The sequence below is a fragment of the Mesoplodon mirus genome, assembly GCF_964341445.2.
Source record: "Mesoplodon mirus genome assembly, chromosome: 6".
Taxonomy (NCBI): Eukaryota; Metazoa; Chordata; class Mammalia; order Artiodactyla; family Ziphiidae; genus Mesoplodon; species Mesoplodon mirus.
In genome coordinates this window covers 107242684-107314772 of record NC_138982.1, presented here as the reverse complement: position 1 = coordinate 107314772, position 72089 = coordinate 107242684, and the positions used below count along the sequence as shown (strand labels likewise).

General features: G+C 36.0%; 2 protein-coding genes across 3 annotated transcripts in view; one reads left to right on the top strand and one right to left on the bottom strand.

Annotated features, from left to right (window-relative positions):
• The first annotated feature begins 35506 nt into the window (after nucleotides 1–35506).
• CHMP2B (charged multivesicular body protein 2B) lies at nucleotides 35507–65784 on the top strand. Its single transcript, XM_082625606.1, has 6 exons — nucleotides 35507–35797; nucleotides 51203–51294; nucleotides 56460–56654; nucleotides 60189–60291; nucleotides 63780–63886; nucleotides 64089–65784. The coding sequence occupies exons 1-6, from the start codon at nucleotides 35764–35766 to the stop codon at nucleotides 64197–64199; spliced, it is 642 nt and encodes a 213-aa protein (XP_082481732.1). The 5' UTR covers nucleotides 35507–35763; the 3' UTR covers nucleotides 64200–65784.
• Nucleotides 65785–70506: 4722 nt separating this feature from the next.
• Nucleotides 70507–72089, bottom strand: part of POU1F1 (POU class 1 homeobox 1) — a gene marked incomplete at its 5' end in the record, with an annotated part of 14810 nt that continues 13227 nt past the window's right edge. For both annotated transcript variants that reach the window (XM_082625260.1, XM_082625261.1), the window contains 2 exons: nucleotides 70507–70809; nucleotides 71679–71739. In XM_082625260.1, the coding sequence (XP_082481386.1) occupies nucleotides 70599–70809; nucleotides 71679–71739 (272 nt within the window). In that variant the 3' untranslated portion in view covers nucleotides 70507–70598. The remainder of the gene's footprint in view (nucleotides 70810–71678; nucleotides 71740–72089) is intronic.

Sequence of the window (72089 nt, the reverse complement as noted above, 5' to 3'; positions counted from 1 at the left end):
AATGAATAATTTTTAGCTCAATTTTTAAAATATTTTACATAGATATTTACAATAGCTAACATTTATTGATCAGTGTATCAACCTTCATTCTAAATGCTACATAAAATGCCTCATTTAATACAACAACCCTATTTCGTAGGAACCAGCATAGTGCTCAAATGATAAATGTAGAGTCTGTGTTTTAAACAGATTAAGTTGCCTGTAAAATGTCACATAATAGCCAACAGCTTAAGCTGAAGCAGGGCTTGCTTCTAACCATTACACAAGCCTGCCCCCTTGACAGGCAGATAAACCGCAGTCATTTTATTAGGGTTTATTATTTTAACACTGCTATTGTTTGTAAATCATTTCTTAAATCCCTGAATGTTTGATTCCCTGGATTTAGTAGCATTTTTTTTAATTTCCATTTGTTGGGTAATTCCAATATTTTACTACTTTAACATTGTGATTTTTATCATTGTAATTATTATTTAGTCTGCTTTCTGAATAGTACTTGAGCTTTGATTGTTATCAGTGGAAGTACTAGATCAAGGAAATGATTATTTTTAAGCACTTTACACTCAGAGAGATTGTTGATGTGCTCATTACAACAGTACAAGCAGCCCTCAATCTTTTTAGTCACCATATCCTTTTAGATTCTTAAAACTTATTGAGGACACCAGAGAGCTTTCATTTATGTGAGTCAGAGCTATCTATATTTACCATATTAAAAATTAAAACTAGGAAAAACTGTAAACAACAAAGCACACATTCCATTAGTTATCAGAGTGATGACTCATCACACACTAAGTAACCTGTAGAAAACTCTCCAGTACACTTGTGAGAGAATGAGCGTGAAAGGGCAAGTGATGTCATGGTGTTATTATGAAAATGCTTTGACCATGTGGTTTTTGTGACAAGTTCTTGGGGATTCCTAGGAGTCCGTGGATGACTCTTTGATAACCACGGCACTATATCATACTTAGTATTTTAATTTACCATTTTAAAAGTCTTTTCATTTTGATGGACAAAGAACAATATATCATCCTGGTATTAACCAGCATTTACTTGGATCATCGTTATTTGCGCCTCACCTTTTATGGTCTTCCCTCCTCATGTTGATTTCTTTCTTTGTTTTTCACTTTCACTTTGAATCGGAATTGTCCAATTCAAAATCTCTTTACATTTTCCCTTGAAATGTAGACAATAACTCAAATTAGGTTTTCATTTTCTTTCTAGCACGCTGAAACAAATTTATGTTACTTGTGGTTGACTGTTCTGGCAGACCTTAAGCTCATAAATCCTCAGAATAAGTCCCCCTGACTTGAATAAGTCCCCCTGACTTGATACAGGCTGCAGCTGATCTGTGTGTGCCCTACAGACCCTTCCAGAAAAAAGAGACCTCTGTCTTGAAACATCAATAACCTGTTTAACTTCTCCATGTTTGTTACACATAATCTCCCTTAAAATTTACCCAACAGTAAACTTCTCACTTTTTCCTCCTCATTCTGTTGTCACAGGTGCAAAGTCAGGAGAAAAGTCATAGGAAAAGAAACAGAAAAGACACTCATACCTTCACCCACTGTTATTGTGCCACCAAATTTGCTTCTTACTGCTTCACCCATATGGGTCTTCAAACACTTGTTGACAGAATACCTGATATTCTTTAATACCAACTTTTTTGCTATTTAATTTTATTCTTGACTTTAAAAATAATTAATTTCTAAATGATGCCTACACTAATATTTCTAACTATCATCTGTCTACATTTTCTGCTTTAACTTATAAAATTTGGATTCATTTTAATAGAATATTGCAGAAATAATATTGTGTCAGCTGAAATTGTATTGTCTTGTCTGAATATTAATCATATGTCCTTCTATTGAACATAACTTCCCATGTTTAAAAAAGCTAATTTAATTTTTCCACAATATGGTTGAGTTTATCTCAAAAAAAAATCCCTTGCAGCATTTAGGTTTACAGAAATTATGTCCTGTCAAAATATCTTATAATGGCAGCATTAAATATTGCCCTAAGGAAAAATATAGCTAAAAGTTGACTGAGAAATAATATCTTGGTGCTATGACACATTAGAATAATTTTTTTATTTCCTGGAGATAGTAGTTTATGGCTATATTTTGAAAGAAAATCTATATTTTCCCACAAAGTAGAATATTTAAATGGGAAAGTTAAGGATTCATGATGCATTGCTAAATTATGAACTTGACTGCCACCTCCATGCGTTTCTACTCATAAAAGCCCCCTTTCCACTTTGGACTAAATGAAGTGGTTAATAGTTTGGGCAGAGTACTGAGCTTCTGAAAATAGCCTGCAGATAAAGGATGACATTGGTGATAAATATAATATACAACTGACAATTTACATACAGTGCTTGTGCCTAGAGTAGTACATGGTAATTAACAAGCACACCTGGTGACTCTATGTATCCTCCTCTCCATCTGTTGCTTCACTTTGAGTTTTAGGCAACTAAAATACTGAGTATTAGGAATGTTTTTCAATGCTGTGAAATTTAGTTTTAATGCATATATATTATATAATTCAGTAAATAAGTAATATTATTGACTCAAGTACTCAAGAACTTTTCTATATCTGACATTGGATAGGCTACATGTCAGATATTTGAAAGACATTTCCAGCCTTCATCTGTATATCTAGCATTCCTTTCGATCTTTAAGGATGGCAAAATCAACTCTGGGCATTGTGAAAGCAAGATCATACAAAAGATTACATAGAATAGCTGAAAATAGCCCATACCAGGGAAATGATCTCAATGGCTTAAGAAAAGAAATATTGTCTCTTTTCTGGGATATGAGACCAAACATTTAATCACATCAATGTGATAAACTCAGAAAGCAAAATTATGTTATAGAATAGTCATTAAAACATGGATGATAAGAATCAGACTTCCTGGCTTAAAATCCATATTCTGCTGTTTACTAACCATTTAAACTTGGTCAAGTTTCTTTACCTCTCTTTGTCTTAATTTTTCTCTTTGGCTCAATGTTTAGATTTGTAAAATGAACATAATAATTGTATATGTAGGGTTATGAAGATTAAAGGAGCTAATATTCATAGACACTTATAACAGTAATTGCCATAGAGTAAATCATGTAAGTGGCTGTTAAATGAATAAAAAGAAATAAACACACTATGCTTATCTTAACTTTGCTCATTTTAGCCCTGAAACCGTGAAAGATGCCCAAAGATTTGCTTGTGCTAATCAATCACGAAATTCTTATTGCTCTCATATTATTCTCTTAAAAATTATTTTAGTAAATGTTAATAATATCATGATAGAATGGATTCAGTTGACTTCTATCTGCATTTTATCATGAATAAAATATAATGTTTTCACTTGAAAGATAGGATATCTATTTTCATACTGACCATTGCTCTTTGGCAGTGTTCCAAATGAGATGTTAATTAGTATAATAACGAACTGTGCTTAATTAGTCAACGTACCCCTAAATTTTTTAAATCTCAAAAAGTCTTGTATTGCATGTGAATATTTTTAATTGAACAAGAGACCATAACTAAAACCCTGGAGGTATAGATTAGATAATTAGTCACAGTTTGCTCTTTGCTGATCCCAGTTGAAATTAGCTGAATCTAAACCACTAATGATGTACACTATAATATGAGAGTAAATAGTGGTGGTCCTATTACTCTTTATTTGCTGATATAGTCCTTTTAAAAATGTTAAAAAAAATTTTTTTTATATCTTGGTCTGAATATCTTTAATTTTAGGATGGAAGATTTTACCACATAGTTGTAATTAGCAGTAAAATAGTCATGCGACATGGACAAAAAATTGCTCAATTCCCTCCTATTTTTGGTATAAGTTCTAAAATATAAGGCAAACAGTGAAGGAAACTATCTTTTGTTTCCTTTCCTGCTTTTAAAAGCTTAATATCATTAATATTCTTTAATATTCAAATAATCTTTCTAATATCATAAAGTTAGAAAATAATACCCTAATTAATCTATTATATCTGTATAATTTATAATAAATATAAATAAAACACAAATAAAATTCTATAGTTGTAGACAAAGTCTAGATGTTTTGTTGGCTCGTATAACTGTCATTTAAATACCTGCAGTCAGACCTTAGTAAATTTCTCAAAAAGTGGGAGATTTGAGCAAATTAAGCTTCTCAATAATTTATTAAGAATAGCTACTGGCCCAGTTAGCTTTTGCTATGTTACAAACCACCCATAAAAGATAGTGGTTTAAAACACCTACCATTTATCATTTTTCATGAGTCTACAGGTTGGCTGGGTGGTCCTGCTGACCTGGGTCAGACTTGACTGATCTTAATGGCTGGGTACTGGCCATCTGGACTAGCCTAGCATACGTCTGGATGTTGATCAGGTGACATCTGGGGACAACAAGGATAACTGGACCATTCTCTCGTCACATAGCAGTTTAGCCTAGGCTTGTTCACATGACAGTAAAGAGTGTGAAAGGGAAGAAGTACACAAGTACACAAGTACACTGGTTCTGAAGTTTGGATTCAGAACCAGTACATCACTCTGCCGAATTCTGTTGGCCACAGCAAGTTACAAGGCCAGCGCAGATTCAAGGAATGGAGGAATAACCCCATCTCTTAAAGAGAGTAACTGCAAAGAATTATGGCCATTTCTGCAATTTACCACAGACACTCTGGGTAATTTAGTAATAAATCATATTTTTTTCTTTAACTGAGCTGAGGCGCGATCTAAGTACAATGTTCACATCATGAGTCCTGTAATTAACGAACTGAAGGTTTTTTTTTTCCTTTTTTTTTTCTGCCTCTGAGGAGGTCTCTATATAATATTAACAAGGAGATGGGAAGCATGAAAAAAACAGCTAGTCCAGAAAGCCCTGAATATTTTAGTCCAGAAAGCCCTGAATATTTTAGCCATGTTTCAACTAAACTATTTGATGGTTGATTCACAAGAAAATATTTCCAGGCTAAAGCTTCTTGATTTCATGTCAACAAGTCAAATTCCTACCCTTTCTTTACTTTAAATTAGCTGAATGGGAGTAGCCATTACAATGGTGAACAAAGTTGTATTCATTTAAAAATACTTACTCTATCAAACCCCAGTTGAATTGGCCTCCCTAACTTCAGCATAATAGTGTAATATAAAGTTAGTATTTCAGCTATGCGCCTATGATCTTGTTAACTGAAAATGTATCTGTAACAATCTGAAGTTTGTGTTTTTCTGTTCCAGACGCCACATTCCTGCCTGGGGTTTGCAATGGGGTCCAGCTGATTCCTGTTTCTTTGTGAAAGACTCTTCCAACCTGGAACCTGCTAAAGGCGGCAGAAAGGATTAGTTAAGAAGAATTTACATGATACACGTAACGTTAGCACAGATTACATGCACACGTGTGTAAACACGTATCTGTCTTTGCTGCATAACTGACAGGATCTTTGACACCGTCTTTCACCCATGTTTTTTCCCCCTCCCATACGTCCCATCTCAATTAATGGCACCACTTTCTGTTTTGTTACTTAAGCCAGAAATGGAAATCCTTCTTGACGTCTCCTCTCATTTATTCCCTGTCTATAATGAATAACCAAGTCATACAGATTCGAATTCCTTGATACCTCTGCCATCTGACTCCACCTCACCATTCTTCAGAGCGACTGTGTAACTTCAAGCCTCACTGAGTCTTACTTAGGTTCCTGCAACTGTGTCCTGACACATCTCCTTAAAATCAGTCTCCTTTCCTCCAACACATTGCCTGCTCTGCTGCTGAAGTGAACTCCCTAAACATAATTCTGTTTATGTCATTCACCTACCTAAAATCATACAGTGACAATTCATGGCCTTAAGGATAAAAGCCAAACCCACATATGCATGGAAAAAGATTTTAAAGCACAACTCCTTCTGTTTTTAACTAAGTTCTTACCACAAGGTCTAAAACAAGGCAACAGGTACTATGTGCTGCCACATTCCAAAAAGGAGGTGGTGCACTTTCTAGATGGAGTGATTGAGAGAGTGGCAAAATCTGATTTGCAACCATCCACCTATCACCCACTTCTCAGCTGAAGTTGCAGAGAAATTTTTTTTTTTTTTTCGGTATGTGGGCCTCTCACTGTTGTGGTCTCTCCCGTTGCAGAGCACAGCCTCCTGATGCACAGGCCCAGCGGCCATGGCTCACGGGCCCACCCGCTCCGCAGCATGTGGGATCCTCCCGGACTGGGACACGAACCCACATCCCCTGCATCGGCAGGCGGACTCTCAACCACTGCGCCACCAGGGAAGCCCCCAGAGAAATTTTAAAGTGGTTTAACAGACACCTCCCTCCACACTCAGACACACACACACGTGCACATGCACTCCCAAGCACTGGGTGAGGGAAAGGTGGTCTTTCCTCTTGACCTAAGCTGAGGGGCAGAGTCTTTAAGAGAAACACTTGGCCACTGAAATTTGTTAGGTACAGAAACCGGCACCGGAACCATATCGGAAAAAGTCCAGAGAGCATGGACTGGACGGCACTGTAAAGAGGCTACGATGGGAGCAAACTTAATTAAAGGCAGAAGAAAGGGATCTGTTCCTCCTTGACTTGTGGTCAAGAGGTGCTCTGTGTTCAGGCTGAAGCCCTTTTAAATGTTACATAGATGACTGCCTGGTGGGTCAGGGACCCCAACAGAAGGTTGGCCCTCTGAGTGTCCAGGGTCCTGACGGAGCAATCATAAGTAGAATGGACTGTTCGAGGCCAGCATTCCCCACATTAAAGGTACTGTAATCAGAGGCCCCCAGCAAGGCATGTACCTGAGGAACCCAGGGATAATCAGGGAGTATCAGTCTGAGTAAACATTCCCAGGCATCGTCACCAGATGACACCTGTGCCTGTCAGTACGCTCTTATCTATTTCTTACACCTTCCCAATTCTAGTCATTAACCCTACAGTGGGCCAGAGTAGCCCAGGGATGAATCAGGAAAACAAGGCAATCCTTGTCCTAGATAAGCAAGGTGATCCTTATGAGACAGAGCAAGGTGATGGACAAACTCTGGACAAACTCTCCTTACCCTTGGCAAAGAAACTGGAGTTGGTATTGTGAAAAGTGGGAATGGGAGATAGAGGCGGATTTGGGGATCAGGTAAAGATAACACAACAATTTTTCCTTATGCAAACTTTCTTTCCCAGGAACTGACTTTCAACTTTTCTACAGAATGTATTTATACACAATATTCAAAGACATACAAAAATTTGATGACATACCTTTGCAGCATTTTGTTTCTTCTTTATAGAACTAACCTTTTCTTAGCCACAGATACACTATGTATTTGAACAGATAATATAAAATGCCTTAATGCGTCTCTCAGAAAGGGAAATAAAACCTCAAAAGTTTCCTCAATGGTAACAAATAAATGTTCATAAAACTTAATGAACTCTCTGGTTAAAGGAATTTAAGAACCTGAGGAAATATTCTCTGATAACCCTCTGGCAACATTTTAACTATAATGCCGTCCCCCTCCCCAGGCAATGAGTCCAATCTATTATAATATGAGCAACAATCTATTTACTACATCACATTAAGAAATCCAAATATCTGGAACAGGTCATATCTCATTTGCTACTGCTGATTAAAACAAATAATGGAGTAAGATGGCTTTCCATCTCTCTTTTTTTTTTAAATCACCACTGTGCTTGTGTCCAAGATTGTTTTGAAAATAAACTAATACTTTAGTACTTGAATAAACATAACTTTCTAAATTGTGTTAATCATATGACACTTAGTTTGAGAAATGTTCTTTTGAGTATTTTTCTTAGTGGTGATTTAGAAACTCTTACTTATCAGTACTTCATGTATTTTGTTGAGTATTTCAAAGAGATCATTTCCACACAGGTCATTAGAGTGTGTCAAAATATCACTTCTTGAGTCATGGAAAAGTGAAATCCCCTCTATTCACTAGCTTAGATCATTTCATAATCATTTGCATGAATTACCTCTAGTTCCTCTTTTTTCTCTGTGAATTACAGAAATGGTACTGAAAAGATGGCCTAGAGCATGCCACTGGATTCTCAGCTAAATGATAAACAATGGGTAGAGCTGAGCCCATCCTGGACTTGTCACCCTGTGCCCCATGTTAGAGGACAGACCGCCTTTCTCCTTCTCACTCACACCACAGTTGTCAGCTCTTTTCTGTGAGTTTAAAGATTTCTCAGACTCCTGTTGGTATATCATTAGTTCCACTTTTCATACAAAACAAAATCTTAAAAAGACAGATTATCTATGCATATAAGAAATGATTTTCCCTGAAGGGCATTTTCTTTCTCTTTATCCAGTGTATTTTTAAATGTCTCAAGTGATGAGGCTGGCTGTTCAACCAAGTTCAAGAGCACACTTTTATTCAGCCCATTACTCTATCATTGTGAATTCAAACCTGCTGTTCCTCTCTGCTGATAATCTATCATCTAACAAGAGCAAGGGTGGCTTTAAACCACAGGAGCAAAGAGCAGCCATGGATTTGCCTTACAAGGAGATTTATACATTGAACTCCACACACAAAAGCCAGATTCAATACAATATTTCCTTGCTCAAGTTTTCCACAATGCTCCAGGCCCTCTACCCTTTTTGGAAACTTAGAGATCTACTACAGAGAATTAACCAAATATTAAAAAAGTAGAAGAAGAATGAACAAATGAATCTAAAATGTATACCTAGTCTCTCAAAATTAATTTTCAGGATATTATTTTTTTATTTTTTAATTTAATTTTTATTTTGTATTGGAGTATAGTTGATTTACCATGTTGTGTTAGTTTCAGGTGTACAGCAAAGTGATTCAGTTATACATACATATCCATTCTTTTTCAGATTCTTTTCCCGTACATGTTACTACAGAATATTGAGTAGAGTTCCCGGTGCTATATAGTAGGTCCTTGTTGATTATCTGTTTTATATATAGTAGTGTGTATATGTTAATCCCAAACTCCTAATATTATTATTTTTAATGGGACATAAATCATTATTTTCTGCACATAAATAAAAAACAGAAGGGATGTCCTACTGAAGGACTCTCTCTCCTGAATGTCCTTATTTTCCTTCATTATGCTATCTATGTTCCCAGGATAGCAACATTAATTTGACATGGCTGACTTATGCTACCTACTGTTTCCTGTATAGCACTTTGAGTGCCTGAGGCTGGGTTTTCCTGCTTTGGGGATAGGGGGCAGAAAGACATTTCTAACTCTACTCTACTATGAGAAGCAATTAAGCTACAAGTTGTTTAGCTGTAAGCAGTTAACCTCACAAACCTAATAAATTATTTGATTATATGGAATGTTTAGAACTTTGACCCCTTTTGGTAAATATGCATGAAATTGCAAAGCTTGTGTTATTTTCTTGGTTTTGGTCACTTACTTAATTTAACATTGCCCCTCTTATTCCATGCTTTGGGGTGTACAAATAGCAAATAGGATAGATGCATATGCTCTTTCATTGCCAAATCATTTGGTTTATATTGTCTTTGCCACTGCTATTATCACTGGTTCAGTTGAAGATTGTACCACTTTATTTCTGCATTTAAGAGAAAGCAGCCTTTGTTATTTTGGTCCCCTCTACTCAATTAAAAACAAACAAACAGGCATAAAACCCTTCATGGACACTAATAAACCCAAAATAGTCTGTAATTCATTTCAAATTCACTGCTAGTTTCAAAAATTAGCTAACACTGCAAATTGCACTGACCATGATCAGGCCCTTAATAACAAGGCCTATTGTGTGAAATGTGCAAGTCAGCAGAAACACAAATGAAAGCCTGCGGCTTCAAACACATGAGAACAAACAGAACAAGATGAAATCTGAATTTTCAAAAAAACTTTAGACCACCATACCTCACACCAGATCAATTAATAAATCACTTCAAAGTGTCCTTTCTTTTTTGAATACTCATTTTTGTGAGGTCAACCCAAAAGAAGTATGAGAGCAAAATTCCACCTTTTTTTCTAAAACCTCAAAAATAATATACCAGGAAGTCTTAGGTCATCTAAGGGGCTCATGACAGGTAAGTATATAAGTGACCTTTATCTTTATTATGAGAATTAATTTGAAAATATGCAAAATTATAGAAGTTCGAACTGTTATTTAATCTAACACAAAGAAAGATAAAATGTTGGATTATTATTTACAGCTGAACAATTCTCTAATCCTGTTTTCAATTTAAGCATTCCTGAGATGTTTCTCGCTTTTAAAGTGCTCTGACAACTAAATCACAAATTTATTTTCATTTTCACTCTCCTATATATTATACTCACTGTTTACGTATTTAAGGTAATACAAACTTGTAGTAATCATTTCATATTATTTGTATTTGCTGTTCTTATTTGTTTGCTTTTAAAGCAATGCAACTTTGATCTATGATTTTTAGAAACAGTCCAAATGTTTCAAATAGCCTACTGAATCACAGTACATCCTCAAGCATCAAACTCTATGGGTTTAAATTCCAGTCTCATTATTTGTCAACATGGGGAAATCACTAAATCTATTTAATACTTGAATTTGTCAGTCATATAACAGGGATAACTATGTATTACATAGGAACAAAAATTGCAGGGGTAATCTATAGGACTGACTCAAAGAATATAAGAAAAATATTTTTCAGTCATATAACAGGGATAACTACGTATTACATAGGAACAAAAATTGCACGGGTAATCTATAGGACTGACTCAAAGAATATAAGAAAAATATTTTTCTTCTTCCATAATTGCTCTGCTGATGACCAGTTTCCACTGAATTCACCCCCTCACCCTGTCTAGGCCTCCTCGGCAGCTCTGTAACTTATGGCCAATCTTTTTGTTCTTCAGTTCTCATCATTTGCTGCTTCCCGTCTTCTCACTATGAGAGTGCAACAATTTTCCCTCACTGAAACTCTCTCTCTTGAATGCCCTCTCAATGAGAAATTGATGCAACACTTCCTCCTATCCTTTGAAAAATCTCATTCCAAATTCTTAATGACTTTCCCAGCAAAATAAAAGCAGATGCTCCCCACAAAACTCCAGATACCATATATATGACACCACACACAGCTAATCTCTTATAAACTAAAGATTCTTTTTTTTCTCTCCCTTAATTTTTTTTTCTATAGCACATGTTCTGCTTTTGAATGTTATACGTACAGTCAATTTTCCAAACTAATGGAGGCAAGCTGTGGGAGAGATAATTAAGAAGAGTAGATAATCTACTCTGCTCTTAGTGCAGGTGTCAGCGAAGAGTCTAGCCTGAGACATCATTGTGAGGGGTGTATGGTGGAGAGAAAGGAGGCTAGTAGTCCCAAGACAGTTATAGAGTGGCAGGGAAAAGACAATAAGGAGGGGTGGGTGATCTAAGCCTGGAAAGGGAAAAAGCATTAGGACAGGTGATCACTCATTTATATGAAAGTTGTGGATAATCTGGAATTTAATATTATGTTTAAATGCCTACTTGGAATACGATACTAATTGGTCTAAAGACCTATGTTTGATTTACACCATGAGCAGTTAGTTTCCCCTACCCCACTGTTTATATGTTAAGATGACAGACCCTACCATCAGCCCAGAAGTCAATATCACAATTGTGACCTTGTGATCAATAAAGGAACTGGCATAACCCAACACCAGCACTGGAAAATCACTTAAATTACATATTATATTGATTATGGGTCATTGCCATTAATTTTGTACATATAAGTCAGAATGTATAACCTAAAATCGTGACCAATTGGTCTTTAATTATTTTGTTTTTCAACATTGTTTTAATCAAGTGGTCTGTTTAAATGTGCAAGAATATGCGAGCATCTCTTCACTAATCCAGTAACTATTAGCTAAAGGCCTATTATATGGTTTCCTGACCTAATAATGCTTATGTAATGGTACGAGTCTGTGTGTTCCAGAAGGCAATGAACTCTTTCCATATTGTAAAGACAAAGTAAGCATTTCAATACTCCACATATAGAATAGAATCAAAATCATCAACCAGTGAAAACTAAAGAAATATTAAAATCTACATGGAAAAGTAATAAGAGTAGTTCAGAGTGCTATATTTAGTGTCTTAAAAAAACTGACAATAATGGAAATTCCTTGGCGATGTAAGAACTTCTGTCATTTTTTACCATCAACGGCTTCAAAGGAAGCCAAGAGTAGCAGATGCAGACCTTTCAATTTGCAGCCATCTTCCCCCCAGCTTATGCTGTGGTGTCCTTTGGGCAGAAACACTCCAGGGTCTCAACTAGTGTGTTTTCCCATGACTGATACTATCCTGCCCTGATAGCTAGGAAGTGATAAAACAACAAGTAAGAAATCATTTTTCATAATTCTTCAGAGTCCAATCTAGCCTCACACCTGCTTCTCTTGCAGTCCTTCATGCTGTGGAAGCTGAGTTTTAGTGGATTCTACAGCCTCACAGTAGAATCACTTCACATGTTTTTCAGTAGATTAGCCTCTGGAGTATTTCTTTCTTACTCTCAAAGTCTAGTAAAACAAAGTATGGCCTATAAGCGTCCTCTCTGAGGAGACATAAATATGAAACAAAATATTAAAACAACCTTGCTTTCCAATATTTCAAACAATATATTTTCATTGAATAAACATCCCAATTTTTTTCCCAAATGGTTGAAGTAATCTGGAATATTTAGAGAGACATTAAGCGTATAAATTCCCAGCTGATTTGTAAACCAGGAATTACAAAAATTATGAAATTTCTTTGCTAAAAAAAAAGTTGAATGTCCAAGAAAATTACACTGCAACTTGCCATAAAATAATTTCCTCTTTCAAAGAAAAGGATCACTAATATATTAAAGTATTAAAAATTAATATAAGGAGTCCATTTTAATTGGCTTCACTTTTGAGGTTAATAGGTATTAACTTTCAGTTTTATAAAATATTTCCATGTTAATGACTCTAAGATCTATTGTTTCAAGGATTTTCCTGAGGCACATGAAGCTAAAGTTGAAAGCAGCTAAGGGTGCTTGAATTCCTTTACAAGCCTATTATAAGGCAATATTCAATCAAAACGATTATTGCTAGCCATTAAAACATCTACTAAGTATCAAGGGTAATAACTCTTGCATGTTATTACTGGGAATTCCTACAAAGCAAAAGGCTTTTGTATTGCTGTTTGCAAAGACTGCTTAATTTATTTGATGTCCTTGACAAAAAAAATCTGCTGTTCAACCAGAAAAGAAAAAAAAAAAAAAAAGAGTAGTTTTGTCCCCATTATCTCTGAACAAGAACTATCAGGAAGCTTCAGGCTAGAATTAACATGAGATAGGCTATTACAGTTGTAAGAGCATTTAGCAGCCATCCCTACTGACTTCAGGGTGATAATATACAGAGTCCCATGTAATCTGTCTCTTCTGCTGCTCTTTCTTTGCCTCTCTCCTCCTCTCATTCTTTACTGATATACATACCTTATTGTAAAGCATAATAAGCAGTAAACAGCAGCATTTTTCTACCAAGGTGACACCACTGGTTGGAGTTTTACCTTCAGCAAAGCCATATAAACAGTCACTGCTTATATGTAACCATTATTTTTTTAAAGCCAAATACAACATTCAAGTATAGGAATATTCTATGACTCATGCTCTAAAGAGTAGGCTATAGCTGGTAACCTTTCCACTAGAAAAGTTGTTTTCAAATATTGTTAATTTTCACAGACAGAGAATGAAAATATAGTTAAATCAAAGTTCAAGAAAGTAATTGTTTAGAATGCAGTATCATAGGTCATGAAATAAAATGCAGTAGTGTAAATAAGAGGTGAAAAATGTTTCTTGATGACTCAGTATATCCATAATTATTATTGTAAATAATATCATCTACCTGGAATTGAGTATGGTCCAAAGCACATTAAAATCAACGCAGCCCCCTCCTTGAAACTTACAGATAGATGTATGAGAAATGATGTTTGAACATTTTTAGCGCCTGAATTTCTTCAGGTATTTCTAGCTTAATTTCCCTGTTTCCCTAAATTTATATTATCCTCCCTTGAAATTAAAAATGGAAAGCAAGGGGCTTACTTGGTGGCGCAGTGGTTGAGGGTCCGCCTGCCGATGCGGGGGACGCGGGTTCGTGCCCCCCGGTCCGGGAGGATCCCACATGCCGTGGAGCGGCTGGGCCTGTGAGCCATGGCCGCTGGAACGGAGCGTCCGGAGCCTGTGCTCCGCGACGGGAGAGGCTGCGGCGGTGAGAGGCCCGCATACCGTAAAAAAAAAAAAAAAAAAAAAAAAAAAAAAAAAAAAGGAAAGCAAAACAAAAATGACACATGTATGTAATTAAACATTTGTTAAGTGTTAGGCATCATGGACTTCCCTGGTGGCGCAGTGGTTGAGAGTCCGCCTGCCAATGCAGAGGACATGGTTTCGTGCCTCGATCCGGGAAAATCCCACACGCCGTGGAGCGGCTGGGCCCGTGAGCCATCGCCGCTGAGCCTGCGCGTCTGGAGCCTGTGCTCTGCAACGGGAGAGTCCACAACAGTGAGAGGCCCGCTTACCACACACACAAAAAAAATAATAATAATAAGCTTAGACATCACAAAAATCCAACAAATAACAAGCTAGCATAAAGTCAAATTATTTCTATGGAAATTTCTTTTAAGGCAGGTGTTTTCAGCCTTGGCATTATTGACATTTAGAGATGCGTAATTCTTTGTCGTGGTGGACCAGTCCATGTATGTTTACCAGCATCTCTGGATTCTAGCCATTAGATTTCATTAGCATCCTCCACACTACACCATGAGTTGTGACAACCAAAAGTGTCTCCTGAGGGGCAAAATCACCCTCAGTGAGAACTACTGCTCTAAGTGCAAGACCTAATCTAAATTTGATAATGTTTAATTGCATCATTAACATTGGAAAAGGAACTATTGCTGAACTCTCAGTTGCAAAATTTGAAAATTATACTCATACCAGCTGTGGCAAGACAAAGCTTGGCTTCATGTACATTTCCTGTACACATTCTGGGAAAGTGAAATACCATTACACATACACAAGAAGCTTAAGGTCCAAATACCATGAACATTTGTAAGTACCGTTGTCTTAGTTTTCTCTGGCTGACATAACAAAATACCATAGACTGGGTGGCTTAAACAACAGAAATGTATTTCCCATAGTTCTGGAGGTTGGAAGTCTGAGAGCAGGGTGCCAGTATGATCTGGTTCTTGTGAGAGGTCTTCTCCTGGCTTGCAGATGGCTGCCTTCTCACTGGGTGCTCACATGACCTCTTCTTTGTGCGTACAAGGTGAGAGAGAGAGAAAGAGAGAGAGATCAAGCTCTCTGGTGTCTCTTCTTACAAGGGCACTAATCCCATCACAAGGACCCAATACTCAAGTCCTCACTAAACCTAGTTACCTTGCAAAGGCCTCACCTCCAAACACCATCATACTGGGGGGTATCTGTTTCTCTGTTCCTGGAAGATAAATGCTTGTCAGCTACTTTTTAGTATCTCATACAAACTGAGTGTTCAAATTAGATAAGCATTATTAACACTACTTGACACTTTTATTGGCATAGTTAAATTTGAATTATTCTTGGTCTTGATCTTGTCATCAGTTTGTGCTTTATATATATATATATATATATATATATATATATATATGGGAAAAATAAAGAAGGTACAAATTTATTTACCTCAAAATTACATAAGATCACAAAAACTATATAAAATAGTTTCTTACTATTTACTACAAAACTAATCTAAAATGTTAAAAGTTTGAATGTGGTTACTACTGGACAAGGGAAAGGTTTAAGACTGAGGTGTCATGAGGGTTGTTCTGCAGGGTCCCCCTGAGTGAGAGTGACTGAGAAAGATTCTGGGGTGTCATTTCATAACCAAAGCTGGGTACTCCTTATGATTCATCAAGTTGTACACTTAGGATTTGTACAATTTTCCTTATATAATTTATACTGTTACTCAAATGTTTAAAGACTTGTTTCGAACTACGTAGAATCTGAGTCACACATTTATTGCTTTTCTGGATTCAAAGATAAGTAAGACAGCCTCAATCCTCAACTGGATCAAAGTCTAAAGAAAGATTCAGACCTATAAACAGATTGCACAATACAATGTGATAAATGATAAATGACATACATGAGCAGAGTTGTTTGAGATCAGGAGATAATTAACTCTGCCTGGGGAAATCAGGAAAGATTTTGTAATAAGTAGTCTTTGAACTGGTCGGGATGCATGATAAGAGCCCATCTTGCTTACATATAAAGTAAGTTAATTTTGAAGAAAGTGTATAAATAGAGGTTAGCTAATGGGATAAGGATTTCAGTGTTCAGATAGTTTCTGTACTTTTGGTTGAGACAAAAAACATGAATCAGATGCAACTAAGTAAGAAATCTCTTGCCTTATTACCCAGAACTTTATCTAAATAGTAAAATATTAAAATAGTAGACATGGATATTTGTTTATGCTCCATCTTTGGATGACTTTGTCATTGAAATAAGCTTTTAAAAATGTAACAATTACAAGCAAAGGGTGAGAAAACAATAGAAGAGATAAAATAATAAAATATCACATAAATGCTGATGGAGTACATTATGCAAATTTATACTATGCAAATGCTTAAGCTTGGTCTTAGGAATAAAGAGATAGGCAACCATGAGCACATTTCTTCAAAAATGATTGCCAATCTTCAGTGACTGATCATGAATACAAAAATTAAGCTTTGAAGAAGAGTAATGGTTATGGTTCTCATAGATCCAAGCTTTAACCTTGAGGAAAATACAGGCTTCTAGAAGTAGATTAACAGCAGTAGCCACATTAACCAGAATTTGGGGTCCAATGGGTATTACTCTCAGTCCTGTGTACGAGTAGAAGGTCTGTTTTAGAGAGTGATGAGAGGAAAAAGGATCGCTTTTCAGGAAATCAAAAGTTAGATATAGGAATCTGTGTGTTTCTGTTAGAGCTGTATTCATGAGAATTACTTTTCTCTGTCAAAGCTGCTAGTGAAAGATATGCTGGAAGAATTACTCAACCAGGAGTAAAATTCAAATTCTTTAAACTCTATTTACTTTACCAGACATGATTTTAACTTGGGAATTTCTCATTCCTCCTACTTTAGCAAAATTCTTTCAAGATGGAACACTAGGACTAGTCAACTCTCAGGGGTGATCCTGAAAGCTTAAACTCTGAAATTCTGGTATTCTTCTCACAACCACCTATTATTTCATATTTCTCACTGTTTGTCTACACTGCATTTCTGCTTTGACACAAACTAGCAATTCTATAATTAACCCCACCCTGCTTAGCAGCTCTGTGCTGATTTCACCCTAGTGGTACTTTCACCGCTTTCCTGAATTCTCTCCCTTTCTCATCTTTCTGCTGCACCCTCAGTAACCAGTCACTATCCATGGATCAATACAAGAACCACCTTCAATTCTCTTCTATTATCAATGCCTTACACACTGGTAATGATGAATCACACGGAAATATTTATTGGAGTTCACACAAGTTATAGTTGCTAATTTAAACTGCACCAATAAAGTGCTTACTATTATAATTCTCTTCTTTTCCAGTTCCTTGAGACATTTGTTGTAAATGTTTACTATACTCTTCAAATCCTCAAACATATCCTACACTGTTAAAAAAACGATGAGTATTGTCAATAACTCCATAACTCCACTACCATACTCAGTTATCTATATATAATGCCACACATTCTTTTTTCCTTTCCTTCTGTGAGTTCAGATTTTTCCTATTCTCAGAGAGTAAACCTTTGACCCATGAACTAGAAATTTTATTCTTTCTTTCTCTGGGCTCTCATTCCTCTAATTATCCTCTTTCCCTTTTGCTTTATTGAAACTCTGTTTTTCTTAACTAATTAAAATAACTCAAGTTCTTCTTCAATCTAAAAACAACTCTGCCTCTCACCCCAAACCCCTCAAAAAAACCCCCAAAAAACCAAAAAACTTTCCTCAATATTACTACCTCCTTCATCTTCTTCCTTCCTTTCTTTTGTGGTCAAACGTCTTGAAAGAATACTTCGTACTTACTTTTGTAAACATCCTAAGTTTCTATTTACTCCTTGTCAATGGTATATAAAGTAGTATAAACCTGGCTTTTGCCTTTATAGAAGGCTATAGAAAGCTATATGTCCTTGTGAGTTACATAACTTTTCTAAGTCTATAAAATTTTAATACCTACTGAGAAAATTTGGTAGGGTAATTACATGTCATAATGTTATATGACTTGCAGAGTACCCAGCACTTTGCAAGTGTTCCATAAATATTATCTGTCATTACTCTTATTCTTTCATAGTCTTATTATTCCTACTATTGTTCTTCAACTCACTATAATCCACTTTTGCCCATGACCTCATCCCCAATTATCCTATAGAACTGCCCTTTCTAGACTCACCAATGACCTTCTAATTGTCAAATCCAATGAACTATTTTAAAAGCTTTATCCTGTTTGAGTATTAATATTTGATACCGTTAGATGCTCTTGTCACTTGAAATACTTTCCTTTCTTGATTGAAATACTTTCCTTTCTTGATGTTAACATTGTCTGTCTCTTTTTTTTTTTTTTTTGCAGTACGCGGGCCTCTCCTGTTGCGGAGCACAGGCTCCGGACGCGCAGGATCAGAGGCCATGGCTCACGGGCCCAGCCGCTCTGCGGCATGTGGGATCTTCCCGGACCGTGGCACGAACCCGTGTCCCCTGAATTGGCAGCCGGACTCTCAACCACTGCACCACCAGGGAAGTCCCTCAATTCATTCTTTATCTAGTGGCTTTGCACTCCAGTTTACCTGCCACAATATTACCTTCTCAAAAATCCAATGTTAGCACTACAATGTGAATGTACTTAATACTATGGAACTGTACACTTAAAATGGTTAAAATGGTAAATTTTATGTCATGTATACTTTACCAAAATAAAAATAAATTTGAAAATCAAATGCATCGGGACTTCCCTGGTGGTCCAGTGGTAAAGAATCCACCTTCCAATGCAGGGGATGCGGGTTTGATCCCTGGTCAGGGAACTAAGATCCCACATGCTGTGGGGCAACTAAGCCCACGCCACAACTACTGAGCTCTCGCGCCTCAACTAAAGCCTTCGTGCCGTAAACTAGAGCCCACGCACTCCGGACCCCACACCATAACTAGAGAGAGAAAACCCGCACTCCACAACTAGAGAGAAATCCTCGTGCCACAACGAAAAGCCCTCGCCTCAACGAAAAGATCCTGTATGCTGCAACTAAGACCCGACGCAGCTAAAAAAAAAAAAAAAAACCCAAAAACAAAAAAACCAAATAAATAACTAATAAATAAATCTTAAAAAAAAAAAAAGCAAATGCTGGAAAAAAAGTCTTCAGTGATTCCAATTACTACAATCTTCTCATTGCAAACAAAATACTTCAAAATCTGGTTCCAATTTATCCCTCTAAGTTCCTCTGATACTGGTGTTTCTGTCACTCTGATCTTCGCACTAATTGTTGAATATTCTCAGACACTTCACTACCAATGGATCTTTGCGTATATTGTTCCCTCTACTCAAAATGTGTTCCTTTTGTTGTCGAATAAAACGTACTCATGATTTAATCCCTAGTCTCTCTTGTGTTTTCTCAGAATCTCCAAGGCAGAGCCAGAGACTTCTTCATAGTTACTCCAATAATAGCATTTTTTGTACATACTTTAATACAGTGCTTATAGCCTTATATTACAGTTATTTACTTCTACTTTTCTCCCCAACTAGACTATGATGACATTCATCACAAGACTTTTTATCCCTAGTTTTTGTAGAATTCCTAGAACAAAATTGCTACTTATTATGGGTTGCACAAATGGATGAATGAGTGAGAATACATAGAAAAAGTGACAAATAACATTGTAAAAGTCCCTATTATAACACTTTATTTAATCTAAGATGCCATCAGTTCTCAGAAGTACCATTTTTTTTATGTGCGACTGAGAAGGAAAAAAATTCTGTCAATTAAAATATGACATGCTTTCCTGAAACTTATGTATTTTTTTAATTTTACACATGTTAAAAGAGCTCTTTTAGACTTATTTAGATGTAGATTTTTTAAAAATATAATTTTATGCATACATTTAAAGAAAAGTATAGGGCTTCCCTGGTGGCGCAGTGGTTGAGAGTCTGCCTGCCGGTGCAGGGGACACGGGTTCGTGCCCCGGTCCGGGAAGATCCCACATGCCGCGGAGCGGCTAGGCCCATGAGCCATGGCCGCTGAGCCTGCACGTCCGGAGCCTGTGCTCTGCAATGGGAGAAGCCACAGCAGTGAGAGGCCCGCGTACCGCAAAAAAAAAAAAAAAAAGAAAAAAGAAATGTATAATAAAGTATATCACTTTGGGGAGGACACATAATTTTCTAAGTCTCAATTTCAATTGGTATGGAATTCCTGAAATGTTTACTTTCAGAGCCTACTCTTTTGAATCTCTTTTTTGACTCCTTCATCAATGAGCATGTTTTCATATTAATTATCATCTTCTGTCCTGCTAACTGTGTTTTTGATCCATGGTTATGTCTTACATCTTCACTATTTTCTTCAAGATTTTCATCTAGGTTCTTGACTCTCATTCAGCAGTTATTGATATCTGACACTTCAGTAATCTTGCTAGCAGATGTTAATAGATGCTAGCAGGTGTTAATAAATAGTTTTCTTTCAGAAACAAGGGCTCATGCCCTTTTTAAAATAGTCCTTTGGGCTTCCCTGGTGGCGCGGTGGTTGGGAGTCCGCCTGCCGATGCAGGGGACGCGGGTTCGTGCCCCGGTCCGGGGGGATCCCACGTGCCGTGGAGCGGCTGGGCCCGTGAGCCATGGCCGCTGAGCCTGCGCGTCCGGAGCCTGTGCTCCGCAGCGGGAGAGGCCGCAACGGTGAGAGGCCCGCGTACCGCAAAAAAAAAAAAAAAAAAAAAAAAAATAGTCCTTTAATAGTTAATTGATTGAAAAATCATGAGGTTGCAGTTGCCCACTCATACTGGTAGCAATAACAACTGAGTCATTATAGTTTGGGATAAGTTTATGTTTAAACTGTTTCAGTGCATGTCCACTAACTAAAATCAAGAAGTAAAATATTGATACTCATTAGGAAAGGTTCCTAGGTGTCTCTTTCAGAAAACATATATCCAGTCTTATAGCTGTCATTTTCCAACAATCTGTGTGTGTGTGAACGTGCATGTGCACATGCATTTATGTATGTGCATGAAAATATAGAGTAACGTTTTTGAGGCAATAGTTTTCAGAAATATTTTGAGGTTAAAATGCAACATGGAGGGAACATTTGGCCGTTGGCAATTATGCACAGCTTCATGGTGATACGTTGCCTTTCTTCATTCAGGCTCATGATCTTCATCTTCTTAGTGCTTTGGTATTTATTGTCTAATTTGGGGACATGTCAAAGAGCTGCAGGATTCACCAGTTTATCCTGTTTGACTCAACTGAATCACATGTTGTAAAAATAATCCTGTGTTACAGTTGCATTGGTCACACCAACTTCTTATTTATTTGAAAGTTCATTCATCTATGCTGAGGTATATGGAAATTTCTCTTTCCTTCAGTTACATTGTCTGGTGTGTAATTGCCAATCTTTTTACAAACATCTCAGTAATAAATATATGCATGTCTTATGTTCTTGGATCTCATTAAAACTTTTGGTTGTTCTTTGCAAGAAATTACAGAATTGCGTTCATTCCTCCTCTGATGAATATTTGCTTCATTAATATCAAATTCATGTCCCACTGCTCTGTTTCCATGCCTTTCTAAGTACAAAAAAACTTATTGTTTCAATGTTGAATCACAGAGTAATCATCTTGATGACATTTTCAGCAATGCACATAACTCAATTTAAGTGACAATATGGATAGCCATGATAGAATTCTCATATGTGCTGGAAATAGGAATTACATTAAGACTTAGCCAGCACTGATTTTAAGTTGCCATCAATTGTTAAAATGTTAGAAAAATTATGCCTTATAAACAACAAAATATTGTTGATTCCTAGGGAGTTCAGCAAGGTGACCATTCCAAAACTTCTCTATTTTTTCTCTATTCACAATTCCACCCATTTTCTTCTTTCTCAGTAGAGGACTTTACTTCCTCATCACTTAGAGAATCAAGATGTTATAAGTAAGCTATGTATGTGCTCACTTGTTCACTTTTCCTTAAACCTCATCCAGCCTCTATTTTTTTTTTCTTAAATCTCAGAGGCAAAAATACTCCTTTTCCTTTCTAAAGATAAACCTTCCTTTGATCTTTGTCTAGCAAATCATTGACATAGATAAACACCACAGATTATTGTGATGCAGGTAGTCTTCAGTTCAGTTTGATAAACAATGGTGCCACCATCTTTCATCTCTGTCTCCACAAGGAGCTCTCACATTGTTATAAATACACTCATTGGGAAATAGAAGTTTCCTGTTCCTTTTGTGCACTTCCTTCCTTTAAGATTGTCAATATTAGTAAAGAAATGTTTACCTCTTAGATGTTACACTGAAAAGAATCCAGATGCTCTAAACTATTCCAAACTCAGGACAGGATGAAACCTCAAAACAAAATTAATTGCCCTGACTTCAAGGTACCTTCTTGACCTTGGTCCTTGGAAGGTGAGGAGAATGAGAAGGATGAAAAAGGTAAGTTATGAATGATGAAAAGAAAAGTAAAAGTACTCATGGGCACCTATTCAAGGTTGATAGAACTATGTACAAAACATGATGGCCTTTCTCACTTTTTCCATAAATATGCTTGGGTCCACCAACTAAAAGAGTTTTCCCGGACCTACACACACACCCCAGCAGATGTTGTGAAGTTATATTTCAAGTATCTTGAAAACAATTGACTTCCTTTTATTTAACTCTCAAAATTTTGAAGTGTATTCTTTACTCAATGACTCCACTTTTTTTCTCACAATCATTTGCTCTTTATCTCTAAGCATTTTGACCTTTTGCTCCTAAACTAATGAAACTGCACTTCTGAAGGTCACCAATGATAATCACAAACTCAAATGGCCTTTTTCTCTGCCCCATACTTTCCATCTACTGTATGTGATTTTCACAGATTTGACCATCCATCCATGAAATTCTCTTCCCTTCTGACTTTCCTAACACTAAACCACAGATTCTCAACTTATTTATTTGTGTCATTTATTTCATTTTTCTTGGATGAAGCTCAAATTTCACAAAAGGAAGAAGCTGAGGGAAAAGGGTTAAAAAAAAAAAAGTTTGTTGAGAGCAAAATCTTCCCAGAAAGTTATACAAAGAAAGGAATTGGAGACACACAACTTCCACCTCCACATTTCTAAGCTCTGATTTTCTTCCATGGAGGGTAAAGGAGTTAAGACAAAAAAGTGTTTATCAGGCAACAGAGATAGGAAATGTTCTTTCAAGCATGAAGAGAAGAAAGTCAGCATGTTATCTTTCTCCCATATACCAAAGGATGCTAATTTGCTTTTAATAACATTTAGTAATATACATTTAGTAACATGCTTTTAGAAGTCAACACAGGGGGTGATTCCTTGGTTCAAAATGATTTTTCCTATATTTGCAAATAACCCACTAATAAGCAAAAATTGTGCTTAATGGCCATATGTATACTCTAGCCTTTCTATTCTGAGTGTCTCTGAATATCTAGGGGTAAATATCTGCTCTAAATTGGACATATAGGTTTAGTATCCTTGGAATTCAAAATTTAGAAGAAAGAAACACAAAGTCTTGCTGGGCATTTTGCCTGTGTCATGTTAATAAGTTTCAATACCTGGAATAAAAAGGCATTTCTTCCACTCCTAACAGTTGCCCTAGTCCCTGTTCTTCAACTAAAGTAGTTCAATCTTTCAATTAAAGATGTAGTTCCATATTAAATACTGCATAGACTTACAGGGAGAATGTACCATTAGCTGATCCCTCATGTAAAAGATAAAGCAATGTAGGGTTGGGCTGTGTTTTTCTCTTTTGTTGTTCCTCACAGACTTTGGAATAAAATACCCAAATCCAAATCATGCACATTTTGTAGATAAAATTGAGCCATATAAAAATTTTGGTAGGTAAACACTATATGTGTTTATATATATTTGTTATCAGGTTAAATGTGACTCTCAGAGTTTTATTAGAAAGTTCAACCCACTTGCTTTGTATCTCTTAACCATTTATTTTCCTTATCATCTGGGCTCTGAGAATGGTTATATGTTCAGAGTTACTTTTTATTGTCTATTCTTTACAGCACACCTGTGACTTAGAGAAATATGATTATTCATACTGTACAGATGGTGGGACTAAGGTATAATGCCATCTAAAACCCGAATAGCAGAGTCGGAACCAGAATTTATGATTCCCCAAACCTCATGTAAAGCAGTATTTCCTATTATATCCCTGCCCTCTCTTTATTGCTTGTGAACAAAAGGCTGCATATAATTTCAATCTTTATAAATGCCAACTACTTTTTCAGAATGGGTTGGGTTCTTTCACTGTGATGGGAATACATTGTTTATTAAAATGTAGATAATGATTATCAGTATACTCAGAGATAAGTTTTAGCTGATTTTGGAAATCATTATCTTCTGTTTTAGGCATAAGTTTAATTCTTTCCTCATTTGATGTCTTGTTTGGGGCATGTTTGTTAAAACAAGCAGTGATCTCTGGTGGGAGAAATGTGTTGTTGGAAATAACATGGAGCTAAGCATTTAACCCTATGTACCAGGTTTGGAAACCTGCCAGCTTAGTCACCCAAGGCAAATGATGTTTTGTGCCAGAAACATATGAAAATTCAGATTAAACTTATTTTACTATGGTAAAGAAAAGGAGTACATAAGGAGGAAAATAATTTGGACTGATACATTTTTGGTCTTATTTATAAAGCAGCTATACATTAATAATAAAAAAAGTTTTTTCCCCTCTAAAGACTAGGTATGGGAAGAAAAGATATTGGCCTAATGTATGTATTTTTCCCATTCCTGTTTTTCTGGGGCCTATTTTGGAGTAACTAAATTAGAACATATAGAATAATATCACAGTTGATTTTCCATAAGGTAGAAATCAAAATACATCTTTGCTGTACTTATCATCTATATAATATCCAAATCAAGATTTCTTAAAGGGTTTTCAAAGTGTAGTTTACCATCCATGTCATTCAGACTTTTTTTCTGTCAGTTAATGAAGCACAGGGGCTAACCTAATTCATATGATTCCCATCTGTCATCTCTGCAGCAGTGATGAAGCCCAAAATGAAATTCCATTCTTGATTTAATTCCTGTAGCTTGATATTAGTCAGGTAATCAAGCACAACTCCTGGGGTCTTGCTTTTTCAGAGGAAACTAAGGTCAAGTGACTTGCCCTGGGTCACACAGCAAGACATCATAAGAACAAGGAAAAGATCCAGCAACCTTGGACTTTCTCAGACGTTAACAAGACCACTGAACCATACTATCTTCCCAGGTAATTGCCTTCTCTGACATCAAGTAGGTCACATTTTATTACCTCTATTTTTTTCTTTCTAAACTGAATCCTTTTTTTCTTTCTTCTTTCTCTGCTTCTTTTAAACAGGCATTTAGAAATGCTATTCTCTGCTTAGTGTTTCTGGTAATTATCTTCAAGGAAACCAGAATACAAATTTAAAGTACTCATTAGCATGCTGATTAGAAATTTATCTCAAAGACTCAAAAGGCTGGCAGAGACCCCCAGAGATCATCTGATCCAGCCCCTGACTTCAGGCGTGCTTCACCTAAACAGTTTCCAGCAGATGGAAAACTATATTTATGACCCTCAAAGGGAGGGTCCCCAACCTCCCTTGGTAACACAACCCTGTGCTTAGATCTGCTTTACTACGTAATGGGTTGTGAGCACAATGTAGAAAAAAAAACTGCCCTCTCTTGTAATGTCAGATATTACTAAAATGACTAAGATTAAGCATAATTTATATTTGTATTCATATAAGTTATCTGACCAACATTTCTGACTTGATTTTGGAAGAGTCTTCCTTGTCATTTGGCATTCTTTTGACATAAAACTTTTTGTTTTACGTCAAACCATATTCTGGAAGAACCATATTCTGGAAGAACCTTCGTAATTTTAAACCATATTCTGGAAGAACCTTCCTAATTTTAATTGAGGTAAAATGTCCGCCCTTTTTATTTTTGTGCCTTTTGCTTCTTCTATGAAAAATGTGTCCCACAGAAATACTAGTACTTTCTCCCGATCTCTATTTCACCACCCTAACCTGGATAACCTTACATTGGGTTTGAGGGAACTGTGAGACTTAAGAACTGTTTCTGATGGCTTAGAAATTAAAAGATGAGCTGGGTGCATGTGTACATCCTGACTTGTTCATGGGAATTGCCTTCATCACTTTCTAATTTCTTTAGTAGATTGTAGATAGGGCTTCAGAAAATCCCATTTCCATAATCACAATCCCATTTTGGCATCATTCCTTTCAGGGACTGATCGATCTCAAATTTCACATTTATGCTTCTGATCTAAAATACTTTTCTATCTTCATTAAAGTCAGAATATACTTATAAAAATATTTACGAGTGGTCTCCTGAATCTCAGTTTTGAATGGCAGGAATAATTTGCTGAAATAAAAAATTCCTAGCTCAAATGTGCCTAGGAGAATGGGGAGTTTATCCAAAGGGCTGGTCTCTCATATTTACACAACCTGTTTCAATGAGCTACATGAATTATATCATGGGCACTGAAAGTGGTGGGAACATTCTGTTATTTCTTCATAAGCCAAAATGTGTAAATGTATCAACAATGCCTGCAGATTTCTCAGAGACTGCCTTCCAGATTGTCTCTTTATTCTTCTTTTTTATTTACTGCTTTTTTTTTTTTTTTTTTTTTTGCAGTACGCGGGCCTCTCGCTGTTGTGGCCTCTCCCGTTGTGGAGCACAGGCTCCGGACGCGCAGGCTCAGCGGCCATGGCTCATGGGCCTAGCCACTCCACGGCATGTGGGATCTTCCCAGACTGGGCACGAACCCGTGTCCCCTGCATTGGCAGGCGGACTCTCAACCACTGCGCCACCAGGGAAACCCTTACTGCTTTTTTATTAAGATAGATCTATAGGACAGGACAAGCATTGACTTGAGACCTGAGTCATTGGGGTTCCTTGTAGAACTCCCACTGACGAACGGTGAGCTTCAGCAATTCCTCGTTATGGGGTCCTGATATCTATTTGTAAAATGAAGAGCTTGTAATGGATGACTTTTAAGATCCCTCTCACCTCTAAAATTCTAGCATAAGTGAATGAACAAATGAAGAAATAAATGACTGAATAAATTATTGAGCATTCTGGTCTAGTTCTACCTAATTTGTCTTTCTTACAATAAAACTGAGTGGCATTACTCCAATACGCATTTTTAAAATGTATTTAAATTATATGCTAAATGTTGATTGAATCTTGTTGACTTGATGTAATAAATGTTTATTGAAACCTTTTTTGCCAGACATATGTAGAAGATAAAAGAAAAAGGCAATCAGTCATTTAAATCTTTAAATATGTTGATTGTCAACACTATGAATGCAGCTTGAGACCAAAATTAAATATCAATTAAATAAAATCTGATTAAATACAAATGCACTGTATCCATAAGGAAGAATTTGGAACAAAGTATTAAACCAAGTCCGTTCCAATGAAAAATCCCATGTCAGGACTTGTCCAAATGTCTTTTACTACCTTTCCTAGAAATCTGCTACAGTTGATGTGAGAAAGCACCAAGAATACTCCGACCAATATATACATATGCTGTGTTGTGCTAGGGGGCACAAATCCTGTTTTGATTTACTCATGTGCAACTCCATTAACACTGTGAGAAATTCAGAGCAAAGTTTAGTTTATTTTTCAAAAAGGATCATGTTTTTACATATTCTAAATAACACACAAACTCTTTTTGACTGTAAAACCAATGATGTGCAGCCATACACATTTAGGCTACTCATTTAGCTTTTCATTGACTAAATGTCTGACTTGTTTGATTCATTCTCTATGGCAGATTTTTTTTTTTTTTTTTTTTTTTTTTGCGGTACGCGGGCCTCTCACTGTTGTGGCCTCTCCCATTGCGGAGCACAGGCTCCGGACGCGCAGGCTCAGCTGCCATGGCTCACGGGCCCAGCCGCTCCGCGGCATGTGGGATCTTCCCAGACCGGGGCACGAACCCGCATCCCCTGCATTGGCAGGCAGACTCTCAACCACTGCACCACCAGGGAAGCCCTAGCAGATATTTTTAAAAGCAAGATTTGACAGAGAGAAAAATGAGGTGAATTTCTAGAACCATAAAAGCATGGAGGCATAAATTATAGGAAAAATTTGAAATTTTGACGCCAAAACATGGTGAACATGCTAAAATATGGGAAAATGTTGCATATGTTATTTGGCTTGAAATGGACAAAAATTATCTATGTGTTTGAGATAATCTCATTTGAATGGTATCCTTTGTTGAGTCAGATGGGGTAAGTGCTGCCTCTTCTGCGCTGAATTTGGAGAAGTTGATAGAGGGGGATCCACGTGTAGATGTTGAGCCCTGACAAGAGATTGGAACCAGGAAGTAAATGTAAAACAGGCGGTCCTTCTCTAACTTTCCTTGCCCTGAAATCAAACCTTGTATTTCTCTGTGAGCAAATGTGGGAAGTAGCAGCCTTAGACAGTCCACACTCTTTGATGTCCTGCCCCCTGAGCACACACAACCTACTCAGTCACAGTCACATGGTAATTGACAAACAGAGTCAGCATCATTGACTATGAAGTATGAACTCACAAAAGGAGTGTGTCCTCACATTTTCTGACTCAACACCTTGTTAGCTATATGACTTTGAAAAGCCTTTTTCTTTCTCTCAACTGTTTACATCTCTTAAGAAATAAGAGATTTTTTAACTTTGCCAATGACTCTTTCTGTCCTAAGTTTCTGTCTCTAAAAAAATGTTTAATGCTATGTAAGTTGACATGTTATTTTACCATAGCATTATTAAATATAAGGCAAGATATAGTGTGTAAGAATATAGTGTGTATATTCTGTACTGTAGCATTATTAAATATAAGGCAGAATGTATTGTGTAAGGTAGTTAGTGAAATAGCAAAACAGCTTATGGTATACTCAAATTTGAACCTAAGTGAAACAGGAAACAAAAAATGGGTTATCCACATTAATCCTTGGGTTATTTATTGACTCAGAACCAGGCTGTCTAGATCTATGTTGTTTACGGGGATGGATAATGTTGGCTGCTTTCAGATATATATAAAGCCTCGAAACTGAGTATGTCAAGTTAATACAAATGTACTAAATACACATTATGTCCCTTTGGCATTAAAAGTACAGAGACACAGGTAATAAAAGATGCTACTGCATTATTAAGTTTTGACTAAATATTGATACATTTATATTCCAACAGGAAATGATTGAAGCATATGACAAGATAGTCTCTCTGAATCCAAGGAGCTTAGAATGGGATGCTGGGGAGAAAAGACAAACACAAACAAACCTGTAATGGATCCTCCCAATATAATAAATACCAATGTTAGACACATATTCCTATAACAAGTAAACTTCTATAAATATAATAGAATCAAGGACAAGAAAAACAGATTTTTTTTTAATTAAGGAGAAGGAACTTGGCTAATTGGGAGATAAGTGAGGTGGGGTGACTGACAGAGTGAAGGTAACCAGGATCAGAATCAGAAAACACAAATCGAAGTTTTATATTTTCTCGTTTACAGATTAGTGAATTTCAGAGTGAAGTGATGACTCTTGAGGAAACATGGAAAGGTAAGATCTAGGAATATTAACACAGAGACCTAATAGCTTATAGTGCTTAATATGTGCTAGGCACCATTCTGAGTATTTACATATATTAGCTCATTTAATTTTTTCAACAGCCATTTGAAGGTAGTACAAATATTATCCCTATTTTACATGTGATGAAATGGACATGGAGAGGTTCAATGACTTGCCCCATGTCTGATAGCTAGAAAGTGGCTGAGCTGGTTATAGACCTGGGCAGTCTATGTCCAAAGTCAGCACTCTCAACCGTGATGTTGTATAACAGCCAAACGAGTAAAAGAAGGTGTCCATTAAAATTATAGCCTATGACAGCAAAAGACTGGAGAATGGCAAATATTCTGGTTCTCAAAGAGGAAACTATGTTATAAAATACTTCAGAAAACACTCTTAAATAGATTATTAAATTGTGCTTTATTAATACTCGATAAACAAATTGTTGATCATGTGGAGTGAATGTTGTTTCCTCTGGAATAAATTACGCCAAACTCATCTTTTTTATCTTTATGGTTGTTATAACTGATAAAATGTGATATAACAGGCATATTGTACCTTGATATCAGCAGAAGTTTTTCTGTCTTAATAAAGATTACAAAAATCTTCAAAAGGATCTTAAAAATGAAAATTAAATAAAATCTTGATGATTTTGTATAAATAGATTCATAGATAGCTACAATGCCTCAAAAGTACTTATAAATGAATCAATACAAAGATGAATGGATGTCTCTAGTGATGCATGAAAACTTTTGTATTTGGGTTAATATTATCCATAATCAAGAATAGGATGAGTGGACTGAGTAGGAATTTATATTTTTTAAAAAATGCTAAAAGTTTTACTTGACTAAAAGTTTGAAGCATTTCAAAGAACATGATAGTCAAAAATGGTAATGCAGTAGAAGAGAGTGCTATCAGAAATTCCATGTACAGAACAACGGAGGTAATAGATGGCATAATTTTAGGATCGCATGTAAACAATTACATTCCAAGTGAGTGACTCATAATGAAGGGAAATAATTAGGAGGGCAAACTGGATGGTAAAATTTTGAACATATAATGAATGAATAACAGAAGTTCAATCTGTAAAATGTGTGTGTGTGTGTGTGTGTGTGTACACATTCACATATGTATGTGTGGTCCAGACATAAGTATTGAGATTATGTTGATCTCTTTCTGAGAAACAGATGAGCATCATCAGGATGCTCTGATTTACATTTTAACAGGACCACGCTGTCTCTATATTGTGACAAAAGAAGAGTGAGGTAAGTATGGAAACAGAAAAATAACATAGATCAGTGGTTTCCAATTTTTTTGGCACCAGGGTTCGGTTTTGTGGAAGACAATTTTTCCATGGACGGGGGCGGGGGGGGGATGGTTCGGGATAGCGATGGGGTGCGGCAGATGAAGCTTTGCTTGCTCGCCAGCCGCTCACCTCCTGCTGTGTGGCCTGGTTCCTAACAGGCCATGGACTGGTACCCCAGGGGTTGGGGAACCCCGACATAGATGGTAATGATCTAGAAGAAAGGTGAAGGTTACCTGGATTGGGATGATTCAGAATGGTAAAGTGCTATTTTTTTTAAACAACTTTATTGGAGTATAATTGTTTTACAGTGGTGTGTTAGTTTCTGCTGTATAACAAAGTGAATCAGCTATACATATACATTTATCCCCATATCTCCTCTCTCTTGCATCTCCCTCCCACCCTCTCTATCCCACCCCTCTAAGTGGACACAAAGCACCGAGCTGATCTCCCTGTGCTATGCGGCTGCTTCCCACTAGCTATTTTACGTTTGGTAGTGTATATGTGTCCATGCCACTCTCTCACTTCGTCCCAGCTTACCCTTCCCCCTCCCCATATCCTCAAGTCCATTCTCTACGTGTGTGTCTTTATTCCTGTCCTGCCCCTAGGTTCTTCAGAACCATTTTTTTTTTCTTTTTAGATTCCATATATCTGTGTTAGCATATGGTATTTGTTTTTCTCTTTCTGACTTACTTCACTCTGTATGACAGTCTCAGGTCCATCCACCTCACTACAAATAACTCAATTTCGTTTCTTTTAATGGCTGAGTAGTATTCCATTGTATATATGTGCCGCATCTTCTTTATCCATTCATCTGTCAGTGGACACGCAGGTTGCTTCCATGTCCTGGCTATTGTAAATAGAGTTGCAGTGAACATTGTGGTACGTGAGTCTTTTTGAATTATGGTTTTCTCAGGGTATACGCCCAGTAGTGGGATTGCTGGGTCGTATGGTAATTCTATTTTTAGTTTTTTGAGGAACCTCCATAGTGGCTGTATCAATTTACATTCCCACCAACAGTGCAAGAGGGTTCCCTTTTCTTCACACCCTCTCCAGCATAAAATGCTGTATTTTTTTGGCTTACCATATCTTTAAAGGTGAAGTCAATAAGATTTGATGGTATTACCTGTAGGATATGGGACACCATATGCCAAGATATTTGGCCTGAGCTATATTTTATTCATAATAAAATTCCAAAATTTAAAGGAACCTTAGAAACCTTCTAATCAAACCTTTGATTCTTCAAAGGAATTCTTTCTACGATAACCTGCTCCTGCTTGAACACTTCTGTGACGAGGAACTCACTATCTCACATGGCACCCATCCTATTTTAGAGAAGCTCTGCTTTTAAAAGCTCTTTTTCTTATACCAAGCTAAAGTCTGTTCCTCTGTGATGGACAAGTGTGCTATCATGATTTATAAAAAAGAAATATATATTTGGTCTTCCTCCTCATTTCTCACACAAAGCTTCTAAAACTCTTGGGAATTCATAAGTGATAAGAGCAATCAATGTACGTTGACATTCATAACAAACACCTTTCAAACACACCTGAGTTTATGTTAATAAGGTGATTTTGGAAAGCCTCTAAGGATGCGGGCTGGTCATGAAGGGAAACAACCATGTGAATAAAGGGTTGGAACTTCCAGTCTCCTTCCTCCAACCTCTGGAGAGGGGAAAGGGGCTAGAGATTGAGTTCAGTCACCATGGGTCAATTATTTAATCAACCATGCCTATGTAAGGAAGGCTCCATAAAAACCCAAAAGGTCTGGGTTTAGGGGAGCTTCCAGGTTGGTGAACCAGAACACATTCACATGCCACTGTGTCTGGGTCCCAAACTCCATGGAGACAAAAGAACCCGCATTCAGGACCTGGCCCTATGTATCTCTTCATCTGGCTGTGGATTCCTTTAATATCCTTTGTAATAAACTGGTAGTCTAGTGAATAAACTGGTTTCCTGAGTTTTGTGAGATAATCTAACAAATTAATTAAACCCAAGGAGGGGGGATCATAGGAACCTCTGATTTATGGATGGTTGGTCAGAAGCACAGGTAACAACCTGGACTTGCGACTGGCACCTGAAGTGAGGATAATCTTTTGGGACTGAGCCCTTATGCTGTGGATCTGATGCTATATCTCTGCGTAGATGGTGTTGGAATTGAGTTGAGTCGTAGGACACCCAGCTGGTGCTGGAGAACGGCTTCGTGTGTGAAAAAATCCCACATACCGGAATTCGTGTCAGAGAGTAACAAGTAAATGATAAAAGATGAAAAACCTGGTAGGAAGGAGGGTAAGAGAAAATGATGGAGGAACTGTATTTGTTTCTTCACACAAAACATGGTATGTGTCATTAGGTATATAACAAATATATTTTTCACTGCCTGAGCAGTTTGGAAGACTATTATTGGGTCATAATGACCATAGGATATTAGTTCATTATTTCTTAATGAGGTTTAAAAAGAATAACATTAAAACATCTTCTCTATCCACTATGCTTATATCTATGTCTTGTTGATTCAGTGAGTTTGTATGCGATGATGGTGGTTTTGAACAAATGAAAAATACCATTGTATTCTAATTTATGGCACCTTGGTGTCCTAAGTCTCAGTTATATTTAAGTGTACATGCCCTTCAATAAGGAGTGATCTACAAAATATAAACCCGTAGTTTGGCCAGCAACTAATCAGAATGGATGCCAGTTTGCTTATCAGCTGCATATCAGCCTGCTTCAAACCAGGGGAGAATTAAACTATTTGAGTGCTGAGCTTAAATACTGCATATTTCTATTTTGTCTTTATTGTAATGAGGAAGCCCTGCCTTTAGCTCCCGCTGTGCACTTTTGGAGGGTCTTCCATATGGTTGCTAAGTATTTTGGCATTTTCCCAACTGTTACAATTGGGTCAGTGGGGGGGATTGTGTGGGAGTAATAAAACAAGGGTGAGTGCAGCAGGGAGGAATACGATCACTAGACACATCACAGCTTATTGCCTCTCAGGCACTCAAGCACAGCTCAATGCTATTCATTACAACAGGCAGCCAGGGCAAACAGCCTTTTTGCTATAGAGCTTACCCCAAGAAAGGCCTGGACTTCGGGGCAGAGGCTGTTTCCTGCTTATGTTTTTTTTGTTGTTTTTTGTTTTTTTCTGTTTCCTTACTTCTTCACCTTCCCACAATATCTCAAATAACTTGAGAAGGAGTAATATAATTATCCCTTGCATACTGCTATGTTATTCTGAGAAAGTTTTCATGAGCAGACTCTTAGCTAAATTTTAGCAGCAACAGCGGGATGATCAGTGGCCCTGAGGGCTTTGATGTCTCAAGAGGCGGAAAAATGGGGAAGGAAAGTCTGACTACCCCAAATACTTAAAAACCCTTGAGACATGATTCTTAAAGCCAGAGGTGACTGATAATACTGATACTATTATTGAGGTGTCTTCCTATCATAAATCACATCTTTGTAAAAAAGGTACCATGATTTTCATCCTGTGGAAGGCAGTGCTGCTTAAAGCACTAATAGATTGGGAGAAAAAAGTTCAAACAAAATTAAGATTCCAAAAAGCAAAATAATACATTAAACAGAGATGTGTAAACACAGAAAGAGAGACACACACACTCACAAAATGAACGATGAACTCAAGGTCTTGATCCAAAGACAGTATATTCCATATTTACACTTATACACAGAAGGATTCTTGAAATAATTCATTATGCTTTTCCTTTCACATAATATGGAGCTTTTTTCCACAGTGAATACCAATGTACAAGTATGTAGTATTCTAATAGGTTCACAGTGTAGCCATAAATTTTTCTTGAGCAATTACAAGAAATTAAGATATTAAAGAAATAGAGTTGGAGACATTTAAACCGGTATACAACAAATGTGTATGGATTTCTTTTTTCATGTTTCCAGCCAAGAACATTAAATAAAAAATGTTGCCTTAAGGAAGCTGCTCCCCATTCCCTTCCTCCCCCACCACTCCCAAGCCTAGAAACCGGATCCCCGGAGACCCACACGTTGTGGTCAGAGCCTCGGGCTCAGGGCCGCAGTGAGCGCCTCGGGTCCGGCAGGGGGCTGCGTGGGTGGCGTCGGAGAGACCGCTGAGCGAGTCAGGGCCCAAAAGAGCGTGAACTCCCGATACAAATACCACCGGGGCTCGGACCTCAGCATTAACACCAGCCCCTGCACTTATGAATGCCTTGATACAGACAGCAAGGGGATGGTCGTAAATCAACTGGTTCCAGGATGACCCACGCTTGTCCTAGGATTCTGGGGACCCCCCTACTTCCAGCTTCTCCAGGGCAAGAAGAGCGCTAAGTAAGGCTCATCTCTGTCAGCATTCAGCACGGAACCCGCACCTAGAAGCCACATGACACCGCCCGCAGTCTCCCACGCACTGCTACCGCCTCTAGCCTCGCATGATTCGCCACACCAGGACGCTGCAGGCGGGAGAGCGGGCAGCTGCTGAAGTGAGGGCAGCGGCTGCAGCTTCAGGCGCCGCAGTACGCAGACGCGCGCGCAGATCGCGCAGGCGCTGCCTGGAAGTGACTTCTCCAAAAAGTGTCTTAGTTCGCGGTCACCTGAGCTGAGGGCAACTCCGCCGCGGCAGGGTTCGTGGATACCCGCCCTCCGCGGGTCCTGTCTGGAGACCCCGTCCTCTTCTCTTGCCCATCCGCTCCGCCATCCCGAGCCCTCCAAAGGCCTGTCCTTTCCCTCCGGTCCTTTCCCAGTCGCGGGCCGGACCGGGCCGAGCCGGGCTGCCCGGGCGCGGTCCCTGACCATGGCGTCCCTCTTCAAGAAGAAAACAGTGGATGGTGAGTTCCAGGCCGGGCCGAAGGGGCCCAGCTCTGTCTTTTCCCGGCGTATTTTGGGGGCTTCCGGCCGCGATTCTTGTTGCTGTCCCAGGGGGCGGGGCTGGATCAAGTGGCCCCACAGGTGACCACTTGACCTACCTCGTGCGTCACTTTTCTGTTTGCCTATCTCTTCTGACTCGCCCCACCTCAACCTCACCTGGGCAGTCTGGCTTCCTCTCTCTGATAATGTAGTCCTTAACAGCCCCGCCCCCAGGTTTCTCCTTTAGCGAGATCCTGAGCATCCAAGGAGGCAGGATGCGGCTGGCCCTTGAGTGTCATTAGAGTTGGTGATTTGATGAATTTTATATTGGTTTCCCCTGCTTGGTTTACTGCTCCTTCAGTTTGGAGCCGTACTACTTCTGGGCATCTCAACCGGAAACCTGTGTTGAGGTGGGGGAGGGTGTAATAGGCTACTGTTACAAAATGAACTTGGGTACGGGCCGGTCTTGCCCTAGGAACACCCCATCAATAGAGACGTGAAAAAAAAAAAATGCTTCTTGACTGACACCGGTAGAAAAATTAAAGAAATCCATGGGAAGTGCCTGGATTTAGTTTTCATAGGAGGTTTTTCTCCCTTATGATTATCTTCTGCTATGTAAAGAGATATGGTATGCATTATCTGCATAGAAGTTTACATTTTAAGATACTGCATTGCTTCAGAGATTTAGCTCAATGTCATGTTAAGGGGAGAAAAGTGAATGTACAGGAATATACAAATGGGTATTTATAAGGAATGACTGTAATATGTGTTTATATAACTGTTTAATTAGTCTTGATACTTTCATTGACTCTCTAGGAATCAAATTCATTCAAGTTATTTAAAAATCGTGTTTCTCATTACATGTTGAATCTAGGTTGTTGCTGGTTCAGTCGAAGAATCACTTCTTTGTAAGGGTCTAACTCTGCCACAAAAGGAGCAGTGGTAGCTAGACAGTGATTGGTACAAACAGGGTGCTCAGTCCAGACCTGGGGTAACTCCTTCATTCCTTTGTAGTGACTTTTCCAATGTCAGCACAATTATTTTGTGGAGGATGACAAAAACATCATCTTTACCCTGCCACCACACCCTTTACTTCAATACATAATGTCATTTTACCCCTAATTTATCACAGAGCATAATAATATTTTTGCTTATTCTAAGTGGGTGAAATTGACCTTTTATTAACTGAGAAATACCACTTACAACACCTGAAATAACTACCAAGTTGGGATAGGAAGTAATACAATTATGTGAAATGAGTTTTATGTGTGTTTTACCTGAGACTCCTACTTAATCTTTAACATGGCACTTTAGCTTTTCAGTGTTTCAATACCAGTAATATGATTTTCAGTCATTGTATAGTACTCCAGGGGGAAAAAAGGTTCATTTTTTTTGTTTCAGTTTTATAGAGTGAGAATTTACTAAACAGAGGAAAAGGGTTGCACCTTTCTTACTGTGATGTTACAAATTAAATTTTAAAAATTAACATTAAAAGCCAAACATCCTAGCTTTAATTGCTTGATATCTGTCCAATATTTACAAAGACATGAATATCAGTTCTATATTTTCAGTGCTGTGCTTCCTGGTGCTTTTGGCAATCTAGTGACTATTGTACTTGAAGTATAGAGCAGAAAACAAAAAAGGCAATGAGGATGTGCAGTGAGGGTGTTTAACTGTATATTTATTTGAAGTTGGGTTAATTCATCCAAGAAGTAATGTTTTTGCCAAATAGACTTATTTGCGAGAAAAAGATCCTAAGGACTTTTGGAAGGAACTATACTACTGTCTTAAAGATCTGTGTATGAAATTTCTGAATATAAATTTGGCCACTGTGTACATTTACTATAACTACCAAACTGCATACTTGATGTTTTCTTAAATTATCATGTCAATTCAGATCACTTAATGACATCTTAACTGTCGATCTGTACTTTCATTATGTTGATCTAGAGATTTACTGATGTTTTTTATTCTTTGTTTTATCAAAAATAAGGTGTTTTGTTTAAAAGGTGACAGCATTCTTCTTAGCAATAATGAGGCTATATATTATGAAATTAAATGTATTCTTATGCATTTCTCCCAGATCCTTAGACTCGTTGATTATTGATCACAAGATCTTTTACTGTATGCTGTCTTTTTATCTGTTTCAGCAGTAATGAAATTCTGATATAAAAAGAAAATACGTAACTGCTTATAGAGCTGGAGAATAATTGAATCTTTTTGTCTTTGGATTGGCTAGAAGAGTTGCATACTATATCATTAAAGAACACTGCACATGTAAATTAAAAAGGGAGACAACATTAGAGCACTTATTACTATTCAGAGTTATGTTTAATTCATTTTTGACATAAAGATGAACAAGTCTCTGCAGTGTATACTTCGTTACAAAAATTAATGAGAATTGTACCTCAGTGCTAAAGAAGAGATTCTTTTGAATTTGAAATTACAGTTGAGTGAGTACTTTTACTGATTTATAAGATATACACATATATATAAGGCATATATATGGCAATGTGTTTATCTACAGTTTTTTTTTTGTTTTTTGTTTTTCTTTTGTTTTTTTCCTAAGTGGACTAATGGTGACCTATTTATTGAAGCTAATTATGAACCTGTGAATCAGGATGCCATGAGGACTTGTCATGAATGCACAACTAAATATGCCTCTTAAAAAGTGAAGTTCTTGGGCTTCCCTGGTGGCGCAGCAGTAGACAGTCTGCTTGACGATGCAGGGGACACAGGTTTGTGCCCCGGTCCGGGAAGATCCCACATGCCGCGGAGCGGCTGGGCCCGTGAGCCATGGCCGTGGAGCCTGCGCGTCCATAGCCTGTGCTCCGCAACGGGAGAGGCCACAACAGTGAGAGGCCCAAGTATCGCAAAAAAAAAAAAAAGTGAAGTTCTTTAGGCACTATATACTTTTTGTCTGTTATCCTCAACAAAGAAAAATTTGAGGTATTACTCTAAGCCACCAGCACTGTTAGCATTTTGTATCAGTATCTTATTTCGTACAAAACCTCTAAGTACTATTATTATCCCCATTTTATAGATGAGGAAACTGAGAGGCAAAGGACTAAGTAACTTGCCCAAGATCACACAGCTACTAAATTAACTTGGGTACGGGCCGTCTTGGGTACGGGCCTACAGCAGAGCCAGGACCTCATCTCTTTGGGTATTATCATTGTTATTTCTTCTTATTGGAGAGCCTGTGGCACAGTTTAATTTTGCTGTTCTTGCTAAGTACATGGAATTCTCAGCTTTTGGTAGGTACCATGTACACCTACCTTTTGTCTGTGAGCCAGAATCTTTTCTCTCAGAATTAGTATTAGAACTTTAATTTCTAATGGTGGTAGAACTGGAAGCAACCCTCCTTTTCCTGACTCTCCCTTAACCCAGCATTTTCTTAGGAAATATTTTCCAGTCCGTTTTTGCTCTTCATCGAAACCTCTCAAAGGAGTGGTGATGTCTCCTATCTTCACTTCTTTACTTCTCTGATGCCTCCCATTGTACAGTAGTTTGTTTTACATCTCATGTAATGAATGAGATCTTGCTAAGATCATCAGTGACTTCTAGATCACCAAATCCAGTGGTCATTTTTTAGTGATCATCTCTTGGGCTTATGTTTTGCATTTGATTTTGACAATAATTTCTTCCTTGAAATTTTCTTTCAGCTTGAATGACATAACACTGTCTTAATTTTCCTCAAATTCTTCTGACTACTCTTTTTCTTTTTCCTTTTATGTTTTTCTTTCTTTTTTCCTTTCTTTCTTCCTTCCTTCTTTCTTCCCTCCTTTCCTCCTTTCTTCCTTTCTTATTTGAACCTGCCCTTTAAATGTTAGTATTTTTCTTGGTTCCATCTTGAACTACCACTATTCTAATTGTGCACTCTCCCTACATGATCTTATCTAAACTCTTATTATTTTAGATATAACCCAAGTGCTGATGGATCCCAATTGTGTATCTCTAGATATATGTTTCTGAGTTTCAGACCAATATATCCAACTGTTTGCTAAGTATCTCTGCCTTGATGTCCCAAATACCTCAAATTAAAACAGATCCCAAACAGAATTCATCACCATCTCCTTCAAGTCAGTTCCTTTACTGGGTTCTCCTCTTCTAGTGTTTGACAGTTCTTGATTTTGCCCTCTACCTTCAATTAATTACCAAGTCCTGTTCCTTTTGCCTCTTAAATGTTTGGCACATATGATCTTCCTTGCTCTTATTCAGATCCCATTTATCTTACACTTTACTACATCACTTTTCTGTGTTTCTTTCCTGTAATTTCATAGCCTTTAAATCAATCTATTGGGTTGGCCAAAAGGTTTGTTTGTTTGTTTCTGTAAGATGGCTCTAGTAGCACTTAGTTGTCTTTAACTTCATTCGAAACAATTTTGTTAGATTGTATGTAATGGCTGTCATATCAGCGTGCATTTAAAAAAAGACTTATCAAAATTGGTGAATTTTTGTGTAGCCATTTTAATATTGAAGATGGAAGAAAAAACAACATTTTCGGCATATTATGTTTTATTATTTCAAGAAAGGTAAAAACGCAACTGAAATGCAAAAAATGATTTGTGCAGCATATAGAGAAGGTGCTGTGACTGATCAAACGTGTCAAAAGTGGTTTGCAAAGTTTCCTGATGGAGATTTATTGCTGGACGATGCTCCACGGTCCGGTAGACCAGTTGAAGTTGATAGGGATCAAATCAAGACATTAATTGAGAACAATCAATGTTATACCACACGGGAGATAGCCAACATGCTCAAAATATCCAAATCAAGCGTTGAAAATCCATTGCCCCAGCTTGGTTATGTGAATCACTTTGATGTTTGGGTTCCACATAAGTTTAGTGAAAAAAAGCTTCTTGACTGTATTTCTGCATGTGATTGGCTACTGGAATGGAAGAGATCATGGGGCAAGCGAAATGAACCACCACCAGCCACACCAAAGGTCAGTCTTCATCCAAAGAAGGTGATGTGTATATGGTGGGATTGGAAGGGAGTCCTCTATTATGAGCTCCTTCTGGAAAACAAAACGATTAATTCCCACAAGTACTGCTCCCAATTAGACTTAACTGAAAGCAGCACTCGACAAAAAGCATCCAGAATTAGTCAACAGAAAACGCATAATCTTCTATCAAGATAATGCTAGACTGCATGTTACTTTGATGACCAGGCAAAAACCTTTACAGCTTGGCTGGGAAGTTCTGACTCATCCGCCGTATTCACCATACATTTCACCTTCGGGTTTCCATTTATTTCAGTCTTTACAAAATTCTCTTAATGGAAAAAATTTCAATTCCCTGGACTGTAAAAGGCACCTGGAACAGTTCTTTTCTCAAAAAAATAAGAAGTTTTGGGAAGATGGAATTATGAAGTTACCTGAAAAATGGCAGAAGGTAGTGGAACAAAATGGTGAATACATTGTTCAATAAAGTTCTCAGTGAAAATGAAAAATGTGTCTTTTATTTTTACTGAAAAACCAAAGACACTTTTTGGCCAACTCAATACAAAGTTGCCTGTGTGATTGATTTATATGAAATCCAAATCTTACTATGCTACTCCTAAATATATATCCATTTATTGAGTCTCTAGCACTAAAAGGATCAAGTGAATGCTCTTTAATAAGGTATGTATGGCCCTGCTTGATCTGGTCCTTGTCTTCCTTTCTAGTCATGTCATTTTACTCTCCAAGAACACTTCTCATATTCATCTGTATATACCATACTCTTTCTCACTCTGACATATTTTAAATTATGATGACTTTATGCATAGAATTCTTTTTTTTTCTTCCTCTAGCTTACTTGAACTGTCTCAGGTTTTTTCTTTTTCTAGAAATTCTTCTTTGACGCCACCTCAGATTATGTTAAATGCCTCACTCCTTGTGTTCCCCCCATCTGCTTCCCGATTTGCATTCGCCAGCACCAAAGTAGATCCTCACGCACTTCCAAAGTTGGATTATGCTTTTTCTAAGTTTTTCCTTCATTCCACATTTTCAAGGTTGCAGAGAGTCTTCAGCATAAATGAAAATAACTGCAGCAGTTTAGAACTTAAAGAGTAAATTCCAAAATAGTAGCATTTACTAACCAAAAGTTGTGTTCCCAGTATCCAGAGCTTACTATAGTCTACATCCATATTATCGCCACTCACCTCGAACCTTAGTACAAGTTTAGAGATAATTTGAGGAATGTTACTGACAGTAGAGGAACAAAGCTTCTTGGGTTTTGCCTCATTGGGTTGGTATCCATGTATGCTAGTTTTCCACAGTTCAGAACCTGTGAAGTTTTGACTAAGTTGGATAAATCTGTCAAGAGTCAGTTGTGATGCCACATTTTTTATAGCTCAAGAAGTCATAAAATTTACCATCTATATAAATTAGATCCCCTTCAGAAACATTCTGCTTTCTTCCAAGTAAAATACAAAATTCTTATGGTGCTGCCTACAGTAAGTACCCAGATCTTTCCTAGCGCATTGTGTGTTCCCAGAGTGATTATTATTTTGAATATTTAAAAACTCAAATTACTTTCTGTTTGGTCCCTAAATGTTTGGCACACCAAAGAAAAATAATTGAATAAGGGATTCAGGAGCACCGTTCTCTCTTCTGAGCATTTTTCTGAGCAAAAATTCTCCATACTTTATTTATTTATTTGTTTGTTTTTAGGAATGTAGACTATTCTCTTTTTTTTTTGAACAATTTCAAATCTACAGAAAAGCTGAAGTGACAGTATTCAATGAACACCCATATTCGCACTGCCTAAATGCACCAATTATTAACATTATGCCACATTTGCCCGCTCTCTCCTTCCTCTATGCGTGTATGTCTTTATATGTACTTACATACACACATGTGGGTTCTTGTTGAACTGTTTAGGGTAAGTTATAGACATAATGAAACTATCTCTGAATAGTCCACCAAATATTTCCCAAGAATAGGCTGTTCACCTGTATAACCACAATGCCATTATGACTCTCAAAAATTTTAATAGTATACAATAACATTATTTAATATGGAATGAAATTCAAAATTTCCTCTATTGCCCCCCCCCAATCCATTATTGCTGTTTTTGTTGTTGTTTGTGTGTGGGGAAGAGTTACCTGGGTGATGAAAAAAGATTTCCCTACTTATGTGGCATTTGAGGGAAAAACAGAATGTTGAGAAGAAATAGTCATGTGATGATCTGGTACGCGAGCGTCCTAGGCATAGAGAACAGCGAGGCAGGAGGCCCTTTTAGAAGCCTAGGAACAGATATTTCTGTAGGAAAATATCTTTCCTCTGTATTTCTCCATCCCAAGCATGATACCAAGACTGGTATTTCTTTTCATGCTACAATTTTCTACCTTCAAGTCCATCCATATATCTGTGAGACTGTTCTTTCAAAGGATCATTCCCTCATTCCCTTACTTATCTAAGCTGAAAACTGCCCTTTGACAGTTTTCCGAAGCTGTTATTGATGATGCCAAAGGCTGTGTCTTTGAGAACCACATGAGACCCAAAGATGTGCCAACAGCTGACATCTCAAAACCTTCCTTCAGCTCTTGAAAACACTGATATTTTAATAATAATGAACAAATTCATTTCAATGAATTCCTCAGGGCTTGAGTGACTTTTGAGACTTTACTGGTGGGGGGAAAAACATTCCGTATTGCTTCCTTTTATCCTACCTTAGGGCTAGACTCCTATTCTCTTCTTAGTATTCTACCTCTTCCTCCCAAGTGAGTCCTGCTGAGTTTTTCAACTTCAACCTTGTTCTTAAGTGGATCTATGTATAGAGTAAAGCTGTTGGCATGATTCTCTAATGTCCTTTCTGTCTCCTATAGTTTATTTATTTTTGTTTTTACTTTTTCATGTGTTTAAAACTGGTTAATTAAGCTGATACCTTTTCTCCCTGATTTCTCATATATCATGTCCAAAGCCTGAGAAACAAGTTTGCTTTGCATATCAAATTCTGATTTCTCTTCACCCACTCTCTCATTGTCATTGTCCTTCTGCCTCTGAGTAAATTTGGTTTTTAGAGCCGTTATTTTCTGGTTACTGGCCTTTAGTATTTGTTTCTTACCCCTTAACCTTTGAGTTTGGAGCATTTTTGCAGTTTTTTTCTCCTCATCAACCTAAGAAAATGGTATAGCCCCAAATGGCCAGGACCTCCATCCCCCTTTATTGTTCATTTGAGCTCCACCATGACTGCTTTAGCTGAACTCACACTCCCAGCTCTTCTGTTCATAGCTATGATCAGGGTTTATCTAATATCCATTATCCCACTATACCAGTGTCACAGTACCCACTATTTCCACTGATACTAGCTTGTAGAGCTAGCACATGAAATATGAAGAGGAAGCTCACTTTCCTTTTGGATCTTGATCTCCAAAACACAGTTAATGGAGATGGTAAAGCAGGATGTGGGAGCATTTTGTGCTCCTTTCTCAATCCATGTGATCATTAGAATCAGGATAATTGGTAGGCAATAAAGTTGCATAAATCAAAATGATTTTTCTCTGAAGAAATACATTTAAAAGCAGAAAAAATATATTAGATTAAAAAGTCCATCATGACCTTATAGTATAAAGCGGCAAACCCAGTACATGGTATGCGGATGCTGTCTAAGAGACCAGCTTGAATCCAGCTGAGTGGTACAGTCGGTGAGTTGTGCCTTAGCGCTCATGGGGCAGTAATCCTGAACTATCCGGAAAGCTTGAGACAGGCCCCCTCCCTTTTCTCAAAAGATAGGCACTTTAGAGGATATTGCTCACAAATTAATGAATGTCCGTATTTGCAGTTGGCAACCACTTTTTGCTTTAATCCTCAGATGTGCAAATAGCATGTAAATGAGCAGGGTCTAGAAGAACAGCCATAATTCAAGTTGGGATTTGGCCTCAAATCCCAGTAGAGAATTCTAGTGAGCTACAACACATGGGAGGCCCTTTTAGATTTTATTTTTTATTTTTTGGCTTTTTTCTTTTTTTTTTTTTTTCTGTAAGCAGATAGGCCTTATTGGCTCATAACCAAAGAGTACAGAATGAGCTTTTCTGTCTGTATCTTCTTAAGTCCAAAATTTACCTCAGTGATCTTATCACTCTAATGTATGCATGCCTTCTTTTGTTCAGTAAAAAGAGCCTGAAATGCTTGAGACAGGCTTTAGCGCCCAGAGTGGAGCGGGCCTGAGTGGCTTTTTCTCAGTGTTGTGCTGGGTGTGGGTGAGGAGAGGGTGGTGGATGGGGGAGTTCCCAGACCCTTTGGACCTCACCAAATGGTAACAGAGAGAGCACACCACGGGCACTCCCATGTATTTTCACAGTGTGCAAGTTCCCTATAGCCACCTGTTACGAAACACTTCACAATGCCCCATGAGGTAGAAGAAGTGCTGGCGTATGAGAGTTCAGGGAGTGCTCTTGACTAGAGGAGGAAACAGGGGATGGACAGGGAAGCACAGGATAGGCAGAACCAAGCGCTCCTTCTCTCCTAGGTCAGCAGTACTTGCACATATTTCTGTCATGGTCATAAGTCAGAACGAAAAAAGGGGACAGCAAAAAATTATAAGAGAAACATCTGATTATTTCAGTGTTACATTTTTCCATTGTAGAAAGGTATCTATCGTAGTTCAGATTTTACTATGATAATTTGTTAAATTATCAGCCATCTTTCTTGATAACCAATAGATTTTATTATACATTTTTAAAGAAACATGTTAAATTATGACTATAAGGCAAATCCTTTTACATTTTGATATATATGTTTGTGCTGCCTTAGATTACTGTTAACTAATATATCGGTATAGTTGTTGACACGAAGTAAAATGGGAATACAGATAGGTAAATAAAATAAAATGTGTTCCTTGCTCTTAAAGAGCTTGTAAACTTAGGAATCAATCAGACCTACTAAGAAATAAATATGATTGGAAATAAACTTGGCCTTAAAAACATTAAAATTGTCTCAGAATCTTTCTCATGTTATTCCTTCTGAATTATGTAGAAGACCAACTGGGGGTTTAGTGTATGGATTGTTTTTAAAGAAAATTAAAGAGTAATTTGTTTTATAAGATATACCTATCATCTCATATGAAAAAATATTTTACTGTCTTTTCCTACTTACCTTAATAGGTTTTAAAGTGTTATGACTCTGTTTTAGTATAACATTAGATGCTCTTGGTTTATAGCCTAGAACTGTTTAAATATTAATAGGTCTATTAACAACAGGCTGTGGAATATGCAGTAGTTAATTTTTTTTTATTTCCCTTCTCTTATATACAGTGACAGTTATGGTACACATAGTTACATAAAATTAAGAAAAGTGAAGTCAAACTATTTAAATTATGTTTTGTTAAAATTTCATGTCATACTTGTTTTTCAAGAAAGATGGCTATATCTGTTCTTTACTCTGATTCTCTGACACCAATTGGGTGTCTGCAGCAGTTCAGTTCAATCCTAACACTAACTGTCTGGAGTTAGCACAGACCCCACACCACAGGTTAAGGGCTCTGTCCACAAGACTGTCCGCACTTAAGAGGCCAGTCACAGTCCTAGATTACCACCAGTACTTCTGACCGACCAGCTATAAATTCTAGTGTCACCACAACTTCCTCTTCAGGTTTGGTAATTCACTAGAACAACTCATAATTCAGGAAAGTGCTTTACTTAGTAGTATCATTTTATTATAAGGATGCAACTCAGGAACAGCCAAATGGAAGCAAGTTATTATGCAGGGGGGGTGGGGTGAGGGGTGCAGCTCAGAGCTTCTCTGCACTCTCTGGACATGTTACCTTCCCAGAACATCAATATGTTCACGAACCCAGAAGCTCTTCCAATCTCTTTGATCAAGAGTTATTATAACCCAACCTCTGGCCCCACTCCCCTCCCCTGAGGGATGGGGCTGAAATTCCCCACCTTCTAATCAAATATTTGGACTTTCTGGTAACCAGCCCCATCCTGAAGCTATCTAGGTGTACCCCTCTCTGAGTCAAAAGATGTTTCTATCACTTAGGAAATTCCAAGGGTTTTAGGACCTTTGTGCCAGGAACTCAAGCCAAAGACCAAATAATGTATTTTTCATTATGCCACCCAAGTAATGAAAAAAATGTATGTGGATAACATTCTAGATCTTAGCAGTCAAGGCTTTCAGTAGTGTTTCACAGTGCTTTGCACTGTGTCAATTACCTGGTCACAATTCGACTTATCAATATAGTGACTTCTCTTTCAGCCCAATACTTTTGTAACTTTAGGAGACCGTCATCATTATTTTAATATTTCATCTTATCCTAGTTGAGTTCAGGGAGTTTTTAGTATACAAAGGGGCTGTACTCTAAAAATTCATTTGTAATTTCATAGTTTTAAATTTAGGGCGTATTTTCTATTGAAATAGTAGGATAAGTGGTGAATGTTTTCATACCAATCCATTGCCTTAGGCAAAATAGGGAACTAAGACCAAAAGGTAAAAATTTGGAGGGTTTAAACGTTGAGGATGAAAAGGCTGATGACTGTTTTGAAAGGGGAAATGAGAGCTTTCTTTGTTATTTTGTTTAGTATGAATCTGTAGATGTCAGAGGAAAAATATCATGTGTTGTGGACCTAATTATGTCCCCTTAAAATTGGTAGCCCCAACTCCTAATGTGACTGTATTTGGAGATAGGGTCTTTAGGGAGATTATTAAGGTTAAATGAGATCATGAGGGTGGAGCCCTTAATCCAATAGGACTGGTGTCCCTATAAGAAGAGGAAGAGATACCAGGGATGGGCACACACAGATAAAAGGCCATGTGAGGACACAGCAAGAAGGTGGACATCTTCATGCCAAGGAGAGAGGGCTCAGGAAAAACCAACCCTGCCAGCACCTTAATCTTGGATTTACAGCCTCCAGAACTAGGAGAAAATAAATGTCCGTTGTTTAAGCACTCAGTCTGTGGTGTTTGTTATGATAGCCCTAGCAAACCAATAAGTCATGTTATTTTAGAATAGGATCGCAACCAATGCTCCATGAAACATTTGTATCTGAGAAATTTTAATAGAGATTTCTCAAAAGGGATCCTTGGCTTAATAAATTTGGGAAACAATCTATCACATATTCTCCCCTTAAAGATTGACAATGTATATTCTTATGTTAAATGGTCTTAGAAGCCTTGAAGCAAAGAAATCGGTTTATTTTTTTTTCCAACTTGAACATTTCCCCAATATATTTGTCTATAGAATATCTCCTTCACTCTTTTTTACATGAAACACGTTTCCCATCCAGAAGAAAGTTGGTGGAGGGAGAGAGCTCCCTCTCTTTTCACCTCCCATATAAATATTTTATGGTTTCATATTCTTATATTTAAGGAACATATAGAATGTGTTCTTAGTAAATCCTGAGCATGAGATGTCCACCAAGATAACTTCATTGAGAAACAGAGTAAGTAAAGGAGGAGAAATAGATGACTTGTATGTAGGATATAGGAGCTCTGGCATCTTATTTTAACTTTTATTCAGAAAGTCATTGTAGTTGATTAGTTATATTCTATATAATGACATGAAATGTTTTACATTCTGTTATAACAGTATTTTTATTGATATGGATCTATATTTATAAGGATTATGTCTCTGATAACTTTACTTTTTGTTTTCCTAAAAGTTTCACAGTGTAATAGCATATTTAAAATCAGAGGCCTTGGAATCAGAATGGCTGTATGTGAATCCTACCACCTTTTCTCCCTTGGGCAGATTACCTCACCAAATATCAATTCCCCCCTCTGAAACAAGTGAGATAATAGTACCTACCTTTGGGGGTTGTTGTGAAGCACTTACTATAGTGCCTATTACTCAGTGTAATTAGTTATTTGTATTCTGAGTAAAGTTTCATTAAAACAGAAATGTGTAGAATATAAGTTGTGATGCTCCATCACGAAAAAGGATAACGGTTGCTGACTTCGCTGCTGTTTTAATTGAGATGAAAGTCACATGACATTAATCATTTTAGAGTGAACAGGTCTGTAGCATTTAGTACATTCACAATGGTGTATAACCACCATCTCTAGTTCCAAAACATTTTCATCCCTTTAAAATAAAACCTTATATCCATTAAGTAGTGACTCATCCATCCCCCCTCTCTCCAACTCCTGGCAACTATCAATCTGCTTTCTGTCTTTGTGGATTTACCTATTCTGGATATTTCATATGAGTGTAATCATAAATGACCATTTGTAACTGGCTTCTTTCACTTAGCACACTTTTGAGGTTTATCCGTGTTGCAGTATGTATCAGTACTTCATATTTTTAAATAATTGAACAATATTCCATTACATTATATGTATATACCACAGTTTGTTTATCAATTCATCAGTTCACGGATATTTGGGTTGTTTCCACCTTTTGACTATTGTAAATAGTGCTGCATTTGTGTAGAGTATTTGTTTAGGTACTTGTTTCAGTTCTTTTGGGTGAATACCTAGGAGGGGAATTGTGAGGTGATTTGGTAATTTTATGTTTAACTTTTTGAGGAACCACCAAACTGTTATCCACAGTGGCTGAAATAATTTACATTCCTACTGGCAAATCAACACTTATTTTCCTTTTTCTGATTGTAGCGATTTTGGCAGATGTGAAGTGGTATCTGGTTTTCCTAATGACTAATGATATTTTGCATCTTTTCCAAGTGTTTATTGGCCATCTGTGTATCTTCTTTGGAGGAATATCTATTCAAGGAAGGCCTTCACTCATTTATTGAGTTGTTTGTCTTTTGTTTTCGAGTTGTCAGAGTTTTTTATATATTCTGGATACTAGACTCATATATAATTTACATAAATTTCCTCCCATTTTCTACACTGTCTTTTCATTTGGTAATGTCCTTTAATCACAGTTTTTAATTTTCACGAAGTCCAGTTTATCTATTTTTTCTTTTGTTGCTTGTGCTTTTAGTGTCATATCTAAGAATCAATTCCAAATCCCAAATCATGTAGATTTACTCCTGTGTTTTCTTCTGAGTTTTATGATTTTAGCTCTTATATTTGGGTCATTAATCTCTTATGAGTTAATTTTTATATATGGTGTGAGGTAGGGGTCCAGTTTCTTTTTTTGTGTGTGTGTATCATGTGGATATCTAGTTTTCCCAGTGCCATTTGATGAAGAGACTATTCTTTCTGTTGTGGTGGTGGTGGTTTTAAATCTACCTTTTTACTAAAAAGGTACTCTAGTGAAATGATTAAGATCACTGATTCAGGAGACAACACTTGGATTCCTTGGGCACATTATTTAAACTTACTAACACTTAGTTTTCTCATATATATAAAATAATAGAAAAACCAACTCCATGGCATTATTGTGAACATTATACTGTATACTGTATGTAAAGCACTTAGCAAGATTCCTGACAATGAGGGAACAGTTTTGGCAAGCATTACTATCCATATCTGTGATCCTTTGAAGAAATCACTATTTAGTAACAGTTAACCCAAATGATAGTCTGTCAGTCTCAGACTAATATTTTAATTCTTCAAAAGGTAAGACTGGGACTTCCCTGGCAGTCCAGTGGTTAAGACTTCGCCTTCCAATGCAGGGGGTGTGGGTTCGACCCCTGGTCGGGGAGCTAAGATCCCATATGCCTCACAGCCAAAAAACCAAAACATAAAACAGAAGCAATATTGTAACAAATTCAATAAAGACTTTAAAAATGGTCCACATCAAAAAAAATCTTTAAAAAAAGGTGAGACTGGTGGATCCAGATGAATTGAGACAAATGAGAAAGACATTAACAATGACTGGACACTTACAATATATCAGGGCATTGTGTATGTTATTTACTCCTTAACAACAATCCTAATTTTGTAAGAAACATGAGGTTTAGAGTGTTAACTAACTTTGCAAGGTATCATCATATAATTTTCAAGTGGCAGAGGTGCGATTCAAATCCAGGTCTGCTTCATTGGAAGGTTGGCTGCTTCACTCTGTTATGATGACTTAGTGTAGAAAAAAAGATTTAATAAACACATTGCTTGTCTTCCTTCTTGGAATTTCATGTAATACTGGAGTAAGGAGAGATGAGAAGGGTGTGTGTGTGTGTGTGTGTGTGTGTGCACGTGTGCGTGTGCATGTGTGTATGCATATGACATATATATATATATATATATATATATATACATGCCATATAAAACATTGTATAATAATCAGTTCTCTAAGGGAGTATTTTACTGTGATTTATATATACTTTTGGCTGAACTATAGCATATTTGCACTTCTGTAGTTTTTATATAATCAATATTTATAATTTGTTTTAACAGTTGATTAATTTTTAGTATATTGAATTGAAACAAAAAAATTTAACATCTTGTAATTTAAGGGTTTTTTTTTATTGAGGTTTCTGAGTCCAATATTTTAAATGGTATTGAAGAAGATTTTACAGCTCATACATTTAGGTTTCTTTTGTGGTTCTCTTAGATGTAATAAAGGAACAGAATCGAGAGTTACGAGGTACACAGAGGGCTATAATCAGAGATCGAGCAGCTTTAGAGAAACAAGAAAAACAGCTGGTAAGTAAAACATTAAATTTCAGTTTAACTTTTCAAACAAATTTAGAAATCAGTGTTGGAATAATTAGCTAACTAGGAAAAAGACACGACAGGTGGTAAGTGATTTACTTTACTAAGAAATGACATTTAACGTCTTCCTGCAATTTCTGCTTACCTTTGTTTACTGTGTCATTCTGCTGACTTTTATCAGGATTCTGTGTATTGTGTATTCTGCTGATTATATTCTTCTGTTTGTGAAAGACATGAATGCCTAGGAAGAAATATTGCTCAAAACAGCCACCTTCTTGTCAGTTAACAGCAAAGATAAAATAGTCCTAGAAAACAAGAGAGTGTCACAAGAAAATAATTATGTTAACTCATAGGTGTTTTACTTGATATTTTAACTGTTATTGGGTCTGTGATAATAAATGTACTTTTTTAATAGATTGGCTATCTTTCTGTATTTTTATGTTATGCTTTTAAATGTATGTTGCTTAAAATATTTTTTAAAACCAGCATGTTTGAGGTATAATTGGCATGCAGTTGACTGTACTTTTCTAAGGTATACAATTTGGTACATTTTGACATATGTATTAACTCATAAAACCATTACTACAGTCAAGGTAATGAACATATCCATCATCCCCAAAAGTTTCCTTTTTCTCTTTGTAATCCCTTCTACCCATCCCTCCCTGTTTCCCTCTATAGTTAGACAACACTGATCTGTCATTGTAGATTAGTTTACATTTCCTAGAATTTTATATAGATGGAATCATAAAGTGAATTCATTTTTATATGGCTTCTTTCATTCATAATTATTTTGAGATTAATCAGTGTTGTTACATGTATGAATACTAACTCCTTTTTATTGATGAATATTATTTCATTGGGTGGACATTTCACATTTGTCTATCCCATTCACCAGCCAGTGGACATTTGGGTTATTTCCAGGTTTCAGCTATTTTGATAAAGGTTGTTATAAACATTCAGTTGAAGTCTTTGTTTGAACATATGTTTCCTAGGGGTGGGATTGCTTGGTAGATCACAGGTTAAATGTATGTTTGACTATATAAGAATGCTAAACAATTTTTCAAAGTTGTTGTTCCCACCAGTTATATATGAGAATATATATATAACTATAATATTTTCTGTTCCCACCAGTTATATATATATATATATATATATATATATATATATATATGAGAGTAAAATTGTTTCACATCCCAGCCAATAATTGGAGTTTACTGTCTTTATATTTTAGCCATTCTAGTGGTGTGTAGTAGATTGTCACTTTAAATTGCATTTCCCTAATCACTAATGATGTTCAGCATCTTTTCATGTGCCTGTTCACCATTTACATATTTTCTTTGCCAAAGTGTCTATTGAAATATTTTACCTATTTTTTTCATCAAGTTTTCTAATTATTTAGTTGTGAGAGTTCTTTATATATTCTGAGTGCAAGTGCTTTATTAAATATATGTTTTGCAGTTATTTTTTCCAGTTCTTGGCTTGGTCCTTTATTTCCCTAAGAGTGTCTTTTGAGGAACAGAAGATTTTTATTTTGATCAAGTGAAATTTATTATTTTTTTCTTCTGTGATTTAGTACTTTTAGTTTCCTATCTAAGAAATCTTTGCCTAACCCTAAGTCACTAATATTTTCTCTGAGATTTTCTTCTAGAAGTATTTTAATTTCAGTTCTTACATTTAGGACTGTGAATCTTACTGAATTAAATTTTACTATGTTGTTAGGTAAGGGTAGAGGTTCACCTTTTGCATTTGAATATTCAGTTGTTCCATCATCATTTGTTGGTGACATCTTTCCCTATTCAAATATCTTGTCATCTTTGCGGAAAATCATTTGTTCAAATACGCGTGGGCCTCATTCTTGACTCTATGCTATTCCATTGACCTATATGACTATTCTTTGTTTTTTTAACATCTTTATTAGAGTATAATTGCTTTACTATATAACTATTTTTAAGCCAATACCACACTGTTTTTACTAACACTTAATAATTAAGTCTTAAAGTTATATAGCATTAACCCTTAAGTTTTGTGCTTCTTTTTAAAATTGTTTTGGCTATTTTAGGTGCTTTGTATTTCCCTATGAACTTTAAAGTAAACTTGTCAATTTCTAAAAAAAGGATCAGATTTTGATTGGGATTACATTGAACCAATTTGGCATCTTAACAATATTAATCTTTCAACCCATGAGCATGCTCTGTCTCTCTATTTATTTAGATTAAAATGTTTCTCAGCAGTATTTGTACTTGTAATTATACTGATCCTGTGCTTCTTTCATCAGATTTCTGATTTTGTATTGCTGGTATTTAGAAATACATTCATTTTTTTGTATATTGATCTTTTATCCTGTAACCTTCTGAAACTCACTTATTCTAGTAGCCTGTTTGTGGATTCTGTTCTATTTTATTCTATTCTATTGTCTATTTCTACATAGACAATCATGTCATCTGTGTAAATAAAATTTTTCATCTTCCTTTTCAATCTTGATGCTTTTTTTTTTTTATACCTTATTACACTGGCCAGAACTTCCAATGTTAAAAGTGGTTTATAACCTCTTTTTATTGATGTTAGGGGAAGACATTCAGTCTTTCATCATTAAGTATGATATTAACTGTAGGCTTTATGTAGAGGCCCTTTCTCAGGTTGAGGAAGTTCCTTTTGTATCTAGTTTGTTGAGAGTTTTTATCGGAAATTAATTTTGTCAAGTCCTTCTTTTTTTTTTTTTTTGCATCTATTGAGATGATGATTATGTAGTTCTTCTTCTTCCTTAGTCTATTAGTATAGTGAATTACATCATTGATGAATTCCAAAGTTGAATTCCAAAGCTGAATCAAGCTTTTGCTACTGGGATAAACTTCATTGGTAATGATGAATTTTTAAAAAATACTTTTATTTCAATTTGCTGAAATTTTCATAAGAATATTAGCATCTCTGTTCATAAAAGCTGTTAATTTGTAGTTATCTTTTTGTTTTTTTTGTTTGTTTGTTTGTTTTTGGCGATATGTGGGCCTCTCACTGTTGTGGCCTCTCCCATTGCGGAGCACAGGCTCCAGACGCACAGGCTAAGTAGACATGGCTCACGGGCCCAGCCGCTCTGCGGCATGTGGGATCCTCCCGGACCGGGGCACAAACACGTGTCCCCTGCATCGGCAGGCGGACTTCCAACCACTGCGCCACCAGGGAAGCCCCCTGTAGTTATCTTTTTGTTTAGTGTCTTTATGTGGTTTTGACATCAGAGTACTGCTGACCTTAAAGCATGAATTGGCAAGTGTCCCTTACTGTTTCATTTACTGGAAGGGTTTGTGTATTTCTTTCTTAAATGTTTTATAGGTTTCATCAGTAAAGCCATTGGGAGTGAAGTTTTCTTTGTGGACAGATTTTAAGCTACACAAAAATCTATCTTTGTGGATAGATTTTTAAATTCTAAAATTTTCAATTTTTAGAAAATAGATATAGAATGGATCACGTTATCTACCTTTCTGAATGAGATTTGGTAGTGTGCATCTGTCAAATAATTTGTCCATTTCTACTAAATTTTAAAAGGTAATGACATCGTGTTTATAATATTTTTTATTATTCTTTAACATCTTTAGGATATAAAGTGATGCCTCCCTTTACATTCCCAATATTTATCATTTGTGTGTCCTCTCTGTCTGTCTCGGTTCTTTTCCCTCTTCTGACTGGCTAATGGTTTATCACTTTGATCAATTTCTTGTAAAAAAACAGCCTTTGATCTCATTAATTTTCTGTATTTTTTTCTTTCCTAGTTCACAGATTTCTTTTCTTGTTTATATTATTTCCTTCATTTTGTTTACTTTATGTTTTATTTGCTCTTCTTTCTACTTTCTCTATTTTGAAGCCGACAAGATATTCATTTTTTTAATGTAAGCTCTAACGCTATACATTTCTAAGAATTATTTTTAACTGCAGCTCACACGTTTTGATATGGGGCATTTTCATTTTATTAATTTAAAATATTATCTTATTTCCCCTCTGATTTTTTTCTTTAACCCATGACTTATTTCAAACCACATTGTTTGATATCTGCTTCTGTTTTTCCTTTCATATTTTTCTTACTGCTTTCTAGTTTAATTTTACTGTAGTTAGAGATCATACCTCATATGATTTCAATCCTTTTATATTTGTTGAGCCTTGTTTTCTGTTACAGAATATGGTATATTTTGGTGATTTTTATTTTTAGTGTACACTTGCAAAGAGTGAGTATTCTGCTGTTGGTGATGGAGCTTTTAGTAAATGTTGCTTAGGTCAAGTTGGTGATAGTGTTTTTGTAAATCTTCTGTATCATTACAGATTTTCTGTCCACTTGTCCTAACAAGTACAGCAATATACTGAAGAAAAGAGTTGTTGATACCCCTCATCCTAGTTATGTATTTGTCTGTTACACCTTTCAGTTCTATCAGTTTGTGCTTCATAAATTTGGAAGTACTGTTTTAGGTGCGTACACATTTAGGATTGTTTTGACACCTTTATGTATTAATTCCTTTATTATTATTGAAATGCCCCTTTTTATTCTGGTAATACTCCTTTTTCTTAAGTTTTTTTGATCTGGTTAATGTAACCACTCCAAATTTCCAGATTTTAATAAGTATTTATATATAATATATTTTTGTATCCTTTTACTTAGCTTTATTTAGCTTTGTTTTGGTAATTAAAGTTGGTTTCTTGAGGTAGCATATAATTGCCTTTATGTTCTTGTCTAATATAACAGTCTGCCTTTTATTTGAGATGGAGATGGGCCTTTTCACCTAACATAATTGTCTGTATTACTAGCTTTAAATATACCACTGTGGTCTTCTTTTTTGCTATCTCCTACCAACTCTTCGTTTGATTATTTATTTTTTCCTTTTTTTCCTACCTGCCTTTGGGTTGAGTTTCTAAATTCTCTTCTGGGCTTTATATGAGTACTGTTTTGTAGACTTGTTTTGTATTTCTGGATGAAGGTACTAGTTCTCTCTTTTCCATGTAAACATGTAGAATAAATCTCCCTCTCAAATTACTGTTTCTGTGACTTTATACTAGCCTCTTTCTCTTTTCATAATCAGGGTGAAATGGTATATTGTATATGTTCAGTCTATTCTTCTTAAATCATTGAGGATTCCCCCTTAATGATTTTGTTCCTCTCTTTTTATTTCCTCTCTTAGGAATTAGAAATTAAGAAAATGGCCAAGATTGGTAATAAAGAAGCTTGCAGAGTTTTAGCCAAACAGCTTGTACATCTAAGGAAACAGAAAACAAGAACTTTTGCTGTAAGTTCAAAAGTCACGTCTATGTCCACACAAACAAAAGTGATGAACTCCCAGATGAAAATGGCAGGAGCAATGTCTACCACAGCAAAAGTAAGTGGGAATCTTTATATCCATAGCTTTATGATTTTATCTGAGATATTTAAATGTCAGTATTCAGATTAGATTCAAATTAAATTTCAAGCACCTTCTGATATATATGTGTTACAGAATCTTTGTAATTTTTAATAAAATGAGTTATAATACTACATAATCCAGATAAATATTTCTAGATGTTTTTATTGATTTGTTTTAATATAAAATTTTTTGTTCCAGGGCAGTTCCACTGTTCCAAGATTATATGTAGCTTCTAAATTTTTAAAATTGACTTAAAACATCATTTTAAGATTTTTGGCCTTATTTCATTATGCCATAAGTTTTGGTATAATAATTTGAATAATAATTTTCTCTTGATTTATTTTCATGAATGTCAGAAGGACACATGAGTATTGTGAGAAGAATTTATCAGTTAATTTTTATCAGGAACTTAAGTTTAACTTACAGACTTTACATTAAAAAAATCAGTGTTTTTACTATAGACTTTAAAGGACTGTGAGCCTTTCAGACATTTAATAAGTAATGAGCTCTTTGATGTATATTAAGAATTGTGAGAAATCAGAAATTCAAGACAAAGGCTCTGCTCTCACAGATCTTATATAGTTCAGTCGGGGATGGGAGGAAGTTAAGATGTGTCTGAAAAGGAAACTCACTATACATCGGTCTATGCTAGGTTTCAGTAAACTGCACAGATCCCTGAATAGTACTCACTGTACGTAAGATGGACACATTCTATTTCCATGTGTTCTGCAGTTTAAAAGGCAATTATACTTGATCTGAAAGACTTTGCAGAAGACCTAGGTCTTAAATATCACTAGGCTTTAAATAAAGGGAAGAAAGAATATGAATGTGAAGAGCAAAAGGAAGAAAAGTCACAGAGGAGAGAAAGTACAGGTTTATATTAGGAAAATAGTACATAACAGTTGATTCTCATTATTTGCAGTAGTTATGTTCTATAAAGTCAGGAATACTGAATTAGGGAATATCAAACCATTACTCCTAGGGGAAATGCAGGCTTAGGTTCCTGTGAGCCTTTGATCACAATTTTTATCAACCAGTCTATACCTAACCTTGTTTTATATGTTTCTGTTGAAAGACACCTTACTTATCATAGTTGATCATTAACATTGAACTCATGGTCAGTAGCACTGTAACTCATGCCTGAAAAAAGCTTATCTAACAAATGTATTTTTTCTACATTTGTATTTTTTCCAATTTTTCCACATTTGATCCAAGGCACGTCACAGGCTTCTTGCACTTAGAAACACTAGACTACACTTCAGTACATTTTAACCCTCAACCAACCAAAGGCACAAAATAAACCGCAAAGAAGACACTAATTAAGACACTAGCGCTACAATATTAGCGCTGAGTCAAGATGGCAGAGTGTCACCTTGCTTGAACTTAGCTGGAAACGTGTGTTGGGTGACTCAGATGTTTTGCAGCTCTGCGCATGTCCACAAATGAGCACAAAATACTGCAAGTATTGATTTGTTACAAATATATTTTAGTGAGTAGGCAAATTCAAAACTAAGGAATCCAGAAATAATGAGGATCAAGTATAATTGCCTTTTAGACTGCAGAACACATGAAAATAGAATGTGTCCATCTTATGTACAGTGGCACATTTGTTCCTTAAAAAAACAGAATGTTTCAATATAGCTTCGTTCTGTTAGTTTTTACTCTCTAGGAATCTTAGTCATTTTACAGTGAAAAACACAGTTAAAGGCAAAAACTTCTTTTCCCTTTTTTGGTTTTACCAAATTGACAGAACTAAACATCTGTCTAATTTGAGGAAAAGGTCATATCTGAAGATCACACATCTGGACTGGATAACGTTTCAATAATGTTGAGGAGGAAGACTACTCATTTTGCAATTTTCTGCAATTGATAGGGGAGGAAAAGGTACCTAATATGGTCCTGCCATATAGCAATGTATGAATTAGTTTTCACTTAAATTTCTCAGAAATTTATTAATTCAGGAAATATTTGTTTAGGTCCCCTAAGTAGGAATTATAATAAGTGATGGAGATGAAATGGAAAGCAAAACCAGGCAAGGGCTTAACCTGTAATAGGTTAAAGTCTATTTAAAAGGCAGCTCATTTGAGATGTAGTTTAGTGCAGTGATTAAAAACATAAGCTTTGGAGTCAGATTACTTGGGTTCAGATCTCACTTGGTAGCTATGTGACCTTAGCAAGCTATTTCACCTTCCTATACCTTCATTCTCCGTTTGTAGTGGGGGGGAAATGGTAATACCTAGCACATAAAGACTTGTTAGGTTTAAATGTCAATTAACTTTAAATATTGTATGTAAAGTGCTTAGAACAGTGCCTGGCACACAGAAAGCTAGTATATATAGGCATTAGCTGCTGTATTATCACTGTCAGCATCATTGTTGTTTTTAGTATATTTTTGTAACAATAGTGTAATTTGCAAGTAAAGTAATATAATTTACACCAATAAATAAAATTTTATCTATAGTGAGTAGGATTTAACAGGGGTATCTATTCTAACCTAAGGTGTCAGGGACTACTTCCCTAAGGAAGTTGTATATAAACTGAAATCTGAAGTATTGATAGTGAAAGCAAATAAAGAAGAGCATTCCAGGTGAGGGACAGTGTATGCAAAGGTCCTGTGGCAGGAGGAAACATGGCTCATTTAAGGAAATGTAAGATCAGTGTGTCTGGAGGGCAGTGGTGTAGAATGAGACTGGCTTGTTAAGCAGAGTTCAAATGGTGCTTGGTATCACAGGTCAATTATGGAATTCGGCTTTTAATACTAAAAGCAATGCAAAGCCACTGGAGAGTTAGCTATGTGTGGGTTGGTGGTGGGTGGGGGGGTACAGTGTCATACTTGCAAAGATTACTTTGGCTGCAGCATGCATAAAAGACTGTTTGCTTTGTATCTTTGAAACTGACATTTCATATAATACATACATATAGACACAGACACATATATAATAATAATATATAAAATATTTTGGTCTTACTAGGTGGCATTAATTTCTTTTAATAAAAGTTGTGAATATAAAATGTAAAAGAATTCTTTTCATGTATTTTTGCAAAACTCAATGTTTTGAACATTTCTTGAAATCATGGTTTAAAATGAATTAATAGGTTAACTATGTATGCTAGTATATCCTTTAATTTAGACATTAAAACTTCTGAAAATTTTTGAAAAAATTAAACAATTCTTTTTAATTTAGACATCACCTGCTTGCCACATTATAGGCAAATGTAGTTTTCCCATTTGAGTAGCAGTGAATTTTATGTTGTCAGCGTTTTTTATTATATAATTTTTTGCCTACTGTTCAGATGAGGTTTTTCACAGTTGTCTTTATTATATAGATGTTAAGCAGATGGTTTCCAAATGACCATTTCATTTTTTTCTAGAATACTAACACTATTATGTTTAATTATGGTAGAATATCTTTAAGAAACCTGCCTTTTTTTGATGTGCTCCTTTTGGACTTATTCCATAGTAAAATTTTCATAATTATGTAACTAACATGAATCTTTTCATATATTTAGACAATGCAGGCAGTTAACAAGAAGATGGATCCACAAAAGACATTACAAACAATGCAGAATTTCCAGAAGGAAAACATGAAAATGGAAATGACTGAAGAAATGAGTAAGTTTAATAACTTGTAATGAAAATTACAGGTTTTTCTCTTTGAATTAGCAAGTTTATTTACTAGCAACCTCATATTCTCATCCATGAAGGCACAAATGATGAGAAAAGAAATGATACAGCTCCCTTCTAGATAGATGACTATATTATAATTTCATTGTATTTTTATATAAGGCTCAAAATTCTATTAACATTTAACTGAAGGAAAAATATAAAATATGTGATGCCATATTTCTATGCTATATTGGCCTCAGCAGTTTTACTTTGTTGATTAGAGTACCAAAACCAACTTGTGAATAAAATAACTCTTCCTGGTATAAGTTAGATAGTTTAAGAGTTGTGTTGATTCTTTCATACTGTAGAAGATCTATAAATATATATAGAAGATATATATATTTTTTTCATACTATAGAATATCCAATATCTATCTATCTATATATAAATTTAATGTATATATTTCATGCTATAGAAAATCTGTTTATATTGGAGGTAGAGATTACAGAGTCCTTTCATTCTTTTTTCTTTTTCCCTTTCCAGAGTCTAAATTTAGTATTTAATTTTCTTCTTTTTGAGTATAAACTACAGGCTGTGGTGGAAATATGAGGAATAAAATGAACAAAGCTATCAAAAAAATTTATCACACCACCCAGATATAGTTAGTGTTAACATTGTATATGTCTTTCCTATATTTTTCCATATCTTATAAAGTGAGATAATATAACATGGACAATTTTGAATCTTACCTTGCCTTTAAAAAACAGTAGTATAACATAAACATGTACTCATTACCTTGAATTTTCTCTGAAGTCTATTTTTTTTAATGGCTTTAATATTATGTAACATCAATATACCCTGATTTATTGAACCATTCTTACATTGGTCAATAAGATTGTTTTAAAATGTTTAATGTATTTGATAATCCTTTGATAAATACGTTTCTTTGTCTGAATTTCTTCAATGTTCTTAGAGTATTAACCTTTATAAAGCTTTTGATTCATACTGCCAGACTTTTTCCAGAAGGACAATATCCATCTTTATTTCACCGATAATAAATGAGTGACCCTTCACAATACCCTGGTCAACATTGAATCACTATATGTATGATATGTCAAAGCTGGCATCATTATTTTGCAAAGATATTTTCTAATTGTTTTACAACTATGTCGGGATATGCCAGTTTAGTTCTGCTTATCTGCTAGCATTTTAATTTAATGGCATTTATTGCATAAAATAGTATCTAATTAAATTACTAGGATTACTAAATTTACCTTTGTTCTAGTATTCTATTTCAGGTATCTATTTTCCTTCCAAGGTTTAGTGATACTGTACATGTATCTTTGATAGTTCCAAAAATTGTTTAGTTTTTACTTTGAACCTTTACTTTAAAAAATATCATTTTTTGGGCTTCCCTGGTGGCGCAGTGGTTGAGAGGCCACCGCTGATGCAAGGGACACGGGTTCGTGCCCCGGTCCGGGAAGATCCCACATACCGTGGAGCAGCTGGGCCCGTGAGCCATGGCCGCTGAGCCTGCGCGTCCAGAGCCTGTGCTCCGCGGAGGGAGAGGCCACAACAGTGAGAGGCCCGTGTACAGCAAAAAAAAAAAAAAATATATATATATATATATATATATATATATATATATAATTTTTCGAAGACATCGTTAGTGAATTTTTAATGACTGAGAGAATTGTCATGTATATAATGATCACGGTATCTAATATGTTTATGTGGATTCCAGTGATGGCACAGGTGTGAGCAGATCTTAACAGAGGGATTAACTATTCCATTAAGCTATAATGAAGAGAATCAATAAGCTTGTACTTAAAACTTGTATCCGTCACAGTTCTTGTTTGTGTTTTAGTAATTTGAAAGTGAGTCTGAAAGAATAGTAGTTATTGGTGGTTACTTGATTTTTCAGTAAGGTTTTTTAACATTAGTATTTTCACCCAAAGATAAATTCAAGGTTTAAATGGACATGTCTTTGTCCAATTAGAATTTATATTGTACAGTGTTGCTCCAACGCTTGTTCACATTTAGATTTTGGAAACAAGATCTTTGGGAAATTTCTATTACATCCTGATTACACCATTCTGGTGTTTCTCCTCCATCCTTTTCTTTCATTTTTTCTGCAAGTAGTTTTTCATTCAGGCCCTTATAAACTCTGACCTGGACTCCCCACCTCCCTTGTTACTTCACTACAATCTGAGTATCACTGCTAAATTATTTTTCTAGAAGCGTACCTCTGAGTGTGCTGATCATATTCCCACAGTGGCTTCTTTCTGACTACAAAATAAAATCCTACATTATAAATCAGAAACAATTTTCAGGTCAAGCCCCTTTATTTTGTCAGTGCGAATACTGAGGCCCAGAGGGGTAAAGTGACTTCCCCCAAAGTTGCACAGGTACTAAGTGGAAGAATTAAGATTGTAATTAAAGTCTTAACATTCACTTAACTTCTTCAGAGATGATATTCCACTTTTTTGGCCTTAAGCTCTTTAGCTTTTTCCAATTGACTTTATACTATTAAACTAACACAAAAAATTAAATTATCAAACCATACTCATACAAATCAGAGATCTTAACCAATATCAAGCTTTAGTAGCAATGTAAAGGATACAAGCTATTAAGATGCACATGCAAAACAAGGAGAGTGGTGGACATCCCAAATGACTCTCCAGATCTTTTCTTTCCATATCAGACATAAGCTCTTTGACCTAGCATAAGAGATGATGTGTCCAATAGGTTTGCTTATCATCTCATGTTGAAGAGAGCATTTTAGGAAATATATTAAATTTATACCTCAGATGGTCACCTACCTTATGTGTTATTTTCTAGGGAGTCATGGATATAAACCCATAGATAGTAGCTATAGCAATACCAAAGCAAAAACAGCCTGCTAGGAGCATTCCATAAACAAGGACTCTCTTGCTAGCAAATGTTAGTCTGTTTACCAGGAGCCCAATTAGCAGCGTGCTTACAGAGAGATCAGACTAGGTTACTTGTCTTCCTTTCTCTGGAGGCATTCCCCGGTGATCATGGTAGTAATGATCACAGGCCAGTTGCTTTAATTCTTTCCTTCTCAACCATTTTCCATTTATACATCTTAAATAACCAAACAGAGGAACTTACTCTTTCTTACATATATTCCCTATTGCCTTCCACCATGTCTTTGCTCACACTACGCTGTCTCTGGTTAAATCCTATGTGTCCTTCAAGGACCATCTCACATATTACTTCCCTGCTGGTGGATATACTGTCTTCCCTTTGAAGCTTTATAATCATTTACCTTTCCATTTATCACAAACTGTTTATTAATTTTTTTCTGTTCTACTTAAGTGTAAACTACCTAAGATCTTTACTTTTCTCCATCTATTCATAATTTTTATTTGTACTGTGTAAATTACGTAGTTGGGCCTTTTTCTAAAAATATAAACCTAACCTGAAATCTGTTTGAAAGTAACTGCTTTGTTTCCTCCCCTCCTCTCAAGTCAATGACACACTTGATGACATCTTTGATGGCTCTGATGATGAAGAAGAAAGCCAAGATATTGTGAATCAAGTTCTTGATGAAATTGGAATTGAAATCTCTGGAAAGGTATGAATGTCTTACTCTCAGTTGGAAATATTTTCTCTACCATTTGTGTCACTTAATTGTTTTAAATTTTCCTTTATGTTGGGTTGTATGTTTTTAATATTTGTTTGAAAATTAAATTACACCTGTTTGCAGCACATCCTTTATGTCCTATCCCAAAAGTTTGATAATACACATTTTTTCTCTTTTTCTCTCTTTAATATAGATGGCCAAAGCTCCATCAGCAGCCCGAAGCTTACCGTCTGCCTCTACTTCAAAGGCTACAATCTCCGATGAAGAGATTGAACGGCAACTCAAAGCCTTAGGAGTAGATTAATCAAAAAAGCCATTATATTTTGCCTATTATAATTATTTAGTATAAACCAGGCACAGTGCAGATTTCTTTTACAAAACACATTTATTTTGCAAAAATGAAGACCATGAGTAAACAGTTGTTTCCTAACCCATGGCTGTTTTGAATCTTTTGCCAAAGAATGACAATGATGCAAAAATGGGAACAGTTTGGATTTTAATTAAAACTGTTTAGGAGTGATGGTGTGTAAAATGTTGACTTCTGCATGGCATAGAGAAATTATATTCATTACTTAGTGTAGTTTATGTTCTAAATCTTTTTCACTGAATACAAATCTTGTTAAAGCCACTAGGCACCAGCTTAAAGAGACCTGTAAAAATATTAAACGTATATCATTAATTCTGTATCTGTTAACTTGTCCTTTGTAAGCGATATGTGTTATGACCATAGGCTGTTCAGCTGCCAAATTATTTTTAAATTACCTAAAAGAAGAGTGCTATTTAAACATCTGTCTTAAACAAAAACTGTTATGAGCTTTTCTTTTCTTTTTTTTTCCTTTGGGAGAACATTCTAGTTGGTAAGTTTCTTACCTTTCAAAATGTGCTTGGCACCTGCCTTAAATAGCACAAACATATTGTGCACATCTTTAAATCATTTTAACTGACAGAAAAGAATTACATTTTAAACTCAAATTGAAGCCATTTACAAAAATTATCCAGGCTCTTTTTTGTAAAGCTTATAAAAGTGAATTAAATATGATTAGCAAAAGAGACACTGAATTAATAACATTTTTAGTAATAAAACAATATATTTTGATCTTTCTTCCAAGAACTGAGATTTTCTCCATATGAGTTATAATTTAATCTCTTTAGTTTTGAACTGTGTTAATGTGTACACTGAACCCTCTAAATTGAAGCCATCGTTCTCAATTAAATAACACTACTATGACAGTACTCAACCTAAATTTTAAAAACTAGCATTTTTTCTTGGTAAATAAACTACAACTTTGTCAGAAATTACTGCCTGAATGTGTATTAATGTATTAGCTGCATTTTTTAAGGTAAAGTTGCTATGGTATTTAATGTATGGATAGAAAGTAAGAATAAGTGAAGAAGTAGCAGATTAGTTAGAATTTAGAATTAGGTTAGCTTTGAAAAATGATGTTGTCATATATGGGTTCTAGCACATCCCACCATAAAAACTCTTCTGGAGGAGATCAGATAGCTGTAACCTGGTTAATTTCAGATAATGGATATTTTGGACTAATATGGACAACATCAGTACATTTTAGGACTAGTAGACATGTGGCATATGGATTGGTGGGAAAAGCAAAAACCTAAACTTTACAGTTTATAATCCATAAACCATTTTATAATGTTCAAAGATAAGATTCCGTTCTTAATAATATTAAATGCAGTTACCCTGAACATTGATGGGTCAAAACATTTTACTGGATTATGGAATGTTAACCCAGAACTTGTTTTGATTCTTGGATGTACATAATAATGCTAACTAACTTTCTTGTTTACTTTCTTGTTTATATGTGGGGAGTTTTGTTTTTAAAATTATTTTGTTAAAAAAAAATCCCAATAAAGGTTTATTGCTGTTATGCTTTTTTTTCCCCTTATCTCTTTAACTCTATTTTTGGTTTCTGCTAAAGTTAAAAGTTCTATGCATATCTGGTAATTTTTCAAAAGACTGATTTTTATTTCTTGGAAGGAAAAATTAGATAACTCTGTTACTTACATTTTAGCAATAATTAATTATCTAAGAATTAGCAGCTGATACAAGACGGATGTTTGTGAATGGAGTAAGTCTAAGAATTGGTGGTTTTACATGAAATTTATCTGACAATTTCTTTCCTAGAACTTCCAGAGGATAACCATTTTTAAACAGATAGGTCTTAGAGCTTACTTTTTAAATTTCAGTCAAAAATGGGTGCCACAGAAGACTTTGGGGTCCAAAGGAAAAAGTAGAGTCATTCTCATTTGGCTACATTTATAAAATGCTCTAGTGGCAGTTTTCATGAACAGTCACTATAAATTTGTAATGTTACACTATCCTTTGCTAAAAATAAAATTTCCTTTTAGACCTTTAAGATGAGGAAACAAGGATTCTTACACACTGAGTTTAATGAAAATACTGGGTTTTTTTTTAAACTTAATTTCCCTCATTTCCTACTTTTGGCAAAAGGATTTCTTTAACAGCTGTAGTCAAACAAAAGTTTGCCAGTAGAAAGACAGCAGAGGAGTATAGCAATTTCTCTGTTACTGAAAGGGATGCAGCCCAATGTCATATTTTATTACTAGATGTAAAAGTCATGGATGGAGGAGATTGCTGAGTCTCAGAGAAGTAGAATGTGGTACAAAAATGTCAATACTCATCTTAGAAAACATAAAATGACCATCTGTCAGATGACTGTGTTGCACAGACTGTACTCTGTGCTCTGAGAAGAGCACCTGATCATGGTAGGGATAGTGGAAACGGGCTCAGGAAATTAACACAAAATTGAAAATCAACTATACTTCAATAAAATAAATTTTAAAAAATTTTTAAAAAGATAAGTGACCTTGTAGACCAGAGTGGGGAATCTAGTAGCCTGTGAGCTTTATGTTATTTGACCTGCACAGTGATGTGTATTTTATTCTTTGTAATGAATGCCTTTAGGAGAAGCCTGCCCTTGCCCCTTGGCCACATGTGCATTCCTTACTAGCCCAGTAGCGACACTTCTAGCCTGATCCCAGTGGGCCCAATTTAAACATGTACCCCTATTTCAGACACTCCCATGTTAAAACAGTGTATGTGCAGATCTGAAAAGAGACCTGTGATGACTTTCTCCTTTGATGCCATTACTCTACATGAATAGGGTTTTGCAGCTACAAAAAAATAGATTAACTTTTCCAATTTCCTTTCTTTAGAAGCTGAGTCCCATAAAGGTATTTAAGACCATTCCTGTAACTTAGTTCCTTCAAGAGTCGATTGGATTGAAGCCTGAGGATCCTGAAGTCTGATCTGAGGTATGCTGCTATTGGAACAGCACACACACTTCCTCCTCCCCCACAAGCCATCCTCCTAAGAGCCTGAAAACGCACCACACACACACACACACACACACACACACACACACACCCCTCTGTCCCCAAACACTGAAAAACACTTCCTCCTCCCCCACAAGCCATCCTCCTAAGAGCCTGAAAACGCACTACACACACACACACACACACACACACACACACACACACTCTCTCTCTCTCTCTCTCTCTCTCTCTCTCTCTCTCTCTCTCTCTCTCTCTGTCCCCAAACACTGAAAATGTTTCCTTTAACAAATAAGTACTTCCACCATTAGATGTGGAAAGGTAAGTTACATGAATGAGTTTCTCAACCACCTCTACAGGGTAAAATTGAGTATACCAATAGGTAAGTGACAGATCTTTCCATTTTAGTGGAACGCTACTGAATTCCTGAAGATTTACCACAGAAGAGCTCACAAAAATATGAGATGGAAAGGCTGTGTGGCTAAAGTCAGCTTTTGACGTTTATGCCCAAATGTATGAACACATAGATACCGCACAGCAAATCACATTTGTCATTTGTTTAATTGCAGTTTAGGATTCTAAATAACATGAACCATTTTCTATTTTTTAAAAAGGCCAGTATCTGTTAAAATTCTATCAATATAGTTAGAAAATATAGTCTCAAAACTCATTTATACAAATGAGTTAATAGCAAATACCAGTGCATTTACAACCAATGAATAGCTAAATAACTAAGGAATTGCTATTTCAATATTAAGTATTGATTCAAAATATTTTTAGGGAGAAAAATTGGTTTCCAATGCTAATTGTATCTAAAGTTGCAAAGAATGACCTTTAAAATGAATGTCTGATAATATGATCTAAACATACATCTGTAATGATGACTAAGCATGTATACATGCTTGTTTTTGCTATATAATGTCAGATTAAACATTCCCAGCAGTTTCATATTTTAAGTGCAAAAAGTCTGGATTTTAAGTGCAAAAACTGTTCTAGATTTATATTGCATTACATTTGCTTCTATTTGCAAGTTTCAAAGGCATGCATATATGTATTTTTAGGTGTGTATATATGTATGTACATTTTGCCCTGCCTTTTGCAAACTAAAGAATCACTCCCCCAACTAATGTGTGCTTTAAGCAGGTGAAAAATCAAGAGAAAGTACTTATAAATCCACATAGCTGAATAATTTGGAATTTACTCTCAAATAAGAAAAGCCTTTATATATATATATAGTATATATATATATATATTTATATATTAAATATATTATATAGTTAAATATATATATTATTTAACAACTCCTGGGTGCTAGATGTGTGCTTAAGCATGGATGAACAGGCCACTGAAAACTAATTTTTTTAAATTATTGGGGTATAGTTGTTTTACAATGTTGTGTTAGTGTCGACCATATAGAGACATGAAATAGAGTTCCCTGTGCTATACAGCAGGTTCTCATTAGTTATCTATACATATCAGTGTATGTATGTCAATCCCATGAAAACTAATTTTTTTGTTGTTCATGATATATCAAAGTTTCTAGCCATCCAGTTAATGCTGATTATGTGTGCACAAACATAATCTACATAGATTATGATCTGTATAATGCTTGGTTTTATTAATATTACAAAAAGCAAGAGACAGGACAGTATATTTAGTAAGCATTCTAAATAAAAAAATTTAGTCTAATTGTTCCCATTTTTGTTACATAAAATAAGTTAGATAAACATTGCTAGCAGATTGACATTCAAAATGCAAAACAAAGTCATTATTTGATAGTGCTATCACATTACAGTCTACTTCTGCCTACAACTTTTAAAGAAGTGCATTCTTTTTTTAAATTGAAGTATAGTTGATTTACAATATTATGTTAATTTCAGGTACAATATAGCGATTCAATATTTTTACAGATTATACTCCATTTAAAGTTATTATAAAATAGTGGCTATATTCCCTGTGCTGTACAGTGCACATTCTTATAAGTTAAATAAATATGTCCCTCAAGGTACAACTCTCTGAATTGAAAAGCTCAATATAGTAAACTTTTTTATTAATAATAAATCATATTCTAACCAATTACATAAAAGTGATCATCTTTTCTGATAGGACCCCAGATTTTCTAGGTTGTGAGATTTCAAAAATAAGTTATGTTATTAAATTAGACTCCCTTCAAGTTTGTAGCCATTGTTAAGAGCACACCCCTTTGTTCATTTAACAAGGACTGCATGCCCATTGTGAGCATAGGCTTTCCCAGACACTGGAGAAACAACAGCAAACAAGCCAGACATCTTCCTTGCACTTTTACAGCTTACAGAAATAGCAGTGTGGGGCTCAAGAATCAAAGCATGTTTTCTAAAGCTAAACATCAAAAAAGCTAATGTCTGGGAAGAATAAAAAGAACATAACTTAATATTTCTACAGATTTCTTTTGAAACACTTCTTTGGGCTCTATGCCCTAAATGTTAACTTCAAAGGTGTCACTTCTAAGATTTATTCCTAAATGCAATAATAAAATTCAAAGGCCCCTGTGGTTCTTAAGTGCAAAACTTTTAGTTCAGGACCTCCCTAGTGGCTCAGTGGTTAATCCAACTGCCAACACAGGGGACACGGGTTCGAGCCCTGGTCCGGGAAGATCCCACATGCCGTGGAGCAACTAAACCTGTGCACCACGACTACTGAGCCGGCGCTCTAGAGTCCGCGAGCCACAACTACTGAGCCCATGTGCCACAACTACTGAAGCCTGTGCACCTAGAGCCCGTGCTCTGCAACAAGTGAAACCACTGCAACGAGAAGGCCGTGCATCACAACGAAGAGTAGCCCCCGCTCACCGTAACTAGAGAAAGCCCGCACACAGCAACAAAGACCCAATGCTGCCAAAAATAAATAAATAATAAAATAAATTTATAAAAAAAAAAAGTTTAGTTCAAACAAACTATCAGAGTTGATGGTAAGCAGGACATCAGTTAAGGAATTTTCTAATTGGATCTTCTCTGCTGATATTCTTTATGTGACATTACTGACTAAAATATTAAAAAGCAAATACACAGCCTTTGGAAAAGGAAACTTTAAAAGACCACTCCCCTGTGTGTGTATGTGTGTGTGTGTGTGTGTGTGTGTGTATAAAGAGAGAGGGAGAGATATATTGAGAGAGAGAATCACTGTTTTATTCCTATTAGTCTCTGGCTTAAAAAGTACAACGTGGTTTCTGAGAATAATTCATCAATATAATTTAAATTGTCATATTGATTTTTAAAGTAGAAAAGAAAAGCTTCTGCAAAAGTTACTGATACGATTTTTTTGAAGCTAACCAAAAAAGGAATTTCTATTTTGGCTGGAGAAGAAAAAGGAATGAAAAATAGAAAAACTGGCTATTATACAGTAGGAAATCTTATCTGCATTCAAGATGCTCCTTAGAAATAGTAAATAAACTCTGATTCAGACTTGTTTTCACCCGTTTTTCTCTCTGCCTTCGGTTGCAAAACCAAACCCTCACTACTTCTTTCTCCAGGTTCAGTTCTTCAGCCATCCGCAAGATCTCTTGAGAGGAAGGTTTATTCTGTTCTCCAAAATGTCTCTCCAGAGCGTCTTTAGCAGCAATACTGGGAGGTGGGGAGTTGACAGGAGAGAAAGGGAGATAGGATATTTTTAGGGATGTTTTTGGCAGATCAAAATTGTTAGGTTGAATTTCCTAAATATTAACATAAAAAGGAAATTTAAAGACTCCGAAAACACCTTCAAAGCTCTTCAACAAAGATAAATGTGCAGTTTGTTGAACATTTGGATGCTTGCTAGTCTTACGTTGGCTACCTATACCAGAGTCACAGGAAGAAATAAGTAGGGGAACCCAGACATTGTGTTTATCCCACTTTGTGCCACAAGAGGGCACTGACTTACTGAGAAGGAAATAATTCTGTAGGCATTTCTAAATGTCCTCCAGAAATCATTTATTTACAATAAATGAAATGTTTTGTGTAAACTAACCCACTAAAACAAAAACTGTATTTTAGCAATTCCTCTGTGAGCCTGATGGAAATTACAAAAAGATCAATGAACAATCTTTCTGGCTTGAAATGCAAGGAGCTACCTTGAACTTTAAGCAGCTAAAATACTGGTGACTAGTTTTGTTATTTGTAATAACAAAGATACCATACTGCCAGAGCAAGAATTATGTCTAAAAGGACAATAGAAACGGTCACTATTTAGAAGGGATTGTCCAGTTTCTGTTTTATCCAAAACTTGCAGAGTAAAACTGTTCTTGGATCAAACAATACATATTTTTCCATCAAATTTTAAATTTCCAGCTATATCTCACGAGTAATTTATTAAATGTTATGCTATTTCACCTATCTTATTTCCTCAATTGACTCTATTCATTTTTATGTTATATTGAACCTATATTATGCTTAAATGCTCATTCCATTTGTAAAATATCTTTTTCTTTTCCAGTAACTCTATTTCAAAAGTATACCTGATAGTTGTTCTCCGTTTCCTTTTTCTTTCATTTGCACCCACTTTCTCATTGTATAAAGCTGTGATGGGGAAAAGATGAATAATCACAAAAAACAAAGTAAGTCTTTTTATTTTAACTATCAGATTTGGATTCAAAATTTTCTTTATAAAACAATGCAAAATAAAATTACCACACATTTTTGTTTTAAAGTTTTGTAGTCTACATCATTTTAGATTACAAGCGTTAGATTAAAACGTTAACACAGAAATAAATATTAACTTAGCAAAAACAATTGTCTTTTAAATCATATCCCTACTTTTAGTTGGAACACTTGCTCTGAATGCTCTCAAACCTTGCTCTTTATCCAGCCTTGACATTAATATAAGTAGATAATTTTATCGCAATAAATTGCTCACCTAGCAATTGCTT

Coding starts and splice junctions, on each gene's coding strand:
- CHMP2B (XM_082625606.1), top strand. CDS start 35,764: ATGGCGTCCCTCTTCAAGAAGAAAACAGTGGATG. Junction 56,655..60,188: donor CAATGTCTACCACAGCAAAA/GTAAGTGGGAAT, acceptor TCATATATTTAG/ACAATGCAGGCAGTTAACAA. Junction 63,887..64,088: donor GAATTGAAATCTCTGGAAAG/GTATGAATGTCT, acceptor TCTTTAATATAG/ATGGCCAAAGCTCCATCAGC.